The sequence below is a fragment of the Eschscholzia californica genome, unplaced genomic scaffold (genome assembly GCF_041429995.1).
Source record: "Eschscholzia californica isolate CP2 unplaced genomic scaffold, dmEscCali1.0.p SCAF_4, whole genome shotgun sequence".
In the NCBI taxonomy this organism is placed as follows: Eukaryota; Viridiplantae; Streptophyta; class Magnoliopsida; order Ranunculales; family Papaveraceae; genus Eschscholzia; species Eschscholzia californica.
The window spans coordinates 19,363,716-19,424,663 of NW_028238461.1; the positions used below are offsets into that span (position 1 = coordinate 19,363,716).

At 36.5% G+C, this 60,948-nt stretch overlaps 4 protein-coding genes across 5 annotated transcripts; 3 read left to right on the forward strand and 1 right to left on the reverse strand.

Annotated features, from left to right (window-relative positions):
• Window positions 1–27,541: 27,541 nt before the first annotated feature.
• LOC147543459 (F-box protein At3g07870-like) lies at window positions 27,542–29,853 on the forward strand. 2 transcript variants are annotated; one of them, XM_086637795.1, is made up of 2 exons: window positions 27,542–27,717; window positions 27,924–29,853. In XM_086637795.1, the coding sequence occupies exon 2, from the start codon at window positions 27,968–27,970 to the stop codon at window positions 29,183–29,185; it is 1,218 nt and encodes a 405-aa protein (XP_086493921.1). In that variant the 5' UTR covers window positions 27,542–27,717; window positions 27,924–27,967; the 3' UTR covers window positions 29,186–29,853. The 2 variants fall into 2 exon arrangements, with proteins under 2 accessions (XP_086493921.1, XP_086493922.1); XM_086637796.1 differs by having other exon boundaries at window positions 27,544–27,717; window positions 27,962–29,853.
• A 3,090-nt stretch (window positions 29,854–32,943) lies between these two features.
• On the forward strand, window positions 32,944–35,552 carry LOC147543460 (F-box protein At3g07870-like). Its single transcript, XM_086635278.1, has 2 exons — window positions 32,944–33,583; window positions 33,839–35,552. The coding sequence occupies exon 2, from the start codon at window positions 33,881–33,883 to the stop codon at window positions 35,120–35,122; it is 1,242 nt and encodes a 413-aa protein (XP_086491404.1). The 5' UTR covers window positions 32,944–33,583; window positions 33,839–33,880; the 3' UTR covers window positions 35,123–35,552.
• A 1,905-nt stretch (window positions 35,553–37,457) lies between these two features.
• On the reverse strand, window positions 37,458–37,916 carry LOC147543461 (uncharacterized). The gene has a single exon (XM_086635446.1). It carries the CDS (start codon window positions 37,914–37,916, stop codon window positions 37,458–37,460), a length of 459 nt encoding a protein of 152 aa, XP_086491572.1.
• Window positions 37,917–44,241: 6,325 nt separating this feature from the next.
• On the forward strand, window positions 44,242–57,212 carry LOC147543462 (AAR2 protein family). Its single transcript, XM_086634241.1, has 13 exons — window positions 44,242–44,612; window positions 45,141–45,223; window positions 45,362–45,419; window positions 45,983–46,042; window positions 52,216–52,345; window positions 53,414–53,637; window positions 53,758–53,850; window positions 53,926–53,997; window positions 55,187–55,219; window positions 55,726–55,866; window positions 55,981–56,037; window positions 56,729–56,821; window positions 56,943–57,212. The coding sequence occupies exons 1-13, from the start codon at window positions 44,517–44,519 to the stop codon at window positions 57,000–57,002; spliced, it is 1,200 nt and encodes a 399-aa protein (XP_086490367.1). The 5' UTR covers window positions 44,242–44,516; the 3' UTR covers window positions 57,003–57,212.
• Window positions 57,213–60,948: the final 3,736 nt, after the last annotated feature.

The following is a 60,948-nucleotide window of genomic DNA, read 5'->3' on the forward strand; positions in this document are numbered from 1 at the left end:
CCGAATTGAGACCCTCCGACTACCCTACAAGGAAATAGAGCAAGATCGTGCAGGAGTTTTAGACCCAAATCGGCTGTACATCCCAAAACCCCTAGGGGCAGATTTGAGGCGACCCACGATCCAACCATGGGCGGCGTGTTCCTGTATCAAGTAGCAGAACTGACCAAACATTGTGAAAAAAATAATGCTCCGTTCAGGGAGCAAATAGGTTTATCGCCCCTGAACGGTGAAATACTAGAGGCCCCGAGGCAAAAAAAAACTTCAAATGCCCCAACCTCAACCACTACAGCGGGAACGGTGATGAGACATGAAAATGTCTCATCTCACTTTTATATCGTTAGCAAGTTAGTCTTTTTTGAGGTGTTATTTTAATAAATTGATTATTTCTCTTGCTTAGGGGTAATCTACGGACTCAAGTGAAAAAAAAAGGATAAATATAGGAGAAAAGACACATGAGGGGCATTCCTGTCATTTGCTAATAAGGTTATTCTGGTAATTTTGACCAATGTTGATACTCGCGTTAAAAGTAAATTCGGAGACAAACCCAACGGCGAAAACGCAATTCAAGTCTGAAGAAGAAAGTTATAGAAGGTCAAAGTTTTGGTCAACTTAGGGCTGTCAAGACATGTGGCGTGCAATCTAACGGCGTGGGTAAAATTTTTGGTACACTGATAGGCACGAGAGGGACAAATTCGGGATGAGTGTTAAAGAATGATCCAGTGTTTGCGCACATCTAAGGGTTAGTGCTCCCTTCAAATCTTGTAAGAAGAAAATCTGAGAAAGAAGAATTGGGAATCAATGAGATGGAATTTCTTCTCTTCAGTTTCGGAAACAGAGAAGGATTGATAGAGAGAAAGGGATTTTTCCTTATTAGCAATAGAGAGAGAATAAAGAGATTGACAGAGGAGCTTGATTTTGGTATGGGAATCAAAGGATTGCAATGAATAGATTTTCAGAGAATAAAAGAGATGGATTGAACAGAATCTAGAGAGAGATAGCTGGTGAGTAAGGGAGATATTTTAGAGAGGGAGATTTCTTCTGATCTCTATATATAAACCGAGAGGATTGAGAGAAGGGGAAGAAATTTTATCTTCTTTTTCTTCTCCTCTTTTATAAATTATAAAACTGAGCATCCTGAAAGGGGGTCAAGAATTAGACAGCAACACTGAGGGGGTTGGGCTCCATTTGAACTGATACTCTTCTTCATTTGGAGCAGAAACAGAGTAAAAACTGAGAGGTTGAGAGGAAAAGTTTTGAGTGATTTTTATTGGTTGGTGATGAGACATGAAAATGTCTCATTTGAATATCTTAATTGGAGCTAGTTAGTCCATATCGAGCCGTTACTCTGATGAATTACTTGTTTTTCTTTTTCAGGTGTCTTTACAGGGCTTAGTGTGAAAAAACATATGAAATCGGGAGAAATAGTTGTTAGGGGTACTATGGTCATTTATGGATTCTGGTAATTTTGGCCAACACTGGTGCTCGGGTGAAAATGGGGTCGAATACGAACCCAACGGAGAAAACGGAAGTCAAATCGGAGTCCGAATGAACAAAATAGAGCAAGTCAAAGTTTTGGTCCAAGTCGATTGACCTATGGTCAGCAACCACCAATTCAGCAACACGTGGCGCATATCAGAGCCGCGACTTCTTTTTCTGAGAGCTACATTTTTGATCGCGAGTGTATCTCAGGGTCCATAGGAGCGTATGATACAATACATCCGCGAGCAAAAGGCTACTGTACATCAACAAGCATGTAACGGTCTCAGCTCTCCACGTGCACATGGCGTTATTCTTCAAGTGCGTTGTAGCAGCTTCCTATGCTCCGCAACTGACCGGATCATTCCTTATTGATAACCTCCAGCTTTAAAGTGCTGATTGGGGCCAGCTCACACGTCCTCCCACCTTCTCTCTTCTCTCCAACTTTGGAAAAAGAAATCAGAAAAAGAAAGAGGGAATAAGAAAGTTTCTTTCAAAACAGAGAAGTCTTTCTCCTTTTTCAAAATGAAGAAGATGGAAGTGATATTCTTAGAGAGAATTGGTGGCAAATCTATCTTTAAGATATGAGTTTATTTGGGAAGAACAACCAAGATGGATTCGATTTTATCTCACAATACTTGAAGGGAAGAAGTAAATCACGATTGGAGATATTCTAAAGAGAGGGAAAGTTCTAATTTTATCTCTTTCTTATCTCTGTTTCTATAACAAAGATAGATCTTGGTTGATTTAGGAATGAACAGCAAGGTGGTTTTGATCCAGATTTTCAGAGAAAGTGAAGATGGAAATTATTCTTTTGAATTGGAGAAGATAACGAATACTTAGGGGGGGTAGTGGAGCAAGACTTTCGCGGACTCTTGAGAGTCCGCGAAAGTCTGAGGCATTCAAATCCAGACATTTGAGAGTCCACGAAAGTCTGAGGCATTCAAATCCAGACATTTGAGAGTCCACGAAAGTCTGAGGCATTCAAATCCAGACATTTGAGAGTCCACGAAAGTCTGAGGCATTCAAATCCAGACATTTGAGAGTCTATGAAAGTCCGAGGCATTCGATTGTAGACAAAATATGTCCCAGACTTTGGTGGACTTCATATTTTGATGAATTTGTGAAGGATTTGGGACAAATTTGGAAGCCAAAATGTCTTTCAAAAAACAAGAGACATTTGAAGTCCATCATGTGATCAAAAAACAATAATAATATTAAAATAATAAATGCCTACCAAATGTCCATCAATGTCCACAAATATTCACAGATGTTTACGAAAGTCGAAAAATATATTTTTGAAATGTTAGTATAAATATATTATTTCATGTGATTAAACAATAATAATAATATTAAAATAATAAATGTCTACCAAATGTCCATCAATGTCCACAAATATTCACAGATGTCTACGAAAGTCGAAAAATATATTTTTGAAATGTTAGTATAAACATATTATTTCATGTGATTAAACAATAATAATAATATTAAAATAGTAAATGTCTACCAAATGTCCATCAATGTCCACAATATTTACAGATGTCTACGAAAGTCGAAAAATATATTTTTGAAATGTTAGTATAAATATATTATTTCATGTAATTAAAAAATAATAATAATATTAAAATAATAAATATCTACCAAATGTCCATCAATGTCCACAAATATTCACAGATGTTTACGAAAGTCGAAAAATATATTTTTGAAATGTTAGTATTAATATATTATTTCATGTGATTAAATAATAATAATAATATTAAAATAATAAATGTCTACCAAATGTCCATCAATGTCCACAAATATTCACAGATGTCTACAAAAGTCGAAAAATATATTTTTGATTAGCACAAATATAATATGCATTACACATTTTGTCAATGGACTCAAGATCTTAAAATGTCCCCAGGACATTTTGTCTATGGATCAAATGTCTTGAAATGTCTATAAAGACATTTTGTCTACAAACTCTCAATGTCTTGAAAATGTCTATGAACACATGTTGTCTATAATAACTCATCCGAAATGTCTTGAAATGTCTACGGGACATTTTGTCTATGAAAGTCTGTGAAAGTCCCGCTCCACTACCCCCCCCCCCCCCCCTTATATTACAGATAGGAGGGATTTGATTTTATTCGGCTGGAAGAAGAAGGAAATAACAGAGACATAGATATTATCACTGGGCTATAAAAGAGAGAAGAAAGAGAACCACAATCATCTCATCTTTGTGTAAGAAAAGAGAAATTGTATTGATTGTATTGATTTCCTAGCTATTACATAAGATCCTTATAAAGACTAGTACAAGAGAGAAGTTTAAACATTTACACAATGTGGGACTATATATTCTAACATTCCCCCTCAAACTAATGACTTTTGCTAGTGAAAAATTCATGAGTTTGCTAAAATTTGTAGATGTTCACTTGGTATTGATATGGAGACATCATTGTGAGGTTGCTATGTTGTTGTTTGTTGTTGTTGTTTGTTGATGTTGTTGTTGTTTGTTGATGTTGTTGTTTGTTGATGTTGTTGTTCTTTTCTCCATTGGAAGTCCATTTGAAGAAAAGTTGGCTCCATTGCCAGGTTTTGTTGGCTCCATTGCCAGGTTGGCCCCATTGCCAGGTATTGTTGGCTCCGTTGCCAGGTTGGCCCCATTGCCAGGTATTGTTGGCTCCATTGCCAGGTTGGCCCCATTGCCAGGTATTGTTCTCTATTAAAAAAGAATTGTGTTCTCTATTTAAAGAGAAAGCGGACAATTATAACCCATTGTCCGATTGTGGGCGGAGATATACTCCTTGTTTTTAATAGCTCTCACACATGATTATTCCTCCATATTAAATGCAAACCCTTGATCATATAATTTTATCCTTTTTCAAACACTAGCAATCACCATTCTTAATCTTTCAATTCTTCTCCATACTCTTTTATCTCATCTCCTCTTCATTTGATCTTATGAAAACTAAGGAACAATAGTTTGAGAGTTCTCAACTTTGATATAAGAAGTATGAGCAAATTAACTAAGAGAATAAACTCTTTTGCCATTAAAGAACCCACAAACATGTTCACAAAAATATCAAAAGAAAACCCTCTTTGAGAATAAGCTTTATTTCTTGCACAAATTTTACCAAACACTTGATGTCCATACTTTGGTAAATCAAAAAATTGGAAAACTAGAAATTTAATTTCAAGAGAAACATGGGATATATAACAAAAAAAAAATATGAAATCTCTCCCCTCTCTAATAGCTTTCCAATTTCTCTTTGTTTGGACATCTCAAATAGAGCTTCATTTATATAAGCTTGATCCACATAGATTTCATGTTGTGGAGAACTTGGGACATTTGAAATGCTTAGATCTTTGAAGAGTATATCATGTGATTTCTTCAACAAATCACTCTTGTTTTGATCTTTCTTCTTCTTGTTAGTCTTCATCATTTTCAAATACTATTGAGAAGTATTGAAGAATGATTAGATCTCAACAATAGAAGAGAACTACTCTTATTTGAAAGGAAAAATATTAAAAAAAACTAAACTAAAAGCATAAAAGCTAAAAACCGATAAAAGTCCGGCGGACGGTAGCCATTAATGGGACTACCGCCGCCGGCTAGCGGAAGACTATAAACGACTAACCTAAGAAAGAAACCTAGAAACTCTTATACCATGTAAGAAAAGAGAAATTGTATTGATTGTATTGATTTCCTAGCTATTACATAAGATCCTTATAAAGACTAGTACAAGAGAGAAGTTTAAACATTTACACAATGTGGGACTATATATTCTAACACTTTGGGAGTATCATCTCCTCCTTAGCTCGACTAGAACAGAAATATTAGAGTGAGAGAAAGATAACTCTGAATATAACAAAACAGAGAGCATTATCATCTATCTTCATCTGATTTCTGTTCTTTTTGTGAGAGAAAGTGAGAAACAGAGAGTGAGAAAGTGTGAATGAGAAACAGAAAGAGAGAGAGTGATTAGTAGAGATAAAGAGTTTGATAAAGAACAGAGGAACTAAATTGTTTTCAATCCTTCTTCTTCTGTTTTCTTTCTTTTTGTGAGAGAAAAAAAGATTAATAGAGAGAGAAAGTTGTAACAGAGAATTAATAAGATTTTTTATTGTTATCTCTTGTTCGTTATTTGCTCTTAATCCTTTCGGCTACAGTAGAAAAAGAGAGAGGGATTAAAAGTAGTTTAAAACAGAAAAACAGTAGAGAGAGAAAGTTTTCTGTTAGAGAAGAAGACCGCGTTCGGAAGTTCTATGAGAAAATTATTTTCCCACTTGCTGGAAAATTATTTTCCTTACGGTGTGTTTGGCTGCCAGACGGGAAATCAGCAAGAAAAGTTTAGTTCTCCTTTTTCTCTCCTATTTATCATACTTATTATTTATTTTAATCTCGTATTATGATTAGCTAACCATCTCTAATCTAGGGCTAGGATGAAACCCAACTCTTGATCTTTTAGGCATATTCTTAATTGACTAATTCTTTTGATTGAACGATAAAGTTTAATTTGTTTTAAATTGTTAAATCGGTTATCTTTTCACTATTTATGCTTTTAGATTTGATGCATCGTGCTTATGTTAAATCATTTGACGGTTCATACTTATTAATTGATATGTAGTAGTTTAGAAATATATTTTTCAAAAGAAGACAATTACCATTTTATGATCTAAGAACCAATTTTATCGAAAACATCTTCCGAAATTCGGATAGTTTATTATCCAGAATTTTGAGTTATAGAAAAAGAACTAGTTAGTTAACTATGTAATAAAGGTGATTTTATGTGGTGGATTCTAAAATCCTAGGTCTTCTCCCCAGTTGAGTTCACTTCCATTAAGCGTTTTAATATTTTATTATTTCTATCACCAAAAACAATTTTCAAAAACAAAACCGTATTAATTCTAAGTTTTAGAATAGGTTTGACTAGTCTCTGCGGATCGACCCCGGTCTTACTGGGTTTTTACTACTTGACCACCGTGCACTTGCGGTATAGACCTTTTAGGGTAACCTTTTAGGCCCACCAGTTGGGTTGAAGATTTTGTGACAGTAATCTTCATCGTCACCTTTATCTTCATCATTTCATCTTGATTCCCTCATGATAATCAACTTGGAGGGGACAGGGAGCAACAATCAAGAGAAACCGAAGACGGAGCAATCGGTGATATCTTTTCTCTTTTGTTATAATTCTTTCACCATGGCTACGATTGTTGTAATCATGGGTTTCTGAATCTCCATCTAGAGTGGAGGATGAAACCCATATTAGATCTTTTGTTACATGTTTCTTAATCGATTGAACTCTTGTATTTGCAATCAACGAATACTTAATTATTTTCCATCTAAAGTTTTATTTGATTTATTTTCATTGTTTATGTTTTTAGTTTGATATATCATGTCTGAGTGAAATGTTTTTGATGATATATGCTTATTGAAGCAATAGTTAAGAAATCTTATTTTCCAAAGAGAAGGTGATTATGATTTTATGTTATGATAGCGTGCTTAATCGAAAAATCTTCCGGAATTCTGGTATTTCATTATCTTGAATTCTGAGTTAATAAAGGAGAGTTCTTTATGTCCTGAAAATCCAGCGACAAAAAGTACAGTGGTGCTAGAAAATATTTGTAACGACTGATAAATTTTGTCACAATAAAAATCTTTGTAGCGAAATATAGTATTAGCAGTAGTTATTTATTTTGTCGCAAAAAATATTTTTTCCAACGAATTATTTGGTTGTAAATAAATCTTACAACAACAAAATATTATTTTTTTTCCTTAAGTTACGTCGCCAAATTCTTTCGAGGACATGGGAGGAAATATAAAAAAATTTCCTCAGTTTTAGCAACGATTTCGCAACAAAAATTTGCATCTACATTACGATTTTAGCAACAAAAATTTGCATCTACATCTACATTACATAATGAATAAACTATAAACAAGATATATTTATGTGGAATATAAAAAAGAAGCAAAATTTTAACTTGACATAACCATGAGAGAGAAAATCTAAAAGCACATGAAAATAACTCTAAAGTTTACTCTGTCTACTCAAGTTAAAGAGTTAGAAAGTAAAAAGAATTTAAGAAGTGTGATGAAGATCCATAAAAAAATGAAATTAAAAAAAACACCAGAAAGCTGACAAAAAAACCTAAGCTGTTCTCTCGTCGACACAATCTTTTTGTAAAACTCAATCAACAATACCTCTTCCGATTCCACTGAAAATCGAAAGTGGAACAAAAAAAAAGATAAAGAAGATGAACTGAAAGTGCTCTCTTCGTGCAAGAAAAAGTGACCACATAAGTTTGATCAATGGGTATTAATCATCCAAGTAGAAGAATAGTGTCCACTGGATTCACTTGAGCTGACCCCGTTACATCTATATAAAAAATTTGCTTCTTTTTTATATTCCACATAAATATATCTTGTTTGTGGTTTATTCATTATGTATTAGATTTTGAAATTTATTATTTAAATGTGTAATGCTAAAAAATGTGGAAAAATAATATTTTTAAGGCGGATGTCTTAATTTTCCACCTTTGCAAATTTAGTGTCAAAATCGTATAAATTTCTTAAATGTAATAATATATTTTTAAGTAATGGAGCTAGATTGACGGTATTAAAATTTAACAATGTTGAAAATTTAACTGGTCAACACTTAGTCCACGACTCCTTTACAAAAAAATAAAAGGTCATTCCCCTTTCACTAATCTATGATCCTATTGGTGAGAGGTAATTTCTAGAAAGGTCAAAATAATATTGAAAATGAGTTGAAAAGCACAAAACATTTAAAAATTATTATTCAGGTCAAAAAGTGTGCAAATACTAAAATACCCATTTTTGTCATTTTGTGTAACTAAATTCTTTTTTTTTTAACTTTAAATCGATATAACTTTTGTTTGAGATGCCGGATTTCTATAAAAAATTATATATTTAGAATTGTTATTTCATTAGCTTTCTAACAAGATCCACTTTCAATACTTTTTTTCAAAAAAAAAACCCCAGAAAAAACGGTGTTTTTTCCCTTACGTTTTTCTGCAAACGCGTTTGCAACAATCTGTTATGCAAACGTGTTTCCAACAATCTGTTCTGCAAACGTGTTTGCAACAATCTGATCTACAAACATGTGTTTGCAGTTTACATTATGAGAGAAAATAAGTTTTAGTGGAGAGAGAGGAACTCTTGATGTTATATAGTAATTGATAGATGAAACGAGGAACATAAGTTCTTTAGATCTTTGATATAACTTAAGATTACATAACAGTAAAGATAATACATGATAATCTTCGTGGCACCTTAACAAAAAAAATCATATAGCGTTCGCCATAACCGAAAAACTTCCATCTCGAAAGAAAAATAATTACCCATATGGAAATTACCAAATAACATATTTGACGCCAAGACTGAGAAACATCAAATTTTGGAACTTGCAAATGTCGTCAGGTATGCTGCTTCTAAGTTTGTTCTCGGAAATGTGGAGAACCGATAAGTTACTGTTAGCCTCGAAGAGAGGTGGAATGGAACCCTCAAGATTATTATCAAAGAGCTGCAAAACCTCCAAAAAAAAGTAAAATATTGAAACTCTAAAGGAATCATACCTGTCAAATTATTGATGGACAAATCAATATTTCTGCGTTGATGTAATTGACTAACCTCTCTTAGAATACATCCTTGAAGAAGATTTTCAAAAAGATGAAGCAATCGAAGATTCGCAATCTGGCTGACTTCCACCGGAATGAATCTCGTTAACTTATTCTCAGATAAATCAATCTCAATAGCACTTGCCAAATTTCCTACTTCTGGTGGAATTGTTTCATTCAAATGGTTGGAATAAATGTACAACTTTCTTAGATTAGACAATTTACCAAGCTCCTTGGGTATGCTCCCGGTGAAAGCATTGTCATTTAAAGCAAGCCACTGTAGGTTACTACAGTTCGCAAGTTCCGTCGGAATTTCAAGATACATTTATACCAACCTCAAACAGTTGTACACCGACCCACATTTTTCTAAGGCTGAGGAGGTCATGGGCTCACGGCTTCATATAGCCAACAGTAAGACCCACATTTTTCTAAGGCTGAGGAGGTCATGGGCTCACGGCTTCATATAGCCAACAGTAAGAAGTTGAAACGCGAGAAAATTGATCTTTAGAACTTTAAATGAGTTCAGTCCCAAATTCAGCACTTCCCTCTGCAACTATAAACAAACCATTCAGCAAATACTAGATGAATCTCACTGACTCGTATATCCAACTAAACTGGCATCTGGCTCTAGACATTTAGGGACAGACCAAGGTTTCTTGGAAAAGCTTCCTACAGTATCATAACTAAGTTCAGGAGCACGAGTCTAAATAACTCGATAAGATTTGCAATCATCAACTCCCTCACCTTACTTATTTAGTTAATGACCTGCCAACGACAAATATCTTCGTTATATCCTCATCAAATTCGCCAAAAGTTACAAGACACACAGAGAACTGCATTCGAGCCAGCGGATTGTAATTTAATTTTGGTACAGAATGTATCTAGAGCTCATCAAAGTTCTATGAAATAGTTATTTCTCTCAGTGTCCTTATTCATCCTAAATCAAAACTTATTGAGTGGGCTTTAGTAAATAATTCCTCATCAATTTTCCAATGTTCTGAAAACACATTTCTGACCAATCTAAAACAAAATACACTGTAATTGTTGATTCCCAATCTAAAAACAGAGGAACTATAGATTTCTTTATTTCGAGGATTCTTCAATGTGCTATAAGACTGGCATATTATGTAGTAACACATTTCTGACTAAAAAAACATTGCAGACCCTTACCAAAAAATTAACAAAATTCCTCTTTTAGAACCATAAAATTGATCGATCTTACCAGTACATTCCCTTGGAGAGAAAGAAATCTGAGTTGATCTTAGAACATCAAACCATATAATTGGTCAACTTATCTATCTGGAAACGAAGCTAACAACATCAGATCCATCATCACCAAATTTAGGGTTTCGTTTTTCTAGGTTTGTATCATCAACATCAACTTCAGATGAAGAAGAAGAAGAAGAAGAAGTCGGACTTAAGTTTTGTCCAACCAAGAAGAAGAAATCGAAGAACAAGAAACATCAAAGAAGAAAAGACAGAGAAAAAGAACCCGAGAAGAAAACCCAAAAATATTCAGTATTTTTTTAGAGAGAGAAGGAATTTTAGTGAGCAAGGTTATTTTGGGTATGAAAAGTGAAGAAAATGACCTTATTGATAATTATCAATATTATTTCAAACTTTGTCTATTATTGGACATAAAATTTGGGTAACTTCTACTTAATAGAAAAAATTCTAAGTTTTTCTAGTTTTTTTTTGTTGAACTGAAAATACATTAATGCATTAAAGCGTTATTACAATATCTGTCAATTAAAATACACGAGATATTGTCCCATACTTTGCTTCGATTACGCTTTCTTGCCCACTTCGCTAGTTTGTCTGCGATTGAGTTAGCTGTTCTTTGAGTGTAGTGGAACTGAACTTCGTCAAACTCCTTCTCGCTTTCTCGGATCTTCCTGATATGCATCAGAGATTGCCATTGAATGGTATGGCGATTGTTGCAAAGATGTTTGATGAGATTGAAGTTATCACTTTCTATGATGATTGAGTTTTGCTTCTGAGATTTGGCCCATTCTAGTCCCAAAAGGATGGCCTTGGCTTCACACTCTTCGCTGTTTCTGCCTCTAGTAGTTTTCACCTGGGCTTGAATAAATTTTGCATTATCATCGTGAGCAATCATACTAATGCCAACGCTGGATGCCAGGTTGGTGAATGAAGCATCCACATTAATCTTGGTATAGCCATTGGGAGGGGGTTTCCATGAGTCTTTTGGTGTTTGCTTCTGTTTTGACTGTTTCTTATTCATCTTCGGAAAATTGTCTATCATCTTTATAATTTTTTGGATTTCGTTAATCTCATGTTGAAAACAGTGATCGCATTTGGTTTTCCATATGATCCAGAGAATAGTAGAAAAGTGTATGTTCTGCTCTGTTTGACACCTGTCAGGATGAGTTTCCCAAGAAAAGATCCATTCCGTTATGGAATTAATGTTCTCAGAGATAATGTTGTAGTGGAACCAGATATTTTTCGCTAACGCACAGTGTAAAAGTGCATGATCAATAGATTCGGTGGAATTGCAATTAGGGCAACTCATGTTGATGTTAATATACTTCCCTATTTTTTCTCTCACCGGAAGGGCCGAGTTACAGATTTTCCACAGAAATAATTTGATGCGAGGGATGGCTGGAATGGTCCATAAGAACTTCCAGTTTCGCGAGGCACTGTTTTGGCTAATACTATTGGTGTTTAAGTGTTTGTATAGCGAAGATACCGTGAATTTTCCGGATTTCGATAGTTTCCATTTAAGGTGATCTTTACCTGCAGGGTTAACTGGGATAGATTTGATGATATTTTTGGTGTCATTATTGAAATTTTCGTTCAGGAAAATCATCTCCTATTGTCATGATCATGCATGTGGAGGGCATTTTAGTAGTAAAAAGACGGCTGCCAAAATTCTACAATGTGGTTTTTACTGGCCGTCTATATTTAAGGATACCCATGCATATTGTTTGGCATGTGAACGATGCCAAAAGTTGGGAAGCATTTCACGTAGGAATATGATGCCCCTTAATCCTATTTTGGTAGTTAAGGTCTTCGATGTGTGGGGCATCGATTTCATGGGTCCCTTCCCAAATTCATTTGGAAATCTGTACATCCTAGTGGCAGTTGACTATGTGTCTAAGTGGATAGAGGCGGTTGCTTGCAAAACGAATGATCACAAAGTTGTGATCACTTTCTTAAAGGAAAACATACTTTCACGTTTTGGTACACCGCGGGCAATTATTAGTGATGGGGGCACACACTTTTGTAATAGGCAGTTTGAGCTTTTGATGAATAAATATGGTATTACCCATAAAGTGTCTACCCCATATCATCCACAGACTAGTGGTCAAGTCGAGGTATCGAATAGGGAGATTAAACGCATTCTAGAGAAAACGGTTAACACCAATAGGAAGGATTGGTCTTTACGACTAACCGATGCACTATGGGCTTACCGTACAGCGTTTAAGACCCCTATTGGAATGTCTCCATATAGACTAGTGTATGGCAGAGCATGCCACTTACCCGTTGAGTTAGAGCATAGAGCATATTGGGCTATCAAGCAATTAAATTTTTCGCTTGACAAGGCGGGTAGAGAGAGAAAGTTGCAACTCAGTGAGTTGGAGGAGTTGAGAAATGATGCATATGAGAGTGCTAGGTTATATAAACATAAGATGAAAATGTTGCATGATAAAATTATTTTAAGAAAAACATTTTCACCAGGTCAGAAAGTTTTATTATATAACACACGTTTGCATTTATTTCCTGGTAAACTCCGTTCTAGATGGACATGGCCTTTCACGGTCAAGTTTGTGTATCCTTATGGTGCGGTTGACATTGAAGACAAAAATGGTAGTGTGTCCAAAGTGAATGGACAACGGCTGAAACCATTTTTAGAGATGTTGACCGATACAGAGGACGTTCCTATCGAAGATCCTGTCTATCAAAACTGATCTGCTATGATCAGTTTCGTCTGGCTGAAGACGTTAAACTTAGCGCTTTCTGGGAGGCAACCCATGCATAGGACTTCTAAATCTGGTAACATCTTTCCCTAATCCTGTTATTTTGCATAGTCTTCAGAACATTGAGGACAATGTTCGGTTTAAGTTTGGGGATGGGGATTGAATTTTTAGTCCTTATTTCAAAAATTCAAAAGGGTTCAAAATTTTTAATTTGGATTAGAAACGTGAGTCTAGTTGTTTTTGCTCGTTAATAGTTATAGAGTCTAGTCGGTTGTACTATGCTTTTGCTAAGGGGTTTTTCCACGAATTTTGAGTCTTGAAGTTGTCTGTGCACTAGCCATGTGAGTATTAGATAGGTGAAGAGTAGACTTTTCTAAGAGAACTTAATCGATCATTAGTGGAGACTTAACCCATGTGAGATTCTGAGCCTTTCTTTTTGTTTTGAGTGATCTCTTCTGAGCTAATTCTGAGTAGAATGAAGAGCTACTCAACCTCGCAGTATTCATTAGAACTCAGTTGATCTCTTGAGTTCAAATTTTACAACCACTAGGGATGTCATCAGGAATGCAAACCTTCTCTTGTAGTCTGAGAAACTTGAAAACAGTGTCAACTATAGGAAGATAGGAACTTCATCATTTAGAACCCTGAGAATAAGGCATGAAGCAAAGTGAATAGAATTTTACCCAAGGAACGAATAATGTGAAGAAAGTATGTTATGTATCTTGAGTTTTATTACCAGAGTCAGTAGCAAAAAAAAAATGATGAAAAAATGAAAAAGAAAGAAAAAAGAGTGTTTATGTAGTTTTGTTTGAGTGTTTACCCCTTGAAGTAGTTCTTGAAGATTTGAAGACGTCGAGTTCTCAGGAGTTCTAGTCAGATCCTCATTAGTGTCTATCGACCTCTAGGAAGCATTGTTAGATAGTAGATCAGGTGAGAAGAGTTGGTTAGCTTCCCCATCCTGTATCAGTGGTTGTTTCCTTCTTTGAGATCAGTCATCCACAGAATTTTAGTCCGTCTTTTTCATGTGTTGAGTTTTCCTTCATATTCATACCAACACATAGAGTGAACCATTCTTGAGTGACTTTGATATTTGAGTGTATGACCGTGAGGCAGTAGTCGAGGCGAAATGTATCGAGATGGTAATCGAGGTCTTGTCTTTTCAGAACCGAAATGATACTCATATTGGCTGGTCACGTGCACTTCGAGTCTTGATTACTAGTGAAGGGATTTTTAGCATTTGTATGGTTTGATTGACTTGGATTTCATTTCTATTAACTTTCGAAAATCTACCGGATAAATATTTCTAGTCCACATCATATTTAGACCCTTTTGCATTTCTGATTTTTGAATTTTGTGGGTATATTCACTGCAAACCCTCACGAGACAAAACTCGTCCTCTTGGGTAACCAAGAGGTTTAACGGCTTGTTGCACGTGCTAAGTGCAATCGTGGGTCCCTACGAAAGTGGTGAAATGGGTTTAGTTTTATTTTTCTGTTTTGCTCGAGGACTAGCAAAATCTAAAGTTTGGGGATGTTTGATGAGACATGTAAATGTCCCATCTGAGTCTCTTAATTTAGACGAGTTAGTCTCTCTAGAGCAGTTACTCTCACAAATTACTCTCTTTTATGTGCAGGTACCCTTTTACAGAGTTACGCGTGCAAAACGGATAAAGTTGGAAAGAATACAAACTAGGGTTTGAGTTGGGTGAAGAGTGAGAAGAAGGGAAAGAGAAGAAGCAGCCGCCGGCCATAGCTTTGGCCGGCCGGCACATCAAAGGCTCGGTTTCACAGCAGCTAGCTCGGGATCCCATTCATAGCAGCTCGGGACAGGGAGCAAAACTGCTCGGGTTTTGCAGCCATTAAAGAGCACGGGCTGAGCTTCTCAGGCGCGGGACACATATTTCCGGCAAGGGACAACATCTCGGTATTGACAACCAGTCGCCAGCAAGAACACCAGCTCGGGATTAAAGGATACGGCAGCCACTCGGGAACTTGAAGAACACCAGCTCGGGATTAAAGGATACGGCAGCAACAACTCGGGACATCATCGTTGCGGGAAGGAGCTGTTTTTGGCCGGAATCTCACTTCCTTTTAGCCGGATTTTATAGGTTTTCCGGCCATTAATTGGGTTGGAAACCATAGGGCTTTCACTTGGAACTCTTTTGTCTTGCTTTTCTTAATCTTTGATTGTGTTTTGGTGAGAAAATTTCTAGTGAGAGAAAGCTTAGTTAAGCTTTCATGGTGTTTTGTGATTTGAGTAAGAAGATGACACTCTGTTAAGGGGAGGTCAAGTTCTGCTGAGAGGACACCTAGTGTATTCTGTTAAAGGGACTCCTGCATTCTTTTACAGGGAGATCGACAGCACTTCAAGACATATATTTCCCGTCGATCTTAGTCTCGCGCCTTATCGAATAGGGAGATTCTCATCTTAACTCGTGTCTTTCTTTATTTTCTTCTCGTTTATTATGTGCTCCACCATGTCTAGCTAGCTTTTGTAGTCGGATACTCGTGATACATGTTTTGATGTGACAAGAGTTTTATTGCTTTTAATGATAAAATCTTCCGGATTTTTAGACCGTTCATGGACTGGAATCTGAGTTAAACCAAGAGTTCGTTGACCCATCCAAGTAAATGGGTGAAGTTAACTAACTTTTTATGCCTATAGATCATTAGTACTAGTCACTATAGACTTTGTGGATCGAAGTATCCTCCTCACTTTATTCTTGCTCGACCATTTTTCCTGAATCTCTCTCACCTCTCACTTTTAGATTAGATCGTTTTATTTGTTTATTTATTATAAATCAATCAAAATCCCAATTATCATCTTTTCATTTTAGTCTGAGTTAGTGGTAGACACCTAGACCGGTGGGCTAGACTTTCTCGGTATTCTTATTACCTTCCTATCTTCGTGGATCGATCCCGGTCTTACCGGGTTATTACTTGACGCCCGTATACTTGCGGGTGGAGACCTTTTAGGGCAACCTTTTAGGCCCATCAAGTTTTTGAGTCAATGACTGCGGCTATGGTAATATCTTTACCTGTTGAGTCAATGACTCAATCTCCTGCGTCGTTTGAGTCGCAAATTGTGACATCATCTCTCTAAGACGACTCGTGGACTCTTCAAGAGTCTCCTCATAATAAGGCTCACTAGTATAATTCAATGAAGACTCTTGATCATAACTCTCATCGTACATATTAGGATAATACCTGCCTCTAAAATCATTGGTCTCTAAATAGTGTGGACTATAAGGTCTCTCATACATATTTGGTGTCAGACCATATCCATCACTAATTTGACCATCTCTATACATTTGTCGGTATTCTCCTAATGTCATACGAGATCGATCAGGTTCTGGTCTACTCCACTCACTAATCAGACCGTTTCCAGACATTCGTTGATAATCCCCAAATGTCATACCAGGCCGGTCAGGCTCGTTTCTACTCATCTGTTGGTATTCCCCGAAGGTCATACCAGGTCGGTCAGACTCGTTTCTACTCATCTGCTGGTATTCCCCAAAGGTCATACCAGGTCGGGTAGTGATGGAACTCCTCAGATCAAGGTCATCATCAACATGGAATGGCCAACCGTTAGAATAACGTGCCATGATCTCACAATGCTCAAGGAACTAACAAACAAGCTATCAATGCAAATCAAAACTTATCCAACCAATCACACATAAGTAAGAAAGAAAGAGATAGAATACGATACTAGCGGATGCTCCTCTCGTTTCGTTTTTCCTTCGATTTCTTTCTTTTCCTTCGCTCCTATTTATCTTTTTTGGCCTTTTTTTTTCTTAAAGTAGTTCCTGAAAACAAGAAAGAGTCAGAAACTACGAAAATAAACAAAAACGTCTAAGTTAACAAATAACACTAAACTAATGAACAAAACAAGCAAACAATATCGAAACTACTAAACCTATCCCCGGCAGCGGCGCCAAAAACTTGATGGGCCTAAAAGGTTACCCTAAAAGGTCTCCACCCGCAAGTATACGGGCGCCGCTGCCGGGGATAGGTTTAGTAGTTTGGATATTGTTTGCTTGTTTTGTTCATTAGTTTAGTGTTATTTGTTAACTTAGACGTTTTTGTTTATTTTCGTAGTTTCTGACTCTTTCTTGTTTTCAGGAACTACTTTAAGAAAAAAAAAGGCCAAAAAAGAGAAATAGGAGCGAAGGAAAAGAAAGAAATCGAAGGAAAAACGAAACGAGAGGAGCATCCGCTAGTATCGTATTCTATCTCTTTCTTTCTTACTTATGTGTGATTGGTTGGATAAGTTTTGATTTGCATTGATAGCTTGTTTGTTAGTTCCTTGAGCGTTGTGAGATCATTTTTTTTTTTTTTGTCTAAAAACCTGGAAGATTTTATCATTAAAAGCAATAAAACTCTGTCACATCAAAACATGTTTCACGAGTATCCAACTACAAAGCTAGCTAGACATGGCGATACAATTAATAAACGGGAATAAAACAAAGAAAGACACGAGTTAAGGTGAGAATCTCCCTATTCCGATGAGGCGCGAGACTACGGGAAATATAAGTGTTCAAGTGCTGTCGATCTCCCTGTAACAGAATGCAGGGGTCCCCTTAACAGTGTATAATAGGTGTCCTCTCAGCAGAACTTGACCTCCCCTTAACAGAGTGTCATCTTCTTCCTCTCAAACCAAATCCACCATGAAAGCTTTAAACCAAGCTTTCTCTCTCTCTATAAAATCCACACCAAAACCAAATCAAAGATCAAGAGAAGCAAGACAACAGAGTTCCAAGTGAAAGCCCTATGATTTCCGGCCAAAATTATGGCCGGAAATACAACAAACAAATCCGACCGAGAGTAAGGATTTCCGGCTAAGAGCAGTCCGGCCAAGTTGAAGATTCGTCCCGTGCCGGCTGTTCTGGTTAGCAGTCCCGTCCTCGATTAAGTCCCGAATTAATCCCGTGCCGGCCGATGATAACCCGAGCTGTTGCTGTTCTTGTAAATCCGAGTTGTTGTTCTGCCGAGAAGGAAGCCGGAATGCTGATCCGAGTTTGCTGTTGAAGACTCCAAAATCCGAGCTGCTTCTCTCTCCCGTGTGCTCTTTCCGGCTCCTTTTTCTCTATCTTCGAGTAGCTTTAATGCCGGCCAAAGCTTTGGCCGGCAGCTCTCCTTCCTTCTCTCCCTCTTTCTAAACCCTAATTTCCAATTGAAGAAGATGACCAACCAGCCTTATTTTTCTTTTTTTTAATTTTTCTAAAGGCAACTCCAAAGCCTAACTCTCCAAAATATTAAGTCATTAGGTGGGGGTGCCTACAAGTTTCTTCATTTGTCTCTTTTCTTTCAACTCTTGGGCCTTGGATATGGGCTCCATTATGTAACCAAGGGGTGCCTGCATAATTGTTTCAACTTCTTCTAATTTTCAGAAAAGGTAAAAATGTCCTTCGACTTCTTTCCTCCGTAACTTTTTCGTCCGAACTCCGATTCAACTTCCGTTTTCGCCGGCGGACTCACCATTGACTCCACTTTCCATCTAACCCCTGATTTTCTCAAAATAACAAAAATACCCCTGATGTTCTTTCCTTCCGGTCTCTTCCACATGAGATGAAAATGTGATAAATGTTCCGTTTTATTCCGAATGAAGCGTCAAACTCCAAATAAGGTAGCTACCAAGAAAAACACATAAATAGTTAGAAATAAACCCCGAAACGAACTAACTCATCGAAGTTAAGTGATCCAAATGTGGCATTTTAAAGCCACATCAAAACATCCCCAAACTTAGAATTTGCTAGTCCTCGAGCAAACAAACTTAAAGTAAAATCCTAACTCACTTTCGGAGGAATCCCGGTTGCATTTAGCGTATGCAACAAGCCGTTAAACCCCTAGGTTACCCCTAGTGGACGAGTGTCGTCTCGTGAGGGTTTCCAGAGAATATACCCACAAAATTCAAGATTCCAAAGACACAAAAGAGTTCAACATCGATGTAAAATAAGATAACGACCACAAATGACACACTCAAGCATGCTAAACAAGCGAATCAGAATCAATAAACGCATATAAATGCTAAAAGTCTCCTCACTAGTAGTCTCATCCTAAAATGTAAGCGTCCAATCATCATGAGCATCATCTAAGTCCAAAGTTGCAAAACCTCGATTCCTATCTTAGTACATTTCGCCTCGACTTTAGCCTCACGGTCACACTCAAAAACATAAAATCACTCAAATATGGATAATAATGGCTTTACTCTAAAGTGCGAGCATAGAATAAAGTGAAACTCAACACATACAAAACAAATGAGGATAAAATGTTTTAGAACGAAATGATCTCTAAAGAATGGAAATAGCCACTAAAATGGAATGGGGAAGTTCACTCACCCTTCTCACCCACTATACCCTCTAACAATGTTTCCTAAAGGTCAACGGATACAAGTAATGAAATGGAAGTGATGACAACCCGAGAATGTCGACATCCTCAATAAGGCGAACGCTCAAACAACTTCTGAACTTAGTTTTCTGCTTTGAATACATTATTTCTCATAACACTCACACATAAAAGCACAAAATAACACATAAACTCATTTGTTTTTTTTTTGTTTTTTTTGATTTTTTTTTTTTTTTTTTTCATAACAAAACAAGAACACTGGTATTCTCAACAAACAACTTTTTTTTCATTCTCACTTTGTTTCACATTTTTCTTTCTACAACTATCATGTCTTCATTCTCGAGAGTAAAATGATGAATAGATGGTGGAGTATCCGTCTACCTAAAGTTGACACTATTATCGGGTTTCATGGACTACAAGAGTAAGGTCGCAATCCTGATGTCACTCCTAGTGGCTAAGAAAGTTGAGCTCATGAGATCGTCTAAGCTCTTTTAAAAGTTACGAGGTTGAGTAGCTCTTCATTCTACTCAGAGTTAGCGCAGAAGAGTACACTCGAAAACAATATAAAGGCTCAGATATCTCACATGGGTTTAAGTCTCCACTAATGACTAGTATAGGTCCCTCAGAAATGTTTCTTTTTCCTTAGGATGCTACTCACATGATCAGACAACAAACCCTAAAGGACTCGACATTCATGAAAAAGACTAAGAACATGCATAACATTCATCAAAACTGAAACACATGCATCAACATACTTAAGCATACCACTAAAGTCATATCAAATCTACCCAAAAATTTTCAAATTTGGTCGAATTATTGAACCCTCTTGTCTTTTGAAACCCTATGGTCATGGCTAAAAGTCATACCCCACGCCAAAAACTTGATGGGCCTAAAAGGTTACCCTAAAAGGTCTACACCCGCAAGTGCACGGGCGTCAAGTAATAATTCCGGTAAGACCAGTTCGTTCCTCAGAGACTAAGTTAAACTAGATTCTAACCTTAAAACTATTGAGATTTAAAATTGGTTTGATGGTGGTAAAAGAAAATAAAATAAAAATGAAATAAATAAAGAAATAAGTCGGTATTCAGAAAAAGGGAACCTAGGGTTTTCGAATCCGTCTTCCTAACAATTCTAACGACAATTTAATTTTGATCTAATTGGATAGTTCTTTATATAACTCAGGTTTTATTCCATGAACGGTCTAAAAACCCGGAAGATTTTATCGTTAAAATGGTAAAAACTTTTATGAATTATCGAGAAAATAATTATTATGACTTCATCTAAAACCCTAGATAGAAAATTAGTTCTTCATGATAAAGGATGGAAGCTTAACCATATAGAAAAAGGAAAGAAAAGTAGAAAAGTTGGATTTCTTACTGATTTTGTAGCCAAACAGAGCCTTAAGGAAGTGATTTCCTTCTGTTTTTCCAAGAATTCTGCCAAACGCACCCTCTGGGAAAACGATTTTCTCGTCTTCCCGGAAATATTTTCCTCTCTGAGAAAATTATTTTCTCATCTTCTTCAACTCTGTTTCTTACTGTAACCTCCTGTTTCTCTCTTTCTCTCTTACTTTAATCTCTATATCTATGTTATTTCTTGCTCTCTCACTAAACAGGAAACAAAAAAGAAAGAGAAAATCGAAAATCAAATCAATTTCTAAAAAAAACCGAGTTTCTGTTTTTTTCTCTCTCTCTACAAAACTCTCTTCTTAGTCTCTCTGTCTCTCTCTCTATCTCTCACGAATAAAGGGAGTACAATCAAAAAGAAAAGAAAAACAGAAATACTCAAAAACCTCTCTCTCTCTCTCTCTCTACTGTTCTATTTCTCTCTTAAAACCGAGATTCAACTCTCGTCTCTCTCTACTGTTCTCTTCCCCCAAAACTCCTCCTAAAACCGTGATAAAAAGTCTCTGCCATCTTCTTTTGTTTTTATAGCCATAAAGATAAGTCGAATACCTCCTCTAACCGATTCCAATTCAGTTTCATCTTCCTCCCATCTCGGCTCAATCCGTTTCTCTCTCTAAACCGAACCAACAATAATTCTCCAATCTTTCTCTCTCTAATTCTGTTTTGATTCGAACCGAAAATCTTTTCAATCCTTCTCTCTTGTAAAGACTCGGCAAGACAAATCCGAGTTATCCTCCATTATTTGGAATTTGAAGAGAAGATAATGGAGGGAGAGAGAATCATGTACTCGGTTTTGGTTGATAAGAATTGGAGATTCTGTGCTTCGCGGCCTAACGAAATAAGTTGCAGCTCATGCTTTAATCCGCGGCCACGTTACTTGATTTTATTTCGTCCGTTAGATTACTTCGGGTTGCGCAAATAGCTCCGTGTACCTCTGGCCGTGACAGAAGGTAGCCCGCGACTTCTCCGGTTCGTACGATTTCTCGCCAGATGCATGCCACTTGTCCTTCTTGACTCTTGGTCCACCAAATTTGACCCGAACTTTGACTCGCTCTAATTTATTCATCCGGACTCCGATTTGACTTCTGTTTTCGCCTACGGATTTGTCTTGGACTCTACTTTCCATCCAAGCACTAATACTGACCAAGAAGTCAGAATCAACAAATGACCAAAATGCCCCTAGTCTGTATTCTTTCCGACTTTATCCGTTTTGCACGCGTAACTCTGTAAAAAGGTACCTGAACATAAAAGAGAGTAATTCGTGAGAGTAACTGCTCTAGAGAGACTAACTTGCCTAAATTAAGAGACTTAGATGGGACATTTCCATGTCTCATCAATGGCGTCATCCCAATTGTTATTCGTAATCAGTTGAGAAACTTTGGTGAGATTTGAGTTATAGATATTGCTTACCTTTCCGTCTAGATCAGGAATCCAGTTATCTTCCCATATGTTAATATCAGTTCCTGATTGGACCTCCCATTGAGCGAGCTCTTCAATGTATGAGTAGTGTTTTCTGATGTTTTTCCATATCCACGAGTGATGAGGTTTCGCAGGGCCCGGGGTAATGGAGTGGGGAAAGTATTTATCTTTAAGCATTTTGGCCCATAAACCATCAGGGTTAGTTTTAAGCCTCCAGGCCATCTTTGAAAGTAATGCTTTGTTGTCGATTTCAGGGAGGTGTATACCCAGGCCCCCCTGGTCGATCGGTAAACAAATATGAGACCAGGCTTTGAGGCACAAACCTTTAGACTTACCCCACCAGAAGTTCCGTTGAGCGGACTTGATGCTTTTACTTATTCCCTTGGGAATTGCAAAGCACTGCATCTGATATCGGGGTACGGCTGCAGCTATGGCCGTTAGGACCACCGTGCGACCTGCTTGAGACAGAAAACTATGATTCCATTTATTTAGTTTGTTTTGGATTTGATCTAGTAAATCTTTGAAGATCTTAGTCTTCTGTGCTCCTATGAAGAGCTGAGATCCCAAGTATTTCTCTGAGGTAGACGCGTATTTCACTTTCAGAGTTCGCATTATCATTCGTTTGAACTTCGGGTGTGAGTTTTTCGAGTAGAAGATATTAGATTTGGTATAATTTATCATTTGTCCTGAAGAATCACTGAATTCCTGCAGAATATTTTTAAGGTTATGGACATTGTCTAATGAATTCTTGCCGAAAATAATACAGTCATCTACGAAGAGCATGTGAGAGATCTCCATGTCAACGTGATTAGTGGGGAAGCCAACGAACCGGGCTTGATTAGATGTGTCCATTAATTTACGGCTAAGGCCTTCCATTGCTAGCGTAAAAAGGAAGGGCGAAAGGGGATCACCTTGCCTGATACCTCTAGAAGGAGAGAAAGGGTTACCTGGACGTCCGTTGATGAGAACTGCTAAAGAAGAGGTAGCAATACATTCATGAATCATTTTAATCCAGTGTTCCGAATAACCCAGCCTTTTCATATTATCGAAGAGGTATTTCCATTCGATCCTATCAAACGCCTTCGACATGTCTAACTTAAGCCCGAAATACCCCGTCGCCCCTTTCATCTTCCTGTAAGAGTGAATGAGTTCTTGTCCCATGATAATGTTATCAGTGATTTGTCTGCCCGGGACATAAGCTGCTTGGAACGGGGAGATTATGTGGTTTAAGGTTGTTTTGAATCTTTCAGCCAATACTTTCGTGATGATTTTGTAAGTGGTGTTCAACAGGCTTATGGGGCGGAAATCTGTCGAGGTTTGGGGGGTGGTAGTTTTGGGGATAAGGCAAATGTGAGTGTGATTTATGCCAGGAGGGAGACAAGCAGAAGTGAAGAAGTTCCTCACCAGAGTGTAGATATCCTCGTTTATCGTGTCCCAATTAGATTGAAAGAAGTAAGGGGGATAACCGTCTGGCCCCGGGGCTGCTTCTTTCTTAAGACTGTTAATTGCCCAATCTATCTCTACTCTAGATGGAACAGCAACCAGGCTAATGTTCTGATTGAGAGTAATGCTTGGGCTAAACAGTCTGTTCGTAGCGGGGTCCTCCTCAGGATGAGTAGTTGTGCTGATGTTCAGGAGGTGGGATGAGAAAATGTCTTGAATCTCTTGAATGTCTTCCTTCCACTCTCCATTGTTGTCCCTGATAGCACTGATCCTGTTGTTCCTGTTACGCTGCATTGCCTGCGAATGAAAATATTTAGTATTTTTATCTCCTAGGGAGATGAAGTTGTTTCGTGCTTTTTCCTTCCAAATACTTTCTTGCTGAAGGTAGAGGTCTTCAAGGTCAGATTGTAGGCGAGTATGTTCTTCCCTAGAATTGCATTTTTGTATTCTATTTGTGACTTTAGTAATGTTATTCTCTATGTTCCCGTACACTTGTTTGTTCCAGTAAGTTAACTTTATGCTAAGTTTCTTGAGATCCCACTGAATGTTATTCGGAATACTCGTCTGCTTAATAATATTCCAGTTATCTTCTATGAAGTTGAAACAGTCCGGATGGTTCATCCAAGTACGGATGAACTTGAAAGGTTTCGGTTTGGATTGGCTGTGGTCCTTGTTTGTCAGGAAGATTGGCAAGTGGTCAGAACCAACAACCTCTAAGTGAGTAATAGTAGACGTCGGGAATTGACCGAGCCAAGAATAATTCACCAAGGCCCTATCAAGTCTTTCTTGGATAAGATTATCCCCGTATTGTTTGTTACTCCAAGTGTACGGTTGTCCTTGGCATCCCAGGTCGGTAAGCCCCATGTTAGTGATAATTTCCTTGATCTTGTCTGTATAAGAGTTAGACCCTGTAGCTCCTCCACACTTATCTTTGGGGTCCAGAATACAATTCAGATCTCCTATCACTATCCTGGGGAGATCCGAATTGTCTTGGAGATTCATAAGGGTTTTCCAAGGTTTGAGCTTACTCTTAGAATAGGGAGAACCATAAAATCCTGTCATCAGAATCGATTGCTGATAATTGGAATTGTTAATTTCCGCCTGTATAATATTGCTATCAGCGTACATTATTCTGACATCAAGGTTATGTTTCCAGTAAAGAGCAAGCCCTCCCGCTTTATTCATTGGTTCCACAAAGTAATTAGCATAGTTTTTATAGATGGGAATATTCTTTTTCATGGTGTTAGATTTATTTTTCGTCTCCGATATAAATATGATGTCCGGATTATATTTCTTAATGAGCGCCATAATCTGTTTTTTCGTGATAAAGGAGGAGGCGCCTCTAACATTCCAACTCAATATAGTTGGGTTGTCCATAACCTGCAAAAGAATAAAATCTGACTAGGGGCACTCCAGACAAACTGGGCCCAAGAATGGCCCAACCCGCAGGGCCAGTCGCCACAAAGTATAACCGCACCCCACAGAAGAGAAGGCCTCTACCACTACTTCTCCCCTCCAAGGCCAAAGTAAGCTAAAACCAGAAAGAACAATAAAGGAGAAGCAAGCTAACAGGTAGAAGGACAGAAAAAAACACCCAAAGCTACAACAGTAATAAGCTAAATACTAAAAACAGAACAAACAAAAACAACTATAGACCTAAACCACCCACAAGGAACTCGGACTCAAAGAACCAGTCTGCAACCCCAAGATAATTACAAGATTAAAACAAAAACCAAAATCACTAATCTGACAGTCATAGACCAACCAGATTAGGAAGCAGAACCAGTCCACAAACACTAACAGAACAGAAGAGAAACTAACAAAATAAACTAAAAACACAATCCAGCAGGACTAAAAGCACTAACAGCAATCTAAACAAGAGAATTAGACTGTTCTTTTCCACCACCCGACCTTGCTTCCGACACTTGACCAGGAGAAGCCAGCAATGAATCAGCAAAGATGTGTCTCCTTCTTTCTTCAGTACTGTCCACTTCTTCAGGAGGGGAGCAATACCAGCTATCATTAATCGGAGGGGTGAACCCCAACGAATTAGTTGAACTCTTGGACACCCAAATCTGTTGGTTTCCACCTTGTGACGAGCTGCCCCCCACAAACATCTCTCTCTGTTTCTTAGCATAAGACTTCCTAACCTCCCCCTCTTCAATTTTGACTTCAATCAGACCTTGAGGATCCTTCCTCTTACCCCTCTGTTGATAGAGGTCCTGTGGGGGGGTAAGAGCTTTGGGGGGTTGTGGAATCTCTGCAACCGTAAGAGCCCAATTCGAAACAGGGAGAGGATGGCTTGAACTGGAGTCCATGGGTGTGACAGGATGTCTAGGTGTGGCTCTGATACAAGGGGTCAAAGGGTGTTCTACTATACGACAAACATGGCAAATGGCTTTAGGGAACCTTAGATAGCTAAAGTTAATAGGTTTGCCCCCATCGGTGAAAATCGAGGTTAAAGTAGAAAGGAGAGGAGTTCTTACATCGTACATGAATTGAATCTTAATGAAAGGCTTGGTTAACATGTGGAAGTTCTTCGGAAGGATCTGCAAAATGTACCCCATACAAGAGAATATGATCTCTAAGTCATGTTGGTTCTGAATCGAGGAAGGCAGATCGGAGAAGTGACACCACATGGGCTCCTGCATCAACTCTGGAAGAACTCCACCAAAAGGAAACTCAATCTCTTGCATGACAATCAATAGACCTCTGATGATCCAGGGTCGACCCTGATTGATCTCTGTCATCACTATTTGGTTGCTAGGTTTGATCAGGAAGTAGTTATGGCCTTGATTGATAGGGGTGACCTGACATTCCCTAAAGAACTTCGACTGATAGTAAAGATGACGCCTGATGAAACCTATCCCGTAGTTATATTGACAGCATAATCTAGCTATGAAGCCCGAAGAGATCTCCTTCAACTCTTGATTTTCTGCAGGTTTAGGGTAGGTGATTGTGAGGTTACCATAGTCCGAGAGGTTAAGTTGAAGGGCCATATTGCTCGATAGTTTATCCACGTTGAAGTCAGAGGGAGAGGAAGACATGAGGCTGGAAGGGGAAAGAAGAAGGTGGTCGATGTCTGAGCTTTGGCTTAAGTATAAGCAGGAGAAAAGCTAATAACACCCAAGGACAGAATAAAAGGGAGGAGCTCCTTCTCTTGGAAATGATCACCATTACCTCGAGAAACTGATTCATTATTACTATCCAACCTGCATACTCTAACCCGCACGCTGAAAGTGCCATGATTATCCTTCTTCTTCGAAGGTCAGAAAAACCCAACGAACACTTGGAGGTTCGTCTATCACCTCCAATAATCTTCAACCAGATGTAAGCCTCGGGTCAAGAAGATCGCATGCAAGGGGGTGGGGATCCGAACAGTCTAATTCAAACCCTCTAGTTATTACACATGTTGAACAAGAAATGCATCTAATTAATTAGTTAGTAAGCGTACCTGAATCACTCGATCTTCTTACCTTGATTCGCGTCTGATGCGTTGATTCCCGAGGGTTAAACCTCTTCGTCTTCTTGCCCAATAAATATTCTATAACCTGATTGGTTGTTACAGATTCAGTAGGGATTCGGAAAAGGTGCAATTGATTAGAGGTAGTTGGAGTTGATGGAGTTATGGATTCGGAGAAGGTGCTGTTGATTTGAAGTAGTTGGAGTTGATGGAGTTAGGGTTTCGATTTGGGGGAAAGGAGAGGGGAGCTCGATCGCCTTGCTGACGTCATTCGAGACCTTCTCTCTCCTCAAAAACCCTTTTTTAGCTTCTTTAAGTTTTTCTAGTTATTATGATAATTTTTGCAACCCAAATAGTCATTTCCTAATTGCAAAATAACTCAAAAATAATAGTATATTTTATTTCCGTGCGTTAGAACACTTAAACATGGAGGTAAACATAAGACAAAGTCGGGTTGCCAACTTGCCATCTCTACCTGAAGGTCACCTCTCTACCTGACCTAATAAAAGGTCACCTCTCTACTTGACCTAATCGTGGTGACAAAGTCGGAGGTCTGGAGAGGATAATCGGGTTGCCATCTCCTACAGGTCTCTTACATACAGGTCTCTCTCTCTACATAGCCTATTGAGATTAATTCTGTCTGTGTTAGTATCAATTGAACCAAGATTTGGTTCTCTATCTACACTTTCTAGTCTAGGTTCAATTTTTTGCTGTTAATGATTGGTGACCTACCTTGGGTATGCAAAATTATGTAGATAAACACTATAGAAATCCACAACTCTTTAACATTTGTTTTCTTTTCTTTTAGTGACAAGTTCTTGTTGGGGATTTGGAATTTCTATATAGGTTGAAATGGAGTACCTTCAACAAGAGATCAAAATTGACATATTTTCTCGCTTACCCATTGATTCAGTCTTTAACTGTAAACTAGTATGCAAATCATGGTATTCTCTACTTCATCTTCCTTACTTCGCCGATATGCACCTTCACCACAAACTACTACTAGAGGTTGATCATAATCAAGATTACCCCAACCATTATATTTCTGCTGATAAGGTGGGTTTCCTATTCTTGACCCCGGAAAAGCATAGTCGTCTTGGCTATTTAGAGTATGATCAGAGTGAGAGGGCTTACACGGGTATTAAATGGATCAATCATCCTCCCATTAGGAAGCGATTGCACAAGTTTGGAATGGTTGGTTCATGTAATGGTTTGATTTGTTTTTCTATAGTCTCCCGCCGATATGGCCTCAACGATCCTGTCTACATTTGTAATCCCCTTACAAATGAGTGTGTGGATCTTCCAAAATTCGACATTCTTCGTGAGTACAAGGGTGTTTCTATTGACAAAGACTCTTCTTATGGATGTGGTAGAGTGGTTAGCGGATTTGGGTATCATCCTTTAACTAAAGAATACAAGATCGTTAGAATAATATACCATGACATACGGAGATCCGGACGCGTTCAAGTGTACACTTTAGGCAGTGGAAGTGGCTGGAGAGACAAAGGAGAAATAACTTACTTGCTGGTTAATCGGATGTTTCGTTCTAGAATAACGCGGGGTATCCTTGTCAATGGATCTCTTCATTGGATTGACTTCAAGAAATGGGATATTGTTGCGTTTGATTTGGCTAATGAGGAGTGGAGGCTGCTCCCTTTACCACCTTTTTGCTGCATTAAGCCAACGAATAGACATTATAAACTCCGGGCATTAGGAGATTGTTTGTGTGTTGTTCAGTCTGTTGGAAGTGAAACTCTAAACCTATGGTCGTTCAGCATGAGTTCTAACTTGGAAAACATCATAAGTATTCCAGAGAATAGGATAGGAGGTGTCGATTGCCCTATCACCCTCACCAGGACAGGCGAACTGCTACTACGACGCAAAGAGGGTTTCATTCGCTATGACCCGGAAACTGAAACTACAGAAAGACTTTTTGGAATAACTAAAGATCTTGGCAGGCTTTTTCACAATTTTGAAGCAATTTACCATACTCATAGCTTTGTTTCGCTGAAAGACCTCGAAGAGACATCTAAGAGAATAAGAAGAAATGATGATACCCCAATCTGTTGAACGTGTAGTAGAAAGAAGCAATTGATATTTTGTTGCAGATTAGCAGGAAATATGACCAAGTTTAAGAGTTATTATCATGAAACCGATGTGCATTTCTGGAATTGTTTGAAGTTCATGTCAGAGAAAATGTGTGAAACTTAATACAGCATAACCTAGAGGCGCATCATCATAACTTAGATAAATCTATCTTAACCCCATTTTTCCACATTTATCGACAAAAGTCTTTTATCATGTTACACCGTCTTTGCAAGTCTATCGTATTACATTAACCCAAAGACAATTTGCTCCATGATTTTTACGTGTTTTGTTACAAGACTCATGTTTGTTTACACAATTTTATTTTTTTTCATCCTTTTGTAAAGGTTGTGTGAAGTCATCTATTTACAGTGCAGTGAAAAGTCAGGTAGATGGTTGTTTATGATATGCAGTTTCGAGGTCATAGTTATGATCTGTGATACATAATTCTGCGTTTCGTCCGCATTTAAGTCTTCTGCACCGATAAGATATAAACTATAATGTAAATATTATAAATGGCAAAACTAGTTGTATTTTATTTTTCTTTTAAATTACCTAGAGACTTGTTGCTATCTAGTCCTTTTTCTTAGTTCAACCAGATGAACTAAGAACCACCAAGTATAAATGATAAGAGTTTAATATCTTTACTTCAATGTGTTTCCCAGTTCTTTGTTTGAATCATACTAGTATATACTTTCTTGTTTTTATTTAAAATTCTTCAGCGTGCCTCGAACCCTTGACTTCTAAGGTGGAAGACTATACCTTTTGTTTTTATTTAAAATGTTATTATATCATTTTTTGTTTTTTTATTTGCATTGATTATTGATGTAGTTAGCAAAATTATATCATTTTGTCATGTAGCTAGGGGTGGGAATCGGTCCGGACCGGTCGGTATCGGACTCTAACTTCATCGAACCGGTCGACTCGGACATAAACTGTTGGTGACCACCTATTTACTCGGGCGGACTCGGACGGTCACTCTCAAGAATTCTTTGTCCATTGACCGTCCAAGACCGTTTATTTTACCGGTCCAGTCGGACACCGGACGGTCTCGGTCCGGACTTTCCAATAAATTTACTTAATTCAGAACTTTATTTTTATTACCACAAACAAAATTACTTACAAATGAAGATGTTTAGCCAAGAAATCAAAAGTAAATATAAAAAAGAAAAAACACAGTGGATCATCATTTGACAAGATATAATTAAGCCATACACTAATGTTTGGTCCTCCAAAGGACTATATGACTATAGCCAACGATCATCATATATTCATATGTCTATAAAATTCAACGGTCAACTTCTAAAAATGAGGACAGTTTAGTCGGTCAACCTATTCGGTCACTCGTACCGGTCGGTCAGCGGTCGGTCCTTCGACATAGAATTTTGACCGTGACCGTCCGCCAATTCTTTCGGGCCGGTCGGACACTGACCGTTATGACCATCGGGTGTCCATGGACACTTTTTATCTCGGTCGAACGGGTCGGATAGCGGTCTTCCGGATCTTTTTCCCACCCCTACATGTAGCCATTATTTATACTAGTATATATACTTTTTTACGGTCGAACTGTGACAAAAAAAATGTTATTTGTCCGGGAAAACACTTTTGTGATCCCAGAAATAAACATGTCTGTTCACGGTACATGTTCTGGCTATCAAACACAACCTAAATTTTGTTTCCCTTAGATTCGGAAAGATGGTAACCAGTAAAGTGACATTTTGTGATACAATATTTAGTCATTTGAGAGTGAGCTCATATAAATATATAACGGGCTTGTGCTTAGGTTATAATCAAACACAACTTTAGATGATCTCTCCCTTTATCTCATTGTCTAAAATTTACCTATTTATTTGTTTTTGTGTGTGTGAGAGAGAGAGAGAGAAGCACACTTGCTGGCTGCTGCAGAGTTTTATGAAGCAAGTCTATGAAGAAGAAGACTAGATTTTAATAATAATGAAAATGGTCATGTTAAGAGTGCATGAATAATGCAACTTAATTTGCCAAAGACTTTCATTGGGGCCAAAGAACTGTGTAGAACTAAACAATCTAACATATTACTTTATGCATTCGAAGTTGAAAGAATCTTTGAAGGAATATTCATTTTTTTTTAGTTAATTTTCTTTGGCCAGCGCTTTGGGAAAAGCTAAATAGTTTACGGGGTGTGAAGTTTTGGGTGGAAACAAAAAAAAATCAGATTTTTTTATTTCCCCCAAACAACCAAATCCTTTTCAGCTTCTTCTTCCTTTCTCCGGCGACTCTACCATCTCTGACGACTACACCATCTCCGGCGAAATTTTTTTTTTTTATTCTCCATCTCCGGCGAAGGGGAGGAGCCCCTTCGCCGGAGGTCTGGTTTGAAGAACAAACCAGATGAGCTCCGGCGAAGGGGCTCCTCCCCTTCGCCAGAGACATTGAGAAGAAAGAGAGGGAGAAGAGAGAGAAGAAAGAGAAAGAGAAGAAAGAGAAGAGAGAGAAAGAGAAGAGAGAGAGAAGATGATGAAGTCGCCGGCAACATCCGGCCTGGGACATTAAAGGGGCGTTTGGTTTAACTTTTTTTTTGTTTTCCACCGTCTTTCCCGGAAACTTCAATGCTTTCCCCAAAACAGTGGCCTTTTCTTTACGAGTCTTATTTATAAGTGTAAATTTTATTCATGAGAAAGACAACACATATGTTTGGCGTTCCCTTCTAATGTGGTTAATAATGTCTACGATAACAAAAAAAATGGGATAATTACGTTTTTAGCTCCCAATATTTTACTAACTTGTAGGTGCAGCCCCTCTAATCGTCTGACAGTTTGTTTTGGCGTAGAAAGACCAAAAACTTTCAACCCTTTCCGGAAAATTCTTCTGGAAGTCAAAAAGGAATGAATTTTCAAACAACTTAAAAACAAACTAAATTTACCTCGTCTCTCCCTATCTCATCCATTTCATCTCTCCCTCTCGCCACTTCATCATCTTTTTCCAATAAAGGTCGTTAGCCAGCCATTTTTTTGGCGACCTCCAAACAAAAACTAAAATTAATTTTATTTATTATTTCTCTCTCTTCTTCCTTTCTTTCCCCACTCTTCTTCTTTTCCCGCTATTCCAAAGTGCATCCATGTCCAAAGCTTCAATTCAGTCCCAAGAGGAATTTGAGCACCAACAATCTCATGACCACATAAAACCCTAATTCTTTTTTATAAAAATGCATCGATCCACCTTTTCTTTTGAAAAAACCTCCTTTTGGACACATTAATCAAGTAAGAACTTCAAATGAAGTTCCACCACGACGTAGAATTATGCAATATGATCACGATAAGCAGTTATCATAAAATCTTTTTTCATAATTGTTGATTCCATTCCTACTAAAATTGCTTATAAACCATCATAAAGATTACAAAATCCACCAATGGGACCGATGAAATTTAGTTTTTTTTGTTGAGGGACCGATGAAATTTAGTTGGTTAGGGATTTGGTGGGACAGAGAAGGACCCATATGTAGTTTAAGTCAAAATAGTAACAGTGGTGATACAACCATTGAAAGTCAAAAGAGCAATGAAATTAGACTTCATTTTTGTGTCAACAGACATTTCATTGTAAGTGAAGGTCTGTCCCTCTCTTAAATGACTTTTTCGCTCTAAATGAGGGTCTTTTATTTCAATTTTGCCTTAAGGGGAGTTTTAAAGGTGCCTCTGAATTGTGCTATTGGCGTCCCCTCCCTCCCTTGACTCGATAAATCTAGTTGGACCACATGTGATAAATCTGAGTTGAATTTGGTTCACTCAAGGTCCACCAAATTCAAAATTCGACTTAAGTCCACCTATATGAGTTGTATTAAGTAGTGGTGGTAAGGTTTAACTACAAAATTGTTTCGAACTATCGAATTTGGAGTTGCTGAACTTAGCCGACTTTGTGACTAAATCGGCTCGAAACCACTGATTTAAGTCGAATGAAAAAAGAGGAGTACATGTTTTGAGATCCCGTGTTTAACCATTTTCTAGAATACGGGAGACGCCAATAACACAATGACAAGGCACCTTCAAATCTTGGCAGTAATCCCTAAACACCAAAAAGGCAAAAGGAAGCTTCATGGCAGGCTTGAAAGGTAAAGTCAAGGGACGTCGCCTAGGGCATGGTTTGCCATTATGAGTCAGCTTCTACTTTCTAAGAGAGGGTTATATAACAACGCTAGCCACCACCAATAATCCCACCAATACTAAATTTCAAAAACCCACCAATACAACGCTAGAAATTCAAGAACGCTGGAAGAACTGAACTGAGAGCTTCCAAGAAACCCACCCATCTGTTAATTTTACCCTACCTGTCCTAATCGTCGTGATGGAGTAAGAGGTTTGAAGATAAGCTGTTTTTCTTAAACGGGTATCTGATTGCCATCCCATACAGGTTCTCTCTCTCTCTAGATTAATTTTGCCTTGTTAATATCAATTGACCTGTTTTAACAATCGAACCAAGATTTGCTTCTCTACAAACTTTCAACTATAGGTTTAAATTTTTAATGGCCCATTTGCATTTCAATCACAATTTCACATTTTAAGTTCAGTTTTTGTTGTATAATGATTTGGTTGGCACTTGGTAATTGAAGATGCAAGAAGATGAAGATAACAAGAACACTGAACTTTTTCTTTTTTCTTTTTTTAGTGACAAGTTCTTGGTGAGCATTTGGGATTGCTTAGGTTTGAAATGGATTACCTTCAAGAAGATCTCAAATTTGAAATATTTTCACGCTTACCCGCCGACTCAGTCTTGAACTGCAAACTAGTTTGCAAATCATGGAATGTTCTCCTTCATCGTCCTTTCTTTGCCGATATGTATCTTAGTCACCAACTAGTACCAAAGGTTGATCATAATCAAGAGTACCCCAGTCATTATACTTCTGCTTATAAGGTGGGATTCCTTTTCTTGACCCCGGAAGAGACTAGTCGTCTTTGCTATTTAGAGTATGATCAGATTAAGAGGTCTTACACGGGTATTAAAAGGATCAATCATCCTCCCATTACGAAGCGATTGCACAAGTTGGGCATGGTTGGTTCATGCAATGGTTTGATTTGTTTTTCTATAGTCTCTCCCCGATATGGCCTCAACGATCCTGTCTACATTTGTAATCCCCTCACAAACGAGTGTGTGGATCTTCCAAAATTCAACATTCGTAGTAATTACAAGGGTGCGTCTATTGACAGTAACTCTTCTTATGGGTGTGGTAGAGTGGTTAGCGGATTTGGGTATCATCCTTCAACTAAAGAATACAAGATCGTCAGAATAATATACTATGACAAAAAGAGATTCGGACGCGTTCAAGTGTACACTTTAGGCAGTCGAAGTGGCTGGATAGACAAAGGAGACATAACTTACTCGCTGATTGATGGGATCAGTCGTTATACAACAAATATAATAACACGGGGTATCCTTGTCAATGGATCTCTTCATTGGATTGACTTCAAGAAATGGGATATTGTTGCCTTTGATTTGGCTAATGAGGAGTGGAGTGTGCTCCCGTTACCACCTTTTTGCACCATTGAGCCTAAGAATAGACATTACAAACTGCGGGCGTTAGGAGGTTGTTTGTGTGTTGTTCAGTCTGTTCGAAGTGGAACTCAAAAGCCAACTCTAAACCTATGGTTGTTCAGAATGAGTAGTTCTATCTGGGAAAACATCTTAAGTATTCCAGAGAACAGGATAGGACGTGTTGATTGGCCTATCACCGTCACCATGACCGGTGACCTACTGTTACTACGCCAAGAGAGTTTCATTCGCTATGACCCGAAAACTAAAACTACAGAAAGACTTTTTGGAATAACTAAAGATCTTGGCACGGTTTTGCGTAATTTTGAAGCAATTCACCACACTCATAGCTTTGTTTCGCTGAAAGAGCTCGGAGAAATATCTAAGAAAATAAGGCGAAACAGTAATACCCCAATGGATTGAAGGTGTAGTAGAAAGGAGCAATTGATATTTTGTTGCAGATTAACAGGAAATATGAACAAATTAAGGATTACTTTCATGAAACCGATGTGCATTTTTTGGAATTGGGTAAAACTCATGTCATAGAAATGTGTGAAACTTAATACAGCATAGCCTAGAGTCGTATCATCATAACTTAGGTAAATCTCTCTTAACCCCCTTTTTTCCACATTTACCGACAGAAGGCTTTTATCATGTTACACCGTCTTTGCAAGTCTATCGACTATCGTATTACATCAACCCAAAGACAACTTGTTCCATGATTTTTACGTATTTTGTTACAAGACTCATGTTTGTTTACACAATTCTATTTTTTTCTTCCTTTTGTAAAGTTTGTGTGAAGTCATCTATTAACAGTTCAGTGAAAAGTCTCAATATAGATGGTTGTTTATGATATGCAGTTTCGAGTTCATAGTTATGATCTGTGATACATCATTCTGTGTTTTTTTCGCGTCTAAATCCTCTGCCCTGATAACATATAACCTATAATGTAAATATTATAAACGACAAGACTAGTTGTATTTTATTTGCTGATGTAGCTAAATAAGACTACCTGCATACTGTTTCAACTCGATGAACTAAGAACCACCAAGTATACCGGATAATAGTTAAATACTTATACTTCAATCTGTTTCGTAGTTTTTTGTTTGAATCATACTAGTATATACTTTCTTGTTTATTATTTGAATCACTCCATTATTTTTAATGAATTAAGAAGTTTATTTGCCATTTTGACCCATAGCCATCCTATAATAATTCATTAATATAGAACTCCTCAATTTTGGAGAATGGGGAATTTTAGTTGTAATTACTTGTAGTGTTTGATACCTTCGTTTCCACGAAAATCAATATGTTTTAAACCTATATGTTAGCTTATTATTTGGTTGCAGTATTAGTTTTAGATGGGTCATTTAACTCGAACAGTGACAAAAGATGTTATTTGTGAACAATTCCATTGAACAAATTTCTTTGCCTTAAGGGCTCCCAGTGAAACCACTTCTATGGTCCAATACTTCCGCTAACTTCGAAAAGATGGTAACTAGTAAAGAGACTTTTCATGATACAATATTTCCGCCATTTGAGATTGAGCTCATAGAAATATTCAAACATATAGTATATACATTATGTATATATGTGGGGTTACCTTTAGGTTATAACCACATACTATAGATGCAACATCTCTCCCTCTTTCTCATTGTTAAAATCTACCTATTTTAATTCTATTTAGTCGTAAACATGAACAAATATAAAGAGTTAGTGCATGAAAGTAATGTGCATTTTTGGAATTGTTTGTTTGTTTAGTTCATGTCAAAGAAATGTGTGTGAAACTCAAATTATGCAGTATAGTCTAGAATCGTTTCATTAGTTTTCTTTGTTATACTAGTATTTTGTCATCTTGTATTCGTGAATTGGATAAATGCCCGATTAACTCTCCTTTTCAAACATTTATTGACAACTTATTGGATGCCCTATTTTTGTCAACATTTTCACTTTAACCACCATTAAATGTTAAGAGAAGTCATCTACTTATAGTGCAATTAAAAGAAAAGTATGTGGGTTGTCTATGACTTGTGCTTCGAGATCCACTTGTATTATGTGTTACACAATGCCTAATTCTCTGTTTTGAAAATGTTGGACAATAATCAATCACTAGGGGCGGCTATCGGGTCGGTCCGTCGGGGTCTGTGAGTACTTGAGGTGCAAATCTTTATATGGCTCTTTATTTGCTTTTGTGAGATAGCTAAAACCACAGTTGCCATGAAAAAAAATTTAGATGCAGAGTTCTATGAAAAAAAACTTCATTTGCATAGTTAATGAATGATGTAATTTAATATGCTAAGCTTTGAGTCTTTGACCAAAGGGATGAAAGAAAGGTCGGATACCAAACAAATTATTCAGTATTTATCTTATGTAACAGTCCCTTGGAGGCTTGGACCAACAAGGGGTAGTACATAAATATTCAGATAGTTTATCGACTACGCCTTTCATTCTGATTATAGGCCCTGAACGGTGACTCACCGTTCGTAGACGAACTTTGCAGAAAAACCCTTTTCGGGTCATTGGATTCTCACCAATTAGTTGAATTATAGAGAGAGGAAAAAACAGAGGAGTGTATGCAGAAACATGATTTGTGACTTGTACAAAGAAGAAAAAAGAATTATAAATCCTGTCCATATAGATAAACTAATTACAAAATTAAGAGAAAAATAACTCAAAAAACAACACAGACCAAATAATAGGCTAATAAGATGATTATTTGGGAGCTTAATTAGACTCTTATTAATCAAACATTCATCTCTTAATGATGATGATTCAATAGTTGTTCATGCCTAGAAGCTACCAAAATCTTGTAAATTTCAAGAACCAACTTATCATCAAAAACACCACCACTACTAGTACTCTTAGTGATCAGTACTTGTCTTGCTTTTGGAATCCTCTTCCCTAAGAAAGCATTAGAAGAAGTATCAATATTAAACGATGAGCCGACGTTTCCGGCTAATCTAAGCATCATATTTATATAACTATCTCTTATTTTTTTCAAGAATTTCATCATAGGAGAAAATATCATAATCTTTAGTCTTGTTTTTGGACTCACTTTTATCTTCCAAGTTTTCTTCTTTTTCTCATTTCCTAATCTACCCACTTTCATCTTCTTCTTACCCATGTAGTCTTCATGATTTTCAATATGATCATAGAGACGTTTGTATTGTTTTCTTCTCCAAAACCTTCTTAACTTCCTGTAAATTTGTGTATCCATATCCTGAGAGAGAGAGAGAGAGAGAGAGAGAGAGAGAGGAGAATGATTGAGATAATCAAAGATAAGTTGTACTTATAAACACTCGAGACTTGAGAGAGGTATAGAGAGAAGAGTCAATGTTAGTGTTCTATTGAGTTTGACCGGAGAAGGTCATTAAGAATGTCCTAATTCATAAACAGTTCAATGTGGGTCCTGCCCACAGGAGAGAATTGTTCAGCAAAATCAATTTTTGTGACTTTTATTTTCAACAATATAATTTTATTCGACTTTGTGACGTAACCCCTTAGCTAGTGTTGAATAATTGATAAAATAATTTACTTGGACTGTTAGTGCTTGGCTGTTACTGTTGAAGTGAAGATGCGAATCAACACAAATGATAAGCCTAAAAAGTTCTCAAGAGTTCCAAAATCAGTAACTATAGACTTTTTTTTTTTTGTGTTGAAACCACTAACTATACACTTGTCATACCATATAATTTTAAGGAGAGTGCACCTTACACTATTACCTATATCTGCAATGCAATAAAACAGTAGAGATCACGACAGAATATATAGTAAAGCACCAGTACACTAGATGATCATATGTTATACATTGTCTAATTTTGGTATATCGTAAGAGATGGAATATGATCTAATTGTCACATAATTGCAAAAATCAGACCCTTAAATTTGGAGAGACTAGTTTTCTAAGAGCATGTCCAACCCCAGCCGGGCTGAGGCCATAAATTCAAATTTATGGCCTCAGCCCCCCGCTCCAAGCCCAGCCGCTTGGGGCGACTGAACGGCCCCAAGTGACCGTTGGGGCCCCAACGGTCACTTGGGGGCATCCCCTAGCCGTTGGATTTGCTCCAACGGCTAGAAATGGATCCAACCCCTATAAATAGGGGTTGGATCCATTTTCATCTCTCACCCTCTTCTCATCACTTTCTTTCTCTCATTCTTGCAACTTCCTCTCCATTTCTATCTATCTTTCTTTCAATTTTTTTTTTTGATCTTTTCATTTGTTCACCCATGGATCCATTAGACATCAATGAATTCGATAACCAAAGTTATATGGAAATGTTGTCCCCTAATTCTACTTACCCGTCGGCTCAATTAGGAGTTGATGATTATGAAGTATGTGAGGATTCTTGTGTGCAAGGAGGGACGTCTTCGACAAAGATAACTAAACGGGAACCGTATAAGCCGGATGAAGATATTTTACTTACTAATTGTTATTTGAAAATCACATTTGATGCGGTTGTCGGAAATAGCCAAAAATATAAAGTATTTTGGCAAAAAATATCGGATGAATATAATGCGAGTGCAAAGTTTCAACGCACACTTAGAAGTTGTAAATCTCGTTTCAGTGAGATAAGCTCAGAATGTCAAAGTTTTATATCGACTTTGAGGATAATAAATAAAGTTCCAAAAAGCGGAGAAAACGATTATGACCGGGTAATTGTTTCTAACTTTTTAATTTCTTTTTTCTATCTTTTCACTTCATTCATATAATATACTTATATATATATTTTGTTATTATATAAAAAAATCATCAAGGTAAAGGGTTTAGGTTCCTACATGTTTACAAAATTTTGATGACACACAACAAGTGGATGGCAGACATGCCAGGAGAGTCAACATCCGGTAAAAGAGTATCTAATACCAATCCATCGGAAGAAAGACTAATTGGTCGTAAACAAGCCAAAGCAAATGCAAGAGTTGGCGAACCATCCACACATTCTACCGCTTCAAAAACTCCCAGTGAGGGATATTGGGAAAAAAGAGACGAAGATTCCCAACAAAGATCAGTAACTTTGAGTGAAGCAGTACGGGTTCAACAAGAGACCCTAAAGGTGCAACAAGATTTTCTACGGGTGCAAACGGAGGTGTTTAGTCGTATTTAAGTAGTTTTAAATTTTTAATCAATTATTAGTTGTAATCGATGTTTTTTTAATTGAATTTTATTAGTAAATTGGAAAATTCCAAATTCAAATTTTCGGCCTCAAGAGAGGCTGGGGCTGGAGCTGAATTTTAGAGGCTGAGCTGAGACCAATAATTTTAGGTGAAAAAGTGGTTTTTTCGGCCTAAGACAGGCTGGGATTGGACTTGCTCTAAGATACACAATCACTATTATGAAAAGTCCCCCAACCACATATGGAGAATTCTCATAAAAAAAAGGGTTAATTCCATTTTGGCCCCCGATTTGTGACCAACTGGTCGTTTTGGCCCCTAATTGTGTCCGACAGTTCGTTTTGGCCCCAAAAAATTCCTAAATGGCCCCAAATTTTTTCAACCTCCCAGTTCTACCCCCATGGCATTTCTGTAATTATTTTCTTTTTCTTTTTCTTTGTCCACCTCATCTAACAATTGACACATCACTCAGTCCACCTCACCCTTCTTCTCCGGCGAAAGGTTGCCGGCCGGAATAAAAATAATTACAGAAATGCCATGGGGGTAGAATTGGGAGGTTGAAAAATTTGGGGCCATTTAGGAATTTTTTGGGGCCAAAACGAACTGCCGGACACAATTAGGGGCCAAAACGGCCAGTTGGTCACAAATCGGGGGCCAAAACGGAATTAACCCAAAAAAAAAAACCACATACGGAGAATCTGAAACTGGAGAGTGGGGCAGAATCTGTCAGATGCCATTACTAACTTTTTTCCCTTTGTTTACATCACATAAATAGAGTTTAAGTGGGATATTATTAAGCTTTATGTAAAACTCACGTTATTAATGGTTATACAATGCCAACAACTAATACCTCACATAGAACTGCACATATTCCAAAATGCAGGGGCGACCCAGGCCCAAAGCAACCAAAACGGCTGCTTTGGGCCCCCACCTATTTCAGGACCTCTTCTATGAATTCTTAAAGGTTAGTGGAGTTGAAATAAATAAAACTATAGTGAAGACATTGAGCTCAGTGGTTTAGAACTTGGTTTATGAGGTCAAGGTCAATGGTTCGATCCCTCCTTCCCACAAAAGTTTGTAGTTTATCTTCATCATTTTTTGCTTATACACAGAGGGGCCCTATTCTTGCTTTGGCTTTGGGCCTCAAATACGCTTGGGCCGGCCCTGCCAAAATGTTTGAGGTTCCATGTTCGATTTTCAAAAGAAGTGGACAGGGTCGGCCCAATCATATTTAAGGCCCAAAGTTAAATCAAGAAATTGACCCTTTACTATAAGCATAAATTGGGTAAAAAAATTATTAATAATGTTTTTGGGAGGGGATGGAACCCTTGGCCACTACCTTATAATCCAACTTCTTATCTACCAAACTATTACATGATTTTTGTTAACGTCTAAATTACAAATTTATTTGTTGGAACCAAACCATCCCACAAAGTTCATAAAGGATGCCCTCATGTAGGTTGGGGCCTAAAGCGGCTACTTTGGCTGCTTTGGGCCTGGGATGCCGTTGGAGTCGAAATGTATGATTATTGAATTTGAGTTATTAAATGTATAAGTAAAATAAATTAGTTGAGTTTTAGGCTCTTTTTAGTTGGGATTTAGACCCATTTGATTGGTCTGGAAGGATTTCACCTAGGTAGTTATTGTGTTTATCATATCTTTGTGATTATGAATGTCACGTAATGGTTGTTGTAGTCTTTTTCCAAAAGATAAATGTTGTATAACTAATGAGTTTTGGGGTCAAAATATACAACTACTTAAATTTTAGAGGGGCATGAGTTTAACGTCTAAAATAAAATTTAAAAAGAGTTTTGAGATCAATCTTAAAAGTAAATACTGTTTTCGTCTTTTAATCGTTTTCCAATATAAACTCAAAAACAAAAAAGAATACTATCAAAATTTTATTTGCATTCATGCCCACAAATTTTTTTATTGGAGAAAAATTTACGCAGTGAGAAGATTACTCATTTGAGGTGTAACAATATTATTTTTTGTGGAAGAATTCCTACTTTGACAAGAATTTATCTTGTAGAGAAATTTTAATTTTTACTCGAGTAAAATATGTTTTGTAAGAAGTTTGGTCATTTTAAGTTTGTCGAAATTTAATATTTCTATAACTCGTTGTTGCCTGACAGCAAATATTATATTTGTTGGGGCAATTTTTTTCAAGAGCAAAATATGTTTTGTAAGCTTTTGGAAACGAAATACAATATATATTGAAGGTCAGTTTAGAGGATAAGTAAAAAAAGAAACCATAGAGATTTGAGTTTTTACGTAGGGGTGTGTTTTGGACTACATCTCCATTTATTTTATTTTTCTTAGACCATTTTTCTTTTTTACTTTAGCAATGGGCCAAATCCACTAATAAGGGTAAGATGTTGAAATTTTGGCCATTTTTTCAATTTTCAAATAGCTACTCTTCTTTTCCTTTGTCTTATTCAGAGTTTAACATAGAAGCAGGTGTGACATCTTTCTAATCAAATACTTTATTAATTATCTCTTATGAATTGTGACATCAATACACTAGTGAAAATCGTAAGTACAATTCTAAATTGTTATAGCATTTCTAAGCTTAATTTTTTTTGACAAACAATTCCAAAAGTCGTTACGTTCATAGTATGATATCGATCACATCACGAGGGCATACCATGTTAAAGTACAACATGAGGATTTGATCAACATGTGTAAACGGTCGTAATTGACACTTAAATCTTTAAACCCATTGAAGATTGTAAGGGGTCTTAAGGGAGCATTGCTAACGACACCTGGACAAAATGCTATAAGCGAGCGACTTTATTAGCACCAGTCAAAGTGCTATAATCGGATGGTCTAAATACTCTGTGCCCTTTCATTTCTTCCTTTCCATTTATTTTTAGTTCGATTCTTCGAAAATATTCGCCAAACTCTTAGATTTCTTTGCATTTTAATAGGGCAACCATCTGCAGTTCTTTCTTTGAGGAAAGAGACTTGAAGAAATTCATCTAATGACTTTTATTCGTTTTTGTTAAAGATCGGTTTTAAAAGTCCTACTATTTCTTTTTATAATTATTTTATCTTCAAATTTAGCGTCTGAATGTTTTTTAGGTAACTAAACCTATAAAAATGTTTAACATCATTTTGAGTTAACTTAGAGTGATTTTAGAGTATGAGACTTTCTGAATTGTTTCTGATGATGTTAGAAAGTGGTTTCCCATAAATCATCCTTCTACCTTCGAAGTATTGTTCCTCTGTGCCGTTGGTGAGCGGATGAGGGTATCTGCAAATACACTCAGATGTTCATTGTTGCAAGTTAAAAGTCAATAATCGAAAGGTAAAGCATCAGATCCCTTTTCAGGGCAAACTTGTATCGTTTATATAGGGTTGCATGGCGATGGTGAATCGCTAAAATTTCACCTAAATAGAGCAGAGCTCAAGATACCAAACATACTATTGCATACCTCCTGTTCCAGAGCTCAGGTTACACAGTTGAATCGGATCCACCCTTGTGATGGTCGTTAAGTTGTGACAGAGCTTAAGGTGTCTAAGAAACACGTGGTGACCTCCAATATCAGTGTTCGGGTGGTAAAGCTCTTTGGGGTCCACCGTTCCGTTAGTTGCGTCTCGCGAGTATTTAGAGATCCCGTACGTGTTTCTCAAGGCAGTGTATGTGACGATATTGACCTTGATACAAAGTTGTTTACTATGATGAATGCCCCTAATTAACTATGTATGTCACACCAAAAATAAATCGATATGATATCACACTTCAATTTGAATTAGCTAAAGGCCTTCTAATATCTGAAATAAAGCAAAGAACTACCTTTGCCATATAATTGACGATCTTTCCCTTTGAAAAATACATATGGTGAAGGCTTTGGTCTAAAATTATTCAATATGTCCTACAAATAAATGTGGTCACGATCTCAGTGTATGGTGAAAAGAAACACAAATTCGTTTACGTGTTCAGTAATTGCACATTGGTTTCTTTATAAATTTCTAACCCGCACAATCCATACATGTATTCGATAATTACCCACCCAAGTCCGCCCAATAAAGACATAAATTTCAGAGTCCGATCGACTTCACCTGAGGAAGGAGTAAACCCGCGGTCACCAGCCCCCACCTGATTCCCACCCCTAATCTAGACCATCATTAGAGCATCTCCAATGCAAAACAAAAAAACTCCAATTTTCCTATTTTCAAGTCTCACTTGAGTTTCTCTCTCCTAGATTGCACAATTTAGATCCTCATTTCAAAAGACACTTTCAATGCGACACTATAAAAACTTAAGAGTTACTTTTTTTTTTGTTGAGAGCCTTGAGAATTACTTAAGCGTCATTTCCTAGATGCGTAATTTTTTAATATAGAAAATATTGATGTAAACAAATAAAGTCTTCAAGAAAAATCTCAAATGTCGAACTTCTTTTTAAAACATCTTAGAATTCAATATTACCACATCATCTCAAGACACAAAATAGGTATTGCATTTGAGATTTTTTTTCGTGCCCTTAAAAGTTTTGAATCGAGTCTTGCGTGGGAGGTGCTCTTACTTCCACCAAAATTCTGAACCCCCCACCTTGGTGGGCTTAAAAGAGGCCTTGCAGAAAGAGCCGAGTTCTTTATACTTCAAATACTCGGAAGTCTCTAGTGAGTCGGTGACACTCTCGGTGGAGGTTCCCGCCATTAATAATCAAAAGACAATTAGCGTCCCAGTTCACAGAAACACAACATGGAACCAGAAAAAGCCCTAGAATTGGTAAAGCAAGGTGCTACTCTTCTCTTCCTCGATGTTCCTCAGTTCACCCTCTTGGGCATCGACACTCAGGTACTACTCCTTTGTTCTTCTAGTATAGACTAAAATTCTTTTTCTACTTAAGTTATAAGATCTTCCCTAATCGAGTAATCAGAATTAGGTTATTGTTGTTTCTGGTTGTTGTTATCATTCTGAAATTATGATTTCTCTTCCACTATTAGAGTATGTTTTGGTTTGGGTAGTCATGAGATTTGACAAGAATCGTTTTGACCCACAACACCAAATAGTTAACCTAAAAAATGGAACAAACTTTACCTTTCTGGTTCTTTGAGTATCCACCTACATTTTGTTTTCCAGATATAAGCCCCTATCAGCCAGGTATTAGTCGCTAGAAGAATCAAGATTCCTATCAGAAGTTCTCTTAAACCCTTGAACTGGGTCCATGAAAATATTTTGACCAACTGCCACAGATTTAATATTAGTTTCACTTGCTTCTTAGCTTAACACAAACTCCTCTATGTCAAATTTGTCCAATTGTTTCAAGCTTTTTGATTGTCAGAGGATAAGTTGAATACCCACTTCTGGTTGTGCTTCTTGCAGATGTACACTGTGGGACCTAATTTTAAGGGTATAAAGATGATTCCTCCTGGTACTCATTTTGTATATTATAGTTCCTCTAACAGGTTTGGGTTCTTACTCTTGGACTGAGTTGGTGTCTTGAATTGTGATTCTGTTTGGTTTCTGGTAGACCTTTACATACACTGTTTGGAGCTCAATTACGCAAAATTTCCAACCCCATTTTCTTGTATTGTTTTTGACAGGGATGGAAATGATTTTTCGCCAGTAGTTGGCTTCTTTATTACTACCAATCCTTCAGAGGTGTGTATGTTTTGTTTCTTTAAGCCGATACAAGATCTTTTGCTTACAATGATGCTTCATTGTCCATGTATCCTCAGTGGGTCAACTTACATAATCATTCTGAATTTGACTACCTATCGATGTGTACGAATATGTTGTTTTTGTTGAAACATGTGTATGAATATGTTGTTTCATCTATATTAGTACATCAGTATATTTAATTTATTTGTAGCTGTCTGTGTACAAGTTAAATTAGTGCTAAGATGTACAAGTGGACAGAGAACTTAGAAATGCATAATTAATTGGTATTAGTGATATGGTTCCCCCTCTTCAAATGAATTAGTCATTACCGATGGTTAAATAACTGAACAAAATCTCAAAGACTCAAATGTAGACAGCAACGTTGCATTGGTCATGATATTGAAGCTGATAAGATTGATGCTTTATGGTATTATATGTTGTCAAGTTCAGTGATGTAACAATGAATGACTCTTTAAAGATAATAGTGAGAACAAAATTCTCGTCAATAATGTGATTGCATGAGTTTGGCTGATCTATCATGAATCATCTCCTGACTGCAACAGGTAATTGTTCGTAAATGGGTTCAACAAGAGGAGCGGTTGATCAAACTATCAGAAGAAGAGGTACATAATCATTTTCTGTAAGATTTATGTAGATTGTTTTGTTAATAATGCATGAGCCTACTCCTTGGAAGCTGGTTGATGAATGATTTATGTCTAGTTGGTCATTTGGTGCGTAAAAATTCAACAGGAACTTGATGTGAACTTGAGGGGGAAATCAACAACATTGGTTTAGAAGGGTTGATATTGACAAGAATCTGAGAACACTCATTAAATCTCTCGAATAATAATTAAGCTAAAGAGTATGTGAAATACTCGTTTATTGAGCTCAAGATATGTGGACCAATATATCTGGGTGACACCTTCACCTATTATATTTCCTTGTTTGAATTAAATAAATCCTAAACAACGGAGTAAAATAGAACTCAATAAAATAAGAAAGCAAGATAACCATTCAATGTTCATATACTTCTGTCAAATTGCCGTGCCTCATTCATCGTAAATTCGCACGTCATATTGCGTGGTGCATTATTGCAATGGAAGGACAATGATGTGGAACATCTGATAATCAACAATTTAGTAGTTCTGTATGTAATTCAAAGTAGCGAGAAATAGATGTAAGTTATAAAATCAAAGCTGTAACTAAATATGCATTCAAGAAGTCTTAACCAGACGCCAAATGTTTTGCTAACAACAAGCCATCAAGACAGATGCGGAAAAGCAGTTGGTTACATAGTTATTTTTTAGTTATTATCTATTAGTGGTTACCTTGTAGTTATTTATCTTTATCTATTAGTGGTTTAGTGGTTGTCTTTTATGTATATATATATGTGTGCCTAGGACATGAATAAGAGATCATATTAGAAGTTTTCTTCTTTCAACTTCAAACTTTTTTATCTCTACACAATCTGTGTAAGTTTATATGGTATCAGAGCAAGGCTCTTTGATAAACAACTTTAATGGCTAAAACAGCTATGACTGGGGCAACCCATGCAACTTCTTCAGATGCAACATCTGAAGTTTCTCAAAAACTAGTTACGCCTAATCCCTCTTCTAACAATGACTCACATTCCCTTCAAATTACACAACACAAACTCTGTGGAAGTAATTTTCTTGAATGGTCTCAATCTGTGATGTTAGTAATTCGTGGAAAGGGTAAATTAGGATATCTTACAGGAAGTATAAAGGCTCCTGAAGAGAATGAGACAGGATATTCAACATGGGAAGCAGAAAACTCCATGGTAATGGCATGGTTGATCAACTCCATGGATCAACAAATAGGTCGTACCTACCTCTTTTACAAGACAGCAAAGGAGATCTGGGATATGGTTCATGAGATGTACTCTGATCTTGAAAATACATCTCAATGTTTTGAAATCAGATCCGCCTTAAAAAGTACAAAACAAGGTAATTCTTCCGTAACTGATTACTTCAATGTTATGACAAAATTATGGCAAGAGATGGATCTGTTTTACAACATAGAGTGGAAATGTGTTGAAGACAGTTTGAAATATAAATTGATGCTTGAAAAAGATAGAGTTTTCGACTTTCTTCATGGTTTAAACAAAGAATTGGATGAAGTTCGTGGTCGCATTCTTGGTACAAAGCCTTTTCCAAGCATTAGAGAGGCATTTGCTGAGGTTAGAAGAGAAGAAAGTCGAAAAAAAATTATGTTAGGAAGTTCTGCTGCAACTTCAGAGGATCTGTGTCAAAGTTCAGCCTTGGTGACCAAGACTAATGGTGAACGTGGTAACCTGAAGAATGGTAAGCCTTGGTGTGATCATTGTCAACGCCCTTATCACACAAAGGACACATGCTGGAAATTGCATGGGAAACCTGCAAATTGGAAACCACGTAAACAAGAACATGGAAAGGGCTTCCAAGTTGTTTCTGAAGATGAATCGGGAGCCTCATGCTTTACAAAGGAGCAACTTCAACAACTTCAACAACTCATCAATGACACAAATAAACCAATTATGGATGCTGCTCCTAATTGTTCCACTGCCCAAAAAGGTGATTACATCTTTGCTTTAAGCGCTACATCTGAATCAAATGGTCAATGGATCGTTGATTCAGGTGCATCAGATCATATGACAGGATGTCATAAGTGGTTTTCTACATATAAACCTTGTCCAGGAAATTACAAAATCAGAATTGCAGATGGATCTCTTTCAACTGTTGCTGGAAAAGGAACAGTGGAACTCGCAAATATTACCTTGAGTTCAGTTCTTCATGTTCCAAACTTAACTTGCAATTTAGTATCGGTTAGCAAGTTAACAATGAATTTAAACTGTGTGGCTAAGTTCTTTCCACTTTCATGTGAGTTTCAGGATTTACTTTCGGGGAAGATGATTGGCAATGCTAAGGCACGTGAGGGGTTATACTTCATTGATGATTCCACAATGAAGACACAAGCTCTGACATCAAATTGTGAATCAACTCCTGTTTCAAGTGATATAATGTTATGGCACAATAGATTAGGTCATCCAAGCTTTCCATATTTAAAGAATTTGTTTCCTTCAAAGTTTCGTAATAAAGATGTCAGTTTATTATCTTGTGAAAATTGTATTCTTGCAAAACAAACTCGTGTAACATATCCAAGCCAACCTTACAAGGCATCCACTCCTTTTGCTTTAGTACACAGTGACATTTGGGGTCCTTCAAGGACTAACAATGTTACTGGATCTAGGTGGTTCATCACTTTCATTGATGATCATTCTCGGATATGTTGGGTCTACCTTTTAAAGGATAAATCAGATGCAACTTCTATCTTTCAGCAATTTCATCATATGGTTCAAAATCAATTCCAAACAAATATCAAAATATTCCGAACAGATAATGGCCGAGAATACTTCAATTCAATTCTTGGTGATTACCTTAAGGAAAATGGGATTTTTCATCAAAGTTCTTGTGTTTATACTCCTCAACAGAACGGTATTTCAGAGAGAAAAACCGTCATCTTTTAGAAGTTGCGCGTGCATTACTTTTTACTACTCATGTCCCATCTACATTTTGGGGTGAGGCTGTTCTAACTGCAGCTTATCTTATCAATCGACTCTCATCTAGAGTTCTAAATTTTCAAACCCCTTTGAGTGTATTTTTAAAGTCCTATCCTGAATCTCGAATGATTACATCGTTACCATTAAAAACATTTGGTTGCACATCCTTTGTGCATAATAGTGCCCACAATCGTGGGAAACTTGATCCTAGGGCCACTAAGTGCATCTTCATTGGTTATTCTCCAAATCAGAAGGGGTATAAATGCTACTGCCCAAAAACCAAAAAAACATTTGTATCTCGAGATGTTTCCTTCCTTGAAGATCAATCTTACTATCCCCATTCTTATCTTCAGGGGGAGAGAGTGGATAAAGATCAGAATTGGGATCATCTTCTTTCCTTCGATCATCTTCTTTCCTTCGAGCCTTCTTTACTTCGTACTCCTACTGAAATACATGAACCGTCTAATGTGCCACCAACAAAATTGAATTCAGAGACAGGGGGAGATTCACAAGCGCCAGAGCTTCGTGTTTATTCACGAAGGAAAAAGACTCAAGAAGTACAGTCACTCGAGAGCCAAGAGCATTGTCACGACTCTAACTTGCAAGTGATCACAAAAACCAACAGTGAAAACCCACAAGAGGATCTTGACATCCCAATAGCTCTTAGAAAAGGTGTGAGAAAATGCTCAACACAACATCCAATAGCCAACTATTTATCCTACAACAATTTATCTTCTGCATTTCGAGCTTCTATAGAGAAAGTTGAGATGAGTTCCATCCCGAAAAAAATTCAAGATGCACTCCAAGAACCAGAATGGAAGGCAGCAGTTTTTGAAGAATTGAATGCTTTAAAAAAGAATGAAACTTGGGATGTAGTAGACTTACCAGACGGCAAGAAGACTGTAGGTTGTAAATGGGTGTTCACCATCAAATATAGACCAAACGGTGAGATTGAAAGGCACAAAGCCAGGTTGGTGGCGAAAGGATTTACGCAGACATATGGAGTAGATTACATTGAAACGTTTGCTCCTGTTGCAAAACTAAATACCATAAGGGTGTTAATATCATTAGCAGTTAACCTAAATTGGGGACTTCACCAAATGGACGTGAAAAATGCATTCTTAAATGGTGATTTAGATGAAGAAGTGTATATGGATACACCACCTGGATTTGAAGAAGGTAACACCAAAGTTTGTAGGTTAAAAAAGTCCTTATATGGCCTGAAGCAGTCTCCCAGGACTTGGTTTGACCGATTCTCAAAAACTATAAAGAGGCAAGGTTATGAACAAGGAGGAACAGACCACACGTTGTTCTTCAAACACGCACAAGATGGGCGCAAAACAATCTTGATTGTGTATGTGGATGACATTATTATAACTGGGGACGATGTTGAAGAAATAAAACAACTGAAAGAAGTCTTGAATCAGGAATTTGAAATTAAGGATCTCGGCCAGTTGAGATATTTTCTAGGCATGGAAGTAGCAAGAAGTAAGGAGGGAATTCTTATCTCCCAACGTAAATATACATTAGATCTATTGAAAGAAACTGGGATGTTAGGATGTCGCCCAGTTGAAACGCCAGTGGATCCTCATGTCAAATTTTGTCAAGATAAGGAGCAAATTCCAGTCGATAAGGGTAGATACCAACAATTGGTTGGAAAACTAATATATTTATCCCATACACGACCTGACATAGCATTTGCAGTCAGTCGAGTAAGTCAATATATGCACTCTCCATGCGAAGAACATTTACAAGCAGCATATCGGATTCTACGATATCTGAAATCCTCTCCAGGTAAAGGTTTATTCTTCGGAAAATCTAATAACAGAGATGTAGAAGCCTTCACAGATGCAGATTGGGCAGGTTCTGTGGAAGATAGGAGATCAACAACTGGATATTGCACATATGTGTGGGGAAACTTAGTTACTTGGAGGAGTAAAAAACAATCTGTTGTATCACGCAGTAGTGCAGAGGCCGAATTCAGGGCTATAGCTCATGGTATTTGCGAATTGATGTGGATAAATAGGTTGTTAGAAGAACTTAAAGTTTCAAAACAAGGCCCCATGAAGTTATTTTGCGACAACAAGGCAGCGATTAATATTTCTCATAATCCAGTTCATCATGACCGAACCAAGCATGTGGAAGTAGATAGACACTTTATCAAGGAGAAGATCGAAGAGAAGATTATTTGCATGACATATATTCCTACTAAGCAACAAGTTGCTGATATCTTCACCAAGGGGCCTCCTGGACCACTGTTCGATTCCTTCTTAGGCAAGCTGGGAATGAAGAACATCTACAACCCAGCTTGAGGGGGAGTGTGGAAAAGCAGTTGGTTACATAGTTATTTTTTAGTTATTATCTATTAGTGGTTACCTTGTAGTTATTTATCTTTATCTATTAGTGGTTTAGTGGTTGTCTTTTATGTATATATATATGTGTGCCTAGGACATGAATAAGAGATCATATTAGAAGTTTTCTTCTTTCAACTTCAAACTTTTTTATCTCTACACAATCTGTGTAAGTTTATAACAGAGAACCACTCTAAAGAAAGCAATGAACAGAAAATAGAGAAAAAGGTAAAAAAAGAAAAGAATAAGAGGTTAACTTATAAGAAGGACTGAAGGGTTAGAGAAAACAGCAAGGAGAAGTAACATAGGTAAAAACTATAAAAAAGATAGCAGATGTGAAGTAGATAATGAATAATGAAGGAGCAACAAGAAAATGAAGTGACGCCTAAAAGAGGATCACTAGGGTTTTATACAACTTGTCTCCCTCTCTCTATCTTAAATCCTATTATAAAAAGACGATTGCTTGCTTTGTTTTCGAGCCACCATTACTTGGTGTCAGAGCTACTAGCTTTGACCAAAACATATCTTGCTGCCCGAGATCCTCCCACGATGATGTGGACATCCCCCACTTTGAAGTTTGAAGATTTACCCCACTGTCCGTAATGTACATAAAACTTGAATCCTCCCCAGTTGGAAGAACTTAAATCCTTCGACTTTCTAAAATAAGTCTTGTTGACAATGTATCAACTCCTGATAACTTCATTCAGGCAATGTTTCGTCTTTCAATCAAACTTGATACCTGGGAAGTATTTGTTGTGTCTTGGTAGTCCTCATATTCACAGTATATTCAATGTGAACATTGTTAGACACAAAAATATAAGTTCTTCAGTGTATATATTTCGGTTGTTTTCTTTGGCAAACTGTTAACAGCCATTGCGCTTCATAGGAAGAGAGATTTGGAATTGCAGTGAAAAACCTGGAGTTCGATAAGCATCTTGGCCCATATGCCCTGGACCACTTTGGGGAGTGGAAGCGTATTTCAAACTATATAACAAGGAGTATCATTGAACGGATAGGTATGTACTTTTCAGTCATTCATGTTTTTAATTATGTGATGCTAAATAAAGTTGTTTTGTTACTTTTATTATAATTTTATTCTTCTCATAGCACTTAGGATTATTTGCCTGCATTGTTTTATAGTTGAAATGTCGTATTGCTGATTAAAACATTGGAAACCTACTGAAAGATAAAGTCAATTTGAGTATATGATGAGATTGAAGTATCTCTTTTTTACTTTTGGGTCATTTTATTGGTACAACAAAATTAAAAACAGATTCAATTTGTATGATCTTGGTAACCACATCAAAATTAAAAACAGATTCAGTTTTATACTTACAAAAACAATAATTCAAATTCAAGTTACTAGAAAATCGTGTCCAGAGGAACATTATTTCTTTGAATAATTGTTGTAAATTTTTTTTTCCCAATAGTTTTTTGTTTTATGTTGTAATCTTTCTAACTTAAAAGTATAATGCACAACTGCACAGTTACTCATGTTGTTAACTATATCAAATCATTAGACTCCAGATAAGTGGCTATCCCCTTCGAGTCTGTCTCTAAACGAGCAGACAAATAAAAGACAGTAAATATGCTTACCTTCTGTGAGGTGGGGGCCAGGTAATAAGTTCGTACAAGAGGTTTCATCATTTATGAATGTGAAGGATGGATAAGTTTACTTTAACTGGTTTAGAAACTAATAGGCACCTAGATAGGCTGGAAAATAGCGATGTTGTGATTCTTGTGGACTCGTAAATCGTATTAAGAATCATTCGGGTTTTAATAAACTGTATGTTAGTTCTTAGATTGAAATGATATACCGAAGATTAATTCTATTTAATCACATATGCACACATTATATAGTTCATGTTCCATTTAGATAGTACTTCAACATATTTGTAACTTTGTTATCTTTATATTTGTTATGCCATCAAAGCAATGTTGTGAATAGGGCTGATTGCTTTTATATAACTTTTTGTTTTGGTTTATATGTATCTTCTTCACTCCCAAAAAACAATTAAAGGACATAAGATGCCTTTGCCTTAATTGAAACTGCATTTAGTTATGTCTTCAATCTCTATGCACAGAACCTATTGGAGGAGAAATTACAGTTTCATGCGAGTCCGTAATGGTTGATGTTGTTCCTAAAACCACTATGGAGAAGGCTTTAGCAGAACAGTTGCAAAATACTAGGTTCTCTAAGGCTTCTGAAAAATCAAATAAACGAGCATGTTTTTATACTTCTATTCCACATTTGGTCAAAACTAAAGGCATCTCTGGGCTAGATCTTACTTCGTTGAACCTTGACAAAGTAAGCTTTTGATACATGTGTTTCTATTCTATCATCACATTTCATTCTCAAACTTGATGTCTAAAACTTAATATCTTGTGCCTGACAATAGGAAGTATTTGTTGCATGTTTGTACGTCAGACACAATTACTGGAAACAATATTACAAAAAGATTATGGAGGCGAAGAAGAGTTACTTCTGGGAGAACTACAATTTTCATTTATCGCATTTCTGGTAATATTAGACCTTTACAAACTTATGTTTATGTTGATTAGTATTCAAGATGCTAATCTATCTCAAATTTTGCAGATGGGACAATCACTACAATCATTTCTTCAGTGGAAAGATTTAGTTACCTTGTTATTCGGCTGTACTGAAGCAGTAAGTTGTTTCACCCAAATGTTTCATCCTTCTTGCTGGAAATAGCTGCAACAATAATAATTCCAACCCATATTTTCTTTGAGTTTTCTCGTACATGGACATTGGTGAAGGCTGATCAGAATTTGACAATGTACAACCTATAGGATATACAACCTAAAAAAGTTCCATGAGCACATGACCATGCTGATCAATTTGCTGTCTAAGATATAGTGTTCTTTACTTTTACGTCAGTTTTGAAACAACTTGTTTCATAAAAAAATGATGTTAACTTAGAGTAATATTTTATGGTCGCAATGCTAAAACTAGATAACTAAATACCTTGCACAAGTCTACCAACTCGAGACGTACATACTTGATTCCACAGTTTCCCACGAGGGGATTGCAAGTATTTTCTTAATTGCTTTAGTATCCCTCTCTAACAAGGCACATAAGAGTACCCAAAGAAGTATCCTTGTTACGTAGATTTCTCCTTACTATGCTAGTAGTTGGTCAACAAATGACTTCATATTCTCAAAATCACTCCTTGTTTCTCCTGTTCTTGACAACACTTTATAAAATCTTATTAGCAGGGACCTTATATTTCCTTTTGCAAAACAAATAACAACCCTAGTTACCATTCAAATAAAAATAACACGTTTCATTTTTTCCTTGTCATAAGCACACTGTAATCAGGGACCTAAACATTACACTTTTGTGCACTATATATGTATGGCCGTGGGAATTTTCATTCATAGTATTTCTAAAATTGGTATAATATTTCACAATATAAAACTGTGGTTATTCCACAATTCAAACTACAACAGAATATGTTTTTCCAGCTGAATCGGAAATCTACAACTTATGCTTATGGGGTCTGTATATACAAATAATTAATTTTATATCTGGGTCTTTCATAGTAGTATAGGTCAGAATCAGATGTCTTTCTCTTCGTTTCTTGTATGTTGTACATATAATACGTGAAATCCAGACCAAACGACAAAATTAGATCTAAAGAAATGTACTATTCACGAGTATAACTGTATAAGTCTCTTATACATAATTTTCTTAATTATCTGTCTTATACTCGAGTTCTATTGTATCTAGGGAGGTTCTTGTGAGTTGTAACTTGCATGCATTCCAATTTGAGTGGCTATTCTCATCAGATCAGTTTTAGTCGCCTTCATGATGACATTGAATATTTTCTTTGCAGCCTTTCTGTACAAGGAGTCAGCTTTTCACGAAGGTAATTATTTAACACTTACCAGGAGCCCTCATTATGCCGAAAAAAAACTTATAGTTGTGCATTTGGATGTATTTGGCCAAACAATTTGCAAATCAGTCTTTTTCTCTTTCCTCTCAGAGAAAAGCACATTAAAGGGAGACCAAAAAGGGGACAAGACAAACCTGTTTTGTGTATTTTGCACTGATAATGATATCATCTTTTCCTGGTTTGACCAAGCTGTAAGGCCTTCATGAACCACCCTTATACTCTATTCTTTGGATCTATCACTACCCATCCAAGAACCATTCTGCCATAACTCTTCCATCATCACAATTGATGGAATATAACTGCTAATACCCTTTTTCTGCTGAGTACAAAATTTTAGTGGAAGTTTTTATCTTTTCAAAAACCACCTGTAATACATGTATGAAACTGCATATTTGACGTCTTCCAGCTTGTTGTACATAATCACCATACATCTTATCATTTTATCTGTAAATGTGTAATATTAATGGTTGGTTGTGCAGTTTATTCAAGTTATTTACTACCAGCTACAGTTCGGGCTTCAACAAGATCATAAAAATACAACTGGTGTTCAAAAAGGAGCATCATTATTCTTAGATGACTCATGGTTATCCAAAGAGAGTTTTTTGTATCGTCTGTGCAAGGTGAAATGGGGGTTTTTCCACCACTAGTTTGTAAAGAAATCCAACAAATTTTGAAGTTTGTAGCGTCTTTATTAGATTTATTTTATGTTCTAAGTTGACTCGTTATGGTTCCAGGACTTTTTCTCTTTGGTGCACGAAGCCTCGGTTATTGATGGAGATCTTCTTTCATGGGTTTGTTATATTATATCATCACTTAGATTTGCTTTCTTATGTCTTCTTCGTATTTCATTATCATCGACAAGTTGTTCTCATAAAGATTTTGCATTTGAGTTGGAATTGGACTCATTCATTTAGTTTTGCGCAGCTTCTAACAAATATTTGCAATCGCATAAAGTTGGTATTATGGTATATAAGTGGAGAGGATAAATACATGGTATATAAGTGGAGAGGATAAATACATCCTTGAGATGGAACTTGTAGAGAAAATTTAGTGCTAGCTCCATGGATTACTTTTGTTACATTCAAGATGGTGCCATTTCTCATGAAGTTATCAGTCAATCAAGTCTGAATGCATGAATTAGATGTAACAGTAAACGACCAACCACAGCTCTCTCTTATTGATGTAATCAGTGTCTTATTTTCTCAATTAAATGATTAAAAGCTATAGCCTATGAATTTTATCCACCATATTAGTCTATAACAATTGGGATGGTCAAAAATTGACACTGAATGTTATAGAGGTGGAATATGTTCGTCCTTAAAAATTCTTTATTTCATGAGGTTGTAAACTTGTAACATTTCGAATACCCTTCTTAACCAACTTAAATGAATAGTAATTTCATGACATTATATGCAAGAAAGGATTTGAAAATGATACTTATTTGCCTGTTCGTTTAAAAATCGAAATACTTCTTTTATGTAGACAAGGAAACTTGAAGAGCTGTTTCAAACCACATTAGGGTGGGACGTTCAGCAAAACAAGGATGTGCATGCCTTGTATGACGAAGATGATGAGGTCTGTTTTTTTTTTGAATAAAAATTGTCTTGACCTTCTTTTACTGTGAAGTTTTACATAACCTATCAAGTTTTTGAGCTTTTATTGGGAGGAACCGTAATTTCGCGTTTAACTTTTGCAGTTTGCCCCTGTCGTTGAGATGTTGGATGATACTAGTGTAAGTGAAGCTACAACGTCTTAAAAATCTCTGGGATCTGTAATAGATAATTCCGATATAATAAGCTTTCATGACTTTCTTGTACTACTGAGCTCCTTATCTGTTGAATGTGCTGAAAATTAGGATATTTTGATCGTTAGATTAGCTGTAGCAAAGTTGTTCTAATTTGTGCTTAAGTTTGAAATGTCTGTAAATGGTAGCACAGTTGTTTTAATATGTACTTATGTTCGTTAAGGTTGTTTGCTGCCAGTGAGATAGTTATGCATTTGCACTCCCAATCGAAGAAGGTCCCAAAAGAGAAAATGAAACGTACAATTGTACAAGATGCTACCAGTTAATTTTGGATGAAAATAGAGTTTGTTAAAATACGGGAGAGCCAAAAACGTATCACAATTTGGGACCTTTACTAGTACAAGTCCGTAAAGGTTGAGGAAGAAGAATAAACCATATAGAATGGTGCAAGGCATGATAACTGCATCGCCGCCCACTGAGCTCACTGCATCGACCTTTTTTGGTTGCTCACACTTAACATTATTCGACTACTTTGATTCTGCCGCTCCAGATTTAAAAGAGCCAGAAGTGAAACGCGAACAGATGGAAGTAAGGTATTAGCAGTATTCTGAAGTACTCTGAAGTACACCGATATAGCTAAGACTGGCTGAATTCTAGTTCTATTGAGAGAAAATGGTTCCTCAAATCAATTTCAGGGTTTTTTTTTAGAGTCCATGGGTATATAGATCAAAATCATTTTCATAATAGTTATATAGACCAATCTTCCCAAAATATGGACATTTAGTCCTTTTACAATAAGGGCATAAATAACTCATACTTTATTGATAAATACCCTCCATGTCCCTCGTCTAAAAAATCCGGAGTTGTTAAATTTCGGAATGAATCCGGAAAGTTTCCCAAACCAGGGGGCGTGATTTGAGGGAGATATTTAGGTTACAAACTGAAAAGATTTAATAGGAAGTAACGGATCAAGGATATTTTCCAAAACAGATTTTTCAAAACAGATTTGGAAAACGGATATTTTCCAAAACAGATTTTCTCTCTCATCCTTTCAGATTTGGAAACCAAATCTATATATCACTTGCTCTCACTTAATTTTCAGATTTGGAAAGAGTATATTTTCTGAGATCAATTAGCGTGATTTGGGGGTTAATATTCAAAACATATATATCGACTTTCTCTCACTTAACTTTCATTTTTTACTCATACATAAACACACATCGAATACAAATTATGAAACAAGTTCGTAAATTATGTGTTATTTATGACGAGGAAACCATCATTTGTCATGTATACAACGTAATTTATCATATGCGTGTGTGTCATCCATTATGTACCATTGAATACTTAGATTATTTTCTGACATAAATTACTTGTTTTTTATGTCATGTTAGGAAATGTACCATTGAATCCATTATGTACCATTGAATCCATTATGTACCATTGAATACTTAGATTATCCATTATGCACCATAAATTATAGTAACTTGTTAGGAAATGTAAATCTGAAATCATGTTTTTTGTTATAAAGTATGTGATTTATCATAAATTATGTATACTGTATAGAAAATAACACAACCTTTGTACGACTGAAAGAAAATTTTATTGAACAGTAATCTGTGATTTATTGTAAATGAAAAGAACATAGTAGACTAGGTAACTTAAAAACAAACTCCGTCAGAATGTTGCCCGAGCTCTCGATCCTTACTGTCTTTGGTCTTCCAGGTTTACGGCGAATCAAACATGGTAGTGTTTTTTACTCTTCATTAAATGTACATGGTTCATCGAAGTTAGGGGCAGGGTTTATATGTTCCTTGTAAGTCTTCACGTAAGACTCCGTTGTCCAAACAGGATCATAGAAACAATCTTCTTCATCGTAATTTATACTTCTATAGTTTATGTGATGATTCTGTAAGAAATTCCATCAGTGCTGGTTTACTACAAGAAAAAAAAAACATATGTATTAGTTAAAAAAAATTATAATCAAATTTACATACATTAATAATGAAACATTTAATAAAAAACAAATGAGATGGATCATAAATAACAGGTACAGATCAATAAATTATGTATAATGTATGAAAAAGTACAATTGTTTATTAGGTTAAGAGAAGTTTTATATGCTTGTCATGGCCACTGTTCTGGTAAAAAAAGGACGTGTAATGTTGGATAAATTTTTCATACTTTACGAACCTTTGATCATTAATACTATCATCTTACGTGAAATATATGCAGATTGTATCAGAAAGTATGGTAATTTATCGTAATGTAACTGTTATTTTTATTCTGTTACAAGAATCAGAAAGGATAAACATCAAGATATTATTAGCAAATTTTATCAGAAAACATGAAAAGTTATCGTAAAGTACCTGTACTTTATATTCTGTTATAGGAATAAGTGTGGATAATCACAAAGATCAAGAACTGTACGGACAGATGATTCTGATCTGCAAAAAAACAAAAAAAAGAAGAGGATTTAACGTAGATCTGAAGAAATATACAATGAACATTGGAAGGAGAAATAACATACTAACATTGAACAAATCATTAAATAAGAAATAAACATCAAAGATCTTAAAGAGTTATGAAAGTTTTAGAGAGAGAAAATATAAATCTTCCATTCGAAGGTAGTTAAGATTACAGCAAAACAGATTCAAAGTTATTGAAATGGAAAACAATAAAAGAAAGACCTAAATCAAGATTTGATGTTTTCAACGATTCTATATGAATCTTTAACCTATAAAGCAATAAAGATAAGATTTTAAACCTGAATAACAATGGCTAGAATAAAGAGACAAATAGTATAAAACCTAAATAACAATGGAGGTTTTGATGAAAGCTCTTGATTAAATATTAAACAATGGAATTTTTAACAGCTGGTGGTGAGTTTAATTTATGTTTAATAAAGATTTCGTTTTTAGAGAGAGAGATGGATAGTTACCGGATTTCAGTTACGGAATATTATCAACATAGTAGTTAGTTACAATTCAAACGTGATTGGAGAGAGAAAGTTGAGATAAAAATGGAAAAAATATCTTTAACAGTTTAGAATGTAAATCACGTTTTGATATTAAAGAAGGTTAATATAGGTATTATATCTTTAATATGTATTATATGGATTTGTGTTTTCTCTCTAGATGAGACCAAAAGGACTAGATATCCATTTAAATTATTATTTAGGTTTTGAAATCCTTTTTAGGATTATAGAGGACTATATCTCCTATTAGGACCCTATTTTTGGTCTATAAACTCAAAAATTATTTTTTTTAAGGTATTTTTTTTAAGACATATTTTTAAGGTATTTGGTCCCACAATATTGTGGACCTTGATAGATGTTTTTTTTAAATGTTCAGCGTGCCTCGAACCCTAGATCTCTAAGGTGGAAGACTATACCTCTTACCACTCCAACCTAGGGTTGTTGGCGACCTTGATAGATGTTAATAGACGCCATTAAAGAGGATTTCTAGATTGATAATCACTTCTTCTCATCATCTTCATTTATTAGAAATTTTTTATATCTAAATACTAATACCTTTGGTTCACATCTAACATGAGTTTCTTCTCATCATCTTTATTCATCTAAATACAACGAGTCTTTTTTTGTGGTTTCCTTCATCTAAAAGTAGTCCGGTTTTGATTTAAATCGATTTTACATCTTCGTCTCATGATCGAGATGATCATGTTCGTTTTTGAGATTTTCTTGTTATAGTTTTTCTTGTTGAAAATGTATTATTATAGTTCATATATTATTTCAATTTCTATTCTTTACCATGCTAATATGTTGTACTGTATTTGAAATTCAGTTGTTTCAAATGATAGTACTTCACCACTTAATAATTAATATATTTGATTGGACTAGAAAAAAAAAAAACTCATGAAGGTTCGTCATCAGAAGAAAGCAAATTGAAAAGGTTTGACATCAACGGTGAACAAATTGAGGAAAATGAGAGGTTGAAGA

Bases quoted from the DNA above. Each gene is read 5' to 3' on its own strand.
- LOC147543459 (XM_086637795.1), top strand. From the start codon at position 27,968: ATGGAGTACCTTCAACAAGAGATCAAAATTGACATATTTTCTCGCTTA.
- LOC147543460 (XM_086635278.1), top strand. From the start codon at position 33,881: ATGGATTACCTTCAAGAAGATCTCAAATTTGAAATATTTTCACGCTTA.
- LOC147543461 (XM_086635446.1), bottom strand. From the start codon at position 37,916: ATGGATACACAAATTTACAGGAAGTTAAGAAGGTTTTGGAGAAGAAAA.
- LOC147543462 (XM_086634241.1), top strand. From the start codon at position 44,517: ATGGAACCAGAAAAAGCCCTAGAATTGGTAAAGCAAGGTGCTACTCTT. The intron at 53,998-55,186 runs GTAAGTTGTTTC...TTTTCTTTGCAG, and splicing joins TATTCGGCTGTACTGAAGCA to CCTTTCTGTACAAGGAGTCA. The intron at 56,038-56,728 runs GTTTGTTATATT...TCTTTTATGTAG, and splicing joins ATGGAGATCTTCTTTCATGG to ACAAGGAAACTTGAAGAGCT.